General features: G+C 52.5%; 5 protein-coding genes across 12 annotated transcripts; 4 read left to right on the top strand and 1 right to left on the bottom strand.

The window, feature by feature from the left end:
- The first annotated feature begins 5,084 nt into the window (after positions 1–5,084).
- On the top strand, positions 5,085–14,555 carry AP1M2 (adaptor related protein complex 1 subunit mu 2). 2 transcript variants are annotated; one of them, XM_032627132.1, is made up of 12 exons: positions 5,085–5,201; positions 6,324–6,480; positions 6,667–6,734; positions 8,653–8,783; positions 8,891–9,038; positions 9,159–9,285; positions 9,786–9,928; positions 10,009–10,080; positions 12,194–12,352; positions 12,865–12,990; positions 13,639–13,714; positions 14,146–14,555. In XM_032627132.1, exons 1-12 carry the CDS (start codon positions 5,160–5,162, stop codon positions 14,166–14,168), a joined length of 1,272 nt encoding a protein of 423 aa, XP_032483023.1. In that variant the 5' UTR covers positions 5,085–5,159; the 3' UTR covers positions 14,169–14,555. The 2 variants fall into 2 exon arrangements, with proteins under 2 accessions (XP_032483023.1, XP_032483022.1); XM_032627131.1 differs by having other exon boundaries at positions 9,780–9,928.
- Positions 14,556–15,933: 1,378 nt separating this feature from the next.
- CDKN2D (cyclin dependent kinase inhibitor 2D) lies at positions 15,934–18,468 on the top strand. The gene is made up of 3 exons (XM_032629058.1): positions 15,934–16,055; positions 16,313–16,468; positions 17,508–18,468. The coding sequence occupies exons 2-3, from the start codon at positions 16,328–16,330 to the stop codon at positions 17,865–17,867; spliced, it is 501 nt and encodes a 166-aa protein (XP_032484949.1). The 5' UTR covers positions 15,934–16,055; positions 16,313–16,327; the 3' UTR covers positions 17,868–18,468.
- Positions 18,469–18,902: 434 nt separating this feature from the next.
- KRI1 (KRI1 homolog) lies at positions 18,903–29,845 on the top strand. 4 transcript variants are annotated; one of them, XM_032627245.1, is made up of 19 exons: positions 18,903–19,035; positions 19,149–19,222; positions 19,991–20,096; positions 20,599–20,707; positions 20,951–21,005; positions 21,092–21,141; positions 21,439–21,535; positions 21,626–21,703; positions 21,988–22,112; positions 22,786–22,912; positions 22,998–23,093; positions 23,197–23,367; positions 24,203–24,278; positions 24,373–24,461; positions 24,547–24,673; positions 24,759–24,889; positions 25,798–25,862; positions 25,985–26,083; positions 26,859–29,845. In XM_032627245.1, exons 1-19 carry the CDS (start codon positions 18,942–18,944, stop codon positions 27,196–27,198), a joined length of 2,109 nt encoding a protein of 702 aa, XP_032483136.1. In that variant the 5' UTR covers positions 18,903–18,941; the 3' UTR covers positions 27,199–29,845. The 4 variants fall into 4 exon arrangements, with proteins under 4 accessions (XP_032483136.1, XP_032483137.1, XP_032483139.1 ...); XM_032627246.1 differs by having other exon boundaries at positions 21,095–21,141; positions 26,859–27,276; XM_032627248.1 differs by having other exon boundaries at positions 25,975–26,083; positions 26,859–27,276.
- Positions 27,425–33,649, bottom strand: ATG4D (autophagy related 4D cysteine peptidase). 3 transcript variants are annotated; one of them, XM_032627249.1, is made up of 10 exons: positions 33,046–33,647; positions 32,411–32,494; positions 32,156–32,329; positions 31,585–31,861; positions 31,447–31,511; positions 29,880–30,010; positions 28,739–28,817; positions 28,586–28,662; positions 28,389–28,508; positions 27,425–27,965 (listed from the first exon to the last, which is right to left on the bottom strand). In XM_032627249.1, the coding sequence occupies exons 1-10, from the start codon at positions 33,275–33,277 to the stop codon at positions 27,783–27,785; spliced, it is 1,422 nt and encodes a 473-aa protein (XP_032483140.1). In that variant the 5' UTR covers positions 33,278–33,647; the 3' UTR covers positions 27,425–27,782. The 3 variants fall into 3 exon arrangements, with proteins under 3 accessions (XP_032483140.1, XP_032483142.1, XP_032483141.1); XM_032627251.1 differs by lacking the exon at positions 28,389–28,508 and having other exon boundaries at positions 33,046–33,649; XM_032627250.1 differs by lacking the exon at positions 32,411–32,494.
- A 22,014-nt stretch (positions 33,650–55,663) lies between these two features.
- On the top strand, positions 55,664–60,847 carry S1PR5 (sphingosine-1-phosphate receptor 5). Of its 2 annotated transcripts, XM_032626937.1 has the most exons (3): positions 55,664–55,755; positions 56,115–56,174; positions 57,592–60,847. In XM_032626937.1, the coding sequence occupies exon 3, from the start codon at positions 57,610–57,612 to the stop codon at positions 58,810–58,812; it is 1,203 nt and encodes a 400-aa protein (XP_032482828.1). In that variant the 5' UTR covers positions 55,664–55,755; positions 56,115–56,174; positions 57,592–57,609; the 3' UTR covers positions 58,813–60,847. The 2 variants fall into 2 exon arrangements, with proteins under 2 accessions (XP_032482828.1, XP_032482827.1); XM_032626936.1 differs by lacking the exon at positions 55,664–55,755 and having other exon boundaries at positions 55,890–56,174.
- The last annotated feature ends 572 nt before the right edge of the window (positions 60,848–61,419 follow it).

Genomic DNA, 61,419 nt, shown 5'->3' with positions numbered 1-61,419 from the left:
GAAAGAGAGAGAGGTACATCAAACAGACACACAGGCACACATCTGCATATAACAACAGAAAAAGATTTCAACTTTATAGGGGATGTCAGAAGGACCAGGTTGGGGGAGGGGAGGCAAAGGGGACTTTTTCCTAATCTATCATGTTCTATCGATCTTTCTCTCTGTCTCTTTAGTGGAAGAAAGTATTCATGCGTTTCTTGGGTAATGAAAACTCTATTTCAAAAAATAGATTTCAGGGGGCTTCCCTGGTGGCGCAGTGGTTGAGAGTCTGCCTGCCGATGCAGGGGACACGGGTTCGTGCGCTGGTCCGGGAAGATCCCACGTGCCGCGGAGCGGCTGGGCCCGTGCGCCACAACTACTGAGCATGCGCTCTAGAGCTCGCGAGCCACAACTGCTGAAGCCTGGGCGCCTAGAGCCCGTGCTCCGCAACGAGAGAAGCCACCGCAATGAGAAGCCCGCTCACCGCAACTAGAGAAAGCCCGCACACAGCAACAAAGACCCAACGCAGCCAAAAATAGATAAATAAAATTAAATTAAAAAAAGCAAAAAATAGATTCCGTGGAAATTCCCTGGCGGTCCAGCGGTGAGGACTCTGCCTTTGCACTGCAGGGGGTGAAGTTTCGATCCCTGGTTGGAGAACTAAGACCCCGCATGCCGCGGGGGATGGAGGGAGGGGGATGGGGAGTTATTGCTTACTGGGGACAGAGTTTCCGTTTCAAAAGAGAAAAAGAGTTCAGGAAATGGGTGGCAGTGTTGGTTGTGCAACAATGTGAATGTACTTAATGCTACTGGACTGGACACTTAAAATGGATAAAATGGCAGATTTTATGTGGTAAATATATATTAGCACAATAAAAGTTTTTAAAATAGCTTTTTAAAAATACGGTGCAACACAGTTGTGATGGGGGCACAGGAGACTTGGGAAAGCAAAGAGGAGGGATCTGACCTAGACAGGGGGTGCGAGGTCAGAAAGGGCTTCTGAAGAGGAGGCCTGAGAGCTGAGTGAGAACCAGGTGGAGTCAGTGTGTCTGAGTCAATGGGTTCAAGCGTGCCTCCTGGGAGAGGTCATCAGGGGTCAAACTTTGTCAAGCAGGGCAGCCTGAGGGCATTGGGGAGCCCTGGGCTATGTGAGGGTGAGGGAGGGCCATAGGACTGTGAGTTTCAGGGAGATGCCTTTAGTGGTGTGGAGAAGAGATTAAGGGGGGTGTCTAGAGGCAAGGTCCCTGTAGGCATCTAGGAGGAACTGGGGCAGGGCCTCAGCCTCTAGGGACGGGGGAGGTTGCAGCTGCAGTGGGGCAGCTGGGCACACAGAGCTGCTCTGTTCTCTGATCCCACTGAAGCTTTTGGGCTCATGAATTTTTCAGCCAAACAGACCTTGAGTTTCAGATTCCAGGGCGCTGGGCCCAGGCTTTTAGGTTCTGTTTACTGCCTGAAAACATGAGGGCCCCAGGAGAAGGGCCCTTGCAATGTTCAATGATGCTGAGGCTGGGGCGAGGGACTGGCAGTGTCCTCAATCCACCCAGTTTACCTTCTGAGCAAGGGGCTGGTCGAGGCACGAAGGACACCCCTCTTTTGGGCAGAGGCAACCTAAAACCTTGGGCTTTGCAGGGCTAGAATTTCCAGCTCTGCCTCCGCTGGCTGGGTGATTTTTGTACAAATCATTCACTCTTTCTGAGCCTCAGTTTTCCTATCTGTCAAATGGAGATAACAGGTTTCCTAACTCAGAACATTGTCTCCCACATTGGAGACTTTTAGGGGAGCCCCTGAGTGTAGTGAGCACCAAATAGGGGTTAGCTATTGTTAGTAATAGTAATGCTTGTATCCTGTAATGAGACAGAAGAGGGCTGGGACCTAGCTCTCAAACTCTACAACTCAGGTTCAAATTCTGGCTCAATTGCTGTGTGGTCTTGGGCAAGTGGCTTCACCTCTCTGTGCTTCTGTTTCTTTCTCTGTAAGAGGACATGAAGGTAAGTGCTCAGTAAATGATATTAGAAGCAGTGGGTGGTTCTGATAGATGCTGTACTCTCTCCTTCCTTCCTCAGGTCCCCTGTGGGGATGCCCATCCCCCCTTCAGAGGCTGATAAAGATCTGGGGCTGGGTTTGGTGAAGGAGGGACTAAGCATGGGAGAGCTGAGTGTCTCCCCCTAGAGGCCCTGCAGGACCCTCCCTCCCTCTGTGGAGCACGATCATTCTCAGGCAGGCTGAGATTTATTTTCCCTTTCCTTTCCCCTCCCCACCACAAACTTCCCTGCCAACAATCTTGGGGTGTAACCCAGGGTCCACGGTAGCTGATGAGCTGGGAGGCTCCATCCCAGGCACAGTTCCAAGCATCGTGTTGCATGTCATAACTCAGTTGAGCTGCGCTGTAACCTAATTAGGAAAGAGCAGTGGATTTTTTTACTGTGTTTGTTTTTATTTTGTTCTGGGTTTTTTTCCTTTTTTTCTCTCTTTTTTTTTCATTTTGCAAGGTTTTTAAAAAAATTTTGTTGGAGTATAGTTGATTTACAATCTTGTGTTAGTTTCAGGTGTACAGCAAAGTGATTCAGTTATACATAAGCATACATTCATTCTTTTTCAGATTCATTTCTCATATAGGTTATCACAGAATATTGAGTAGAGTTCCCTGTGCTATACAGTAGGTCCTTGTTGGTTATCTACCTTATTATATATAGTAGTGTGAGTATGTAATCCCAAGTTCCTGATTGATCCCTCCCTATTTTTTTTTTTTTTTTTTTTTTTGCGGTACGCGAGCCTCTCCCATTGCGGAGCACACCCGGACGCGCAGGCTCAGCGGCCAGGGCTCACGGGCCCAGCCGCTCCGCGGCATGTGGGATCCTCCCAGACCGGGACATGAACTCGTGTCCCCTGCATCGGCAGGCAGACTCTCAACCACTGCGCCACCAGGGAAGCCCCCCTATTTTTTTTTTATTTTATTTGTGTGTGTGTTTTAATTGAAGTATAGTTGATTTACAATATCATATTAGTTTAAGATGTACAGCACAGTGATTCAGTTATTTTATATATATATATATATATATATATATATATACACACACACACACATTATTCTTCAGATTCTTTTCCCTTATAGGTTACTACATAATATTGAATATATTCTCTGTGTTATACAGTAGGTCCTTGTTGGTTATAGTAAAGTGCAGTTTTAACTGTATCTCATAGATGTGCAAACCGAGATCCAGGGAGGGGAAGCCAGGTGCCCAAGGCCATCCAGCTGGCTGCTTGCATACCCAGGACTTGAGCCCAAGCCGTAGGGTCCAGAGCCCATGCACTCAACCAGCACACACACGAACAACAACAGAAACAATACTATTACCAGCTTTGTGCCAGGCTCTGCAGTGGGACTTTCCCTTGGGTTGCCCCTGCTCTGAAGATCATGGTGGAAATTCAGGGATGGGAAGCCCATGAACCTCAGCACAGTTAAGGGATCGGCAAATAGTCCCTGGCAGTAATGGGATCTCATCACATCACCATTTACACTCAGGACTTTCTCAAATGTCAGCTCCTTCTCTGATCTCCCTGCCTCACAGCCCCCCATTTATTCTCCAACACACACACACACACACACACACACACACACACACACACACACGCCTCACAGCTTGTGGGATCCTAGTTCCCTGACCAAGGATGGAACCTGGGCCCTCAGCAGTGAAAACGTGGAGTCCTAACCACTGGACCGCCAGGGAATTCTCAAGGGTCACCTTATTTTTTTTGGTTTTCAAGTTGCATACCTCTCGCCCTCCCTAGGAGGAGAGCAGTGGAGTGGCTTTGTCTGCGTCACCATCCATAATGTCCCAGGAGCACTCAATAAATATTCACTCACTGAATGAACCATCATCACCGTAATGAAAACGGCTTCCATATATCCAGTCTAGCACACAGTAAGTGCTCAATAAGTGTTGGTTGAGTGAATAATATGATAATTATAGTCATACTAATGATGACCATTTATCTTTTCAACATTCTATCAACATCCTAATGTCACATAGTAGGACCTTATAAATACGTTGGGAATGAGTAAGAGTAACATCAGGGGAGGGAATTCCCTGGTGGTCCAGTGGTTAGGACTCCACGCTGTCACTGCTGAGGGCCCGGATTCGATCCCTGGTCAGGGAACTAAGATCCCACAAGCCGTGTGGCGCAGCCAAAAAAAACAACAAAAAAGAGTTAACATTAGGGGATAAAGATGTGGTACATATATGCAATGGAATACCACTCAGCTATAAAAAAAGAATGAAATAATGCCATTTGCAGCAACATGGATGAATCTATCACATGTGGAATCTAAAATATGACACAAATGAATTTATCTACAAAACAGAAACAGACTCACAGACACATAGAACAGACTTGTGGTTGCAAGGGGAAGGGGGGTGGGAGAGGGATGGATTGGGAGTTTGGGATTAGCAGAAGCAAACTATTATATATAGTATGGATAAACAACAAGGTCCTGGCCTTCCCTGGTGGTGCAGTGGTTAAGAATCTGCCTGCCAATGCAGGGGACATGGGTTCAGAGCCCTAGTCCAGGAAGATCCCACATGCCGCGAAGCAACTAAGCCCATGTGCCACAACTACTGAAGCCCACGCGCCTAGAGCCCATGCTCCGCAACAAGAGAAGCCACCGCAACGAGAAGCCCGTGCACCGCACTGAAGAGTAGCCCCTGCTCGCCGCAACTAGAGAAAGCTTGCGCACAGCAACGAACGAAGACTCAACACAGCCAAAACAATAAAATTAAATTAAAAATTAATTAATCAATTAATTAAAAAAAAAGATGAGTGGCTGGGTGGATGGATGAATGGTTGATTGGTTGGATGGATAGATGAATAGATGGATGAATGGATGGGTGGATGGTTGGTTGGATGCATAGTTGGTTGGTCTGGGGTCCCCACCCATCAGCCCTCCAGGGCGCAAAGGCAAAGTGAGGCGGGGCAGCTGTCCCATCCGAAGCTCCGCCCCTCCCCGCCCCCGCAGCGTCTTCTCGTCGGCAGACTGCGCCGCTCACCTGGTGGCCTCCCCTTTAAGACGCGCTCACCTGGGTGCTCACCTGCGCGCGGGCGCTTCCGCAGGAAGAAGGAAGCGGCGCCACCGTCGCCTCCCGGCCCTCCCTCCCCACCAGCCAGGTCTGCCGGCCGCCACCATGTCCGCCTCAGCTGTCTTCATCCTCGATGTCAAGGGCAAGGTGAGTCTGGGCGCAGGGAGTGGGGAACGGACAGGTGAGGCTGCACCCTCCCGGACCCCGAGGCGGCCCCTCCTTGCAGGCAGCGAGGCCCCGGAAAGCTCTGGGGGCGTGGAGACACCCCTCCCCCAATCCCTGGGAGTCCCGCGTCGAATCCCACCTCCACTGTTCACTAGCCGCGTGTCTGAGGCAAGGGGCTTCTCCTCTCTGAGCCTCAGTCTCCCTGTCCGTACAAATGGGAATAACAGAAGTCCCCACCCAAGAAGAACGAATACAACCTTGTGCGTGTATACCACCTAGCGCAGTCGCCCTGCTGCAAACATTAGGCGTTCAGCCAATTGAAATTATTATTTCTGTCGCCATCATCATCCACAGTACTAATATTTGGGAAAGACAGCAGGGGCCGGAGAGCCTAATCCCCCTTTGGGGCTGTCTTGTCCCTTTCTGGTGCCCCCTCCCATTCGTCTTGTCATTCGGTAGCAATAATAACAGTGGCGGTGAAAATAATATTTCTGATAATAATCGTAGTGGGAGCTAAGGTGTGTGAGGACCTGCGGGTGCCCTCTCTGTTCTAAACGCTGGACTAAACAACCTCACCAAGTAGGTATTATTATTGCTGCTTGCCAGGCAGAGCTATATGAACTATGAGAGATGTATGAGAGATATATGGATATAATTGTTTCTTTTCCTTTTTTCTCTCTTTCTTTCCTTTCATCGTCCCTACCTCACCGATTTGGTGCCTATGGAGCCTGGCTTGAGAGCAGGAATTCTGGAGCTGGGGCATCTTCGTTCAATTCCCAGCTTCCTCACTGACTACGGGCGTGGTTCATACCTCAGTTTCCCCATCTGTAAAATGGAGATACCACCTACCTCATAGGGTTGTGGTGACAACAGAATAAATTAGCGAACAACCAGGCTTTAGTAGACGCCAGTGAGGGCTCTAGACGCTCTAGCTGTCATTATCACGTGCCCATTTTGCAGAGGAGGAAACTGAGATGCAGAGAGGCAGAGCCTTGCCCGTGCCCCCTCAGCCAGCAAGTAGGGTCAGAGCTCGGCACTCTGATGCCCCCGGGCGGACAGTCCCTGGATCCCAGCAGTGACCAGACCTTCTCTTCCCACCCTTAGCCCTTGATCAGCCGCAACTACAAGGGCGATGTGGCCATGAGTGAGATTGAGCACTTCATGCCTCTGCTCATGCAGAGGGAGGAGGAGGGCGCCCTGGCCCCACTGATGAGCCACGGCCGGGTCCACTTCCTGTGGATCAAATACAGCAACCTCTACTGTATCCGGGGCCACGGGAGGATCCCTGGGGGCCCGGAGTGGTGGGCAGCTCAGGCCCAGAGGTGGTGGGCTGGGACAAGAGGTGCACAATACAGCAGTGGCTCAGGCTGGAGGGTGAGGGTTCAGGGTCTGTGCTCCATTGGAACCCTTCAAAACGGCACATTTTCCTTAACCTCGCTGCCCGCAGTGGTGGCCACCACACTGAAGAACGCCAACGCCTCCCTCGTGTACTCGTTCCTCTACAAGACAGTGGAGGTAGGTCCTGGCCTTCCATTGGCCGGCTAGTCTGTCTGTCTACCTGTCTTGCCCAGCTCCTTCGGAATCCATCTCTCCTAGGAAGATTTCCCTGGGGGTGTCACCATCAAAGCCCCATCGCTCTGTGTTCTCATTAGCTGCTGTGGGATCATCTCTCCCTATAGGGTAGGAACCAAGGAGGTCTCCGGTGCTCAAAACTGAACCAGAGGGAACTGGGTTCCAGACCCAGCTCCCCCACTTCCTGGCTGTGTGACCTTGAACAAGTCACTTCTTTCTCTCTGTGCCTCTCAACTGGGTTTAGTCCTGCCGCAGGGTTGTTGTACAAATTAATCAAATTTGTACCTCTAAAGTGCCTAAAACAGTGCTCAGTATACAGTAAGTGCTCAGTAAAGGGTTGGTATTATTGTTAGCTTTACCACTAATGTTGTATCATACTATCATATGGTAATTTATTGAGCCCTTACTATATGCCATTCTCAATGACTGAGAAAGTGCTCAGTAAATACTTTTTTTTTTCCTTTGGCCGCCGTGTGGCTTATGGGATCTTAGTTCCCGACCAGGGATCGAACCCACACCCTCGGCAGTGAAAGCACAGAGTCCTGGACTTCCCTGGCCATCCAGCGGTTAAGACTCCATGCTTCCACTGCAGGGCACACGGGTTCGATCCCTGGTCAGGGACCTAAGATCCTGCATACCGCACGGTGCAGCCAAAAAAAATTCCTAGTAAATATACTATACTTCGACAAACAAGAGATCTGTATTGATTTGTCTCCTCTGCCAGGCAGAGGTGGGGACACAGCTGTGCATAAGACAGGCACTGTCCCTGCCTATGCTGAGGAGTTAAAGGGCAAGAAGGAGGGACTTCACTGGTGGCGCAGTGGTTAAGAATCTGCCTGCCAATGCAGGGGACACAGGTTCGAGCCCTGGTCCGGGAATATCCCACATGCCACAGAGCAACTAAGGCTGTGCGCCACAACTGCTGAAGCCCTCACGTTCTAGGGCCCATGCTCCGCAACAAGAGAAGCCACTACAAAGAGAAGCCCATGCACCACAACAAAGAATAGCCCCCGCTTCTACTCGCCGCAACTGGAGAAAGCCCATGTGCAGCAACAAAGACCCCCAAAAATAAATAAATAAATATGTATATAAAAAAATAAAGGGCAAGAAGGAGATTCAAAGGGACATTGTGATAACCAGTCACTGGGGTGCGAGTCTCACCCTGATACTCACAGGGGTCAAGGGATAGGGGTGGCTTCACTGAGGAGCTGAGGCCTGTCACAAGGAGGCTGCTGTGAGGAGAGTGTCCTAAGCAGTGGGCATAGCATGTGCAAAGGCCCTGAGATGGGAACAGAAAAAAGGCCAGAGAGGCTGGAGCAGGATGAAGGATGAGGTTTCCAATGCTGGGTGACTGACAGGTTCTCTGCTGTGGTGATACCTATTAATCCCAGGGACTCCCATCTTGGGGCCCCCCAAGTCCCAAGGGCCCCTGGATAGAATTCAGGGAGTCCATAAACTGAGACGTATTTCTGTGTAACAGTTTTCCTTTGCCATCTTGTGTTTCGTTTTGTTTTTTTTGTTTCTTGCTGCGCGTTGCATCTTGGCTTGTGAGATCTTAGTTCCCTAACCAGGGATGAAACCTGGGCCCTTGGCAGTGAAAGTGCAGAGTCCTAACCACTGGACCACCAGGGAATTCCCATCTTGTGTATTTTATTTCATGCATTTACAAACCTTGTTCTGAGGTGGGTCCATTCCAGGAGGGCAGAGACCCTGTTGGCTTTGTTCACCATTAATATACTGACAGTGGTATATAGTAGGCACTCAATAGTTGCTTGTTGGGTGGCTGGCTGGGTGAGTGGGGACTCAGCCCACAGCTACACCAGCCACACCTCTGTGGATGTCGGTCTCCCTGCACCCGCAGGTATTCTCTGAATACTTCAAGGAGCTGGAGGAGGAAAGCATTCGAGACAACTTTGTCATCGTCTACGAGCTGCTGGATGAGCTCATGGACTTCGGCTTCCCACAGACCACGGACAGCAAAATCCTGCAGGAGTGAGTGGGCCCTGGGTCAACCACAGGGTGGGCCATGGGTAGAAGAAAGTTGGGGAGGGCTGGGGAAGTGTCCCTGGGCCTACCTGCTCATCTCCCTGCCCTGCCAGATACATCACGCAGCAGGGCAACAAGCTGGAGACGGGCAAGTCACGAGTGCCACCCACTGTCACCAATGCTGTGTCCTGGCGCTCGGAGGGCATCAAATACAAGAAGAACGAAGTCTTCATCGATGTCATAGAGTCCGTCAACCTGCTGGTGAGCCCCCATACCTCTGTCCCACCCCTGCCATGGCCTTAGGGCAGGAGAGTGGGCCCTATGCCTGTTGACCCGCCCCCCCCGCCCGCCCCCCCCTCCCCCCCGTGTGTCCATCCTCAGGTCAACGCCAACGGCAGTGTCCTGCTGAGTGAGATCGTGGGCACCATCAAGCTCAAGGTGTTTCTCTCAGGAATGCCGGAGCTGAGGCTGGGCCTCAATGACCGCGTGCTCTTCGAGCTCACTGGCCGTAAGTTTCTGGAAGGGGGCGCAAGTGGGGAGTCTGAGACTTCGTCCCATCAGGGGTGGATGGTACCGAGAGACTTGCAGTCAGTTCTGAAATAGCACTCGCTCGCCCTCTTCTGGTTGCGTCCAGTACTGCATCTGCTGGTTCCTTGAGCAAACAATTGCTTCATTACTGAGTGCCAGGCTCAAGGAGACCGCAGTGAAGAAAAAAATCCCTGCCCTCATGGGTCTGACATTCTAGCGGGAGTAGGGGACAGAACAGCATCATATTTAACAACCTGGCAGCAAGAGCCTGATTCCCGGAGTTCAGATCCTAGCTCCGCTCCTGGCCAGCTGGGTGACCCTGGGCAAGTTACTCATCCACTCCGGGCCTCAGTTTCCTCATCTGTTAAATGGGGGTGATCGTAGCGGTAGAAAGGGAAGACAAGGATAGGGACCATGCCCCGGGCTCCAGGGTCGCCCCAGGCTTCAGGATCACGCTGCTAACTCGGCTCCGAGTTTCAGGGAGTAAGAACAAGTCCGTGGAACTGGAGGATGTGAAATTCCACCAGTGTGTGCGGCTGTCTCGCTTCGACAACGATCGTACCATCTCCTTCATTCCGCCCGACGGTGACTTCGAGCTCATGTCCTACCGCCTCAGCACCCAGGTAAGGCAGGGTCAAGCCCCTGGCAAGGGGTAAGAGTTGACCCCAGAGCCTCGGAGAACTCCCTCTTCCTCTGTCTGTAGGTCAAGCCGCTGATCTGGATTGAATCTGTCATTGAGAAATTCTCCCACAGCCGCGTGGAGATCATGGTCAAGGTGGGCCCTGGGGAATAATTGCTCACAATGCTGGATCCGCCCCTTCATACCCACCCCCCCCATCAGTGTAACCTCATCTCCTACCTCCCTCCCTGCCCCTCACTTCCTTCCAGCCACATGAGTCTTCTGGCTGGTTCTCAAACACGCCAGGCATGGTCCCCGCTGTCCCCTGGATCATTCTGCCCCCAGCCACCCATATATACACATAGCTTGCTCCTTCACCTCCTTCAGTTCTTTGCTTAAATGTCACCTCCTCAGAGAAGCCCTCCCTGATTTTCCCACCTCCCTTCTTTGCTGTAGTTTTTCCCTTATTACTTACCACCATCTGACACATGATCTGTTTTACTTATTTACTTTCATACACGTATATAAACCATATAGTGTATTTATATGGTTTAAAGATTAATAATAAGCCACACAGCTTATCTGAACGTGTCTGGCTCCACCAGCTCTTCTGAACCCCCACCTGCCCCTTCCCCAATTACTGCTCCTCTTTTGCCTGCAGGTAGCCACAATTTTGAATTTCCTGTAAATAATTTCTTTGCTTTCCTTTATAGTTTTGCCACCTGCATTTATAACCACAAACATTTCATTCTTCTGGTTTCTGACCTTTATATCCATGGACTGGAGCTGTATGACTTTCTGTATAATTTGCTTTGTTCAGGTAACGTGGATTTTTCAGAGGAATCCCAGCAGCCAGAGCTTAGTGCATCCATTTCTGTGGCTGTAGAATATTCCACCGTGAGAATCTTCTGTCCCATCTCTTGCATGGGTTGTTTTCAGTTCCTGGCTACTCTGGTTCACCTTACCATGAATACCCCTGTGCTTGTCTCCCGGTGCCCCAAGCAAGAACTTCTCCAGAGCGTATAGTTAGCCCCATTTACAGGTGGGAAAACTGAGGCCCAGAAGAATTAAGATGTCATTCATCTAGGAAGGGAGGGGCACGTTGAACTTGGGTCTGCCTGGCTCAAGAGTCTGTGTTCTCAGATTTAACTTTGTTCCCCAGTCTTAGAGTCTTCGGGGAGCTGGGTTGTGGAGTGGACGGTCACGGGGCGGGGGTGTTGACATCCCCAGTGTCCCCGTCTCTACAGGCAGGGAAAGTGGAAAGGGCCTTAAAGCTGGTGCCTTCCAGAAAGAACACCCCCTGCCTTGTTTTACCTCCAGGTCCTCTGCCCCCAATCCCACCTCTCATATATTCCCCCCCACCACCAAATTCATAAATAAGAGCAGTCATCATAATGCTAGCTACTGCACATGGACACTTAGAGTCCTTGTGTTAAAAGCCAGATCTTAAAAAAAGATCTGGCTATAATGTTGTAACTTATCTGTAAGGAGAACACGTGAGGATTGAGAACACAGGCTTGGGTCAAATCCCTGCTGTGCCGGTTATCAACTACGTGACTCGGGCAAAATGCTCTTTCTCTCTGGGCCTCGGTATCCTCATGGACCTTAGGAATGGCTCCTACTTTAGAGAATTAGTGAGAGGGCTAACTGCTTGGCACAGGGCCCAGCACATGGTAGGGGGTCAGTAAATTTCAGCTTTCAAATGAAAACTCTGTGACGGGCTAAGGACCCTTCAGGCTTTGCAGTCAGAATCTTCGGCTGTGAGTCTTGGCCAGGAGCCTTTACTTTCTTGTCTGTAAGGTGGGCTGAGAGCAGAGCCTGCCTTAGGGGCTGCTCAAATGAGGGATCTTTTGAACCAGACAAAGGTGTATGACACTTTCCAAACGGAAGGCACCAAAAGCAGGGCCTCTGGGGGACCTCCCTGGCAGTCCAGTGGTTAAGACTTTGCGCTTCCACTGCAGGGGGCGTGGGTTCCATCCCTGGTCGGGGAACTAAGATCTTGCATGCTCTGCATACAGCCAAAAAACAAAACAAAAAACAAAATCAGGACCTCTGGAGTCTCTCCTGGGTGTGGACCCCGGCTCTGCCAATTGTTGGCTGTGTGTCTCCAGGCAAATGCTTTAACTTCTCTGTGCCTGTTTCCTCATCTGGAAAATAGGCTGGATTATGGTCCCCATTTCAGGGCTTTTGATGAGCTGGCACATGAAAAGGCCTTGGTGAATATTTGCCTGAGTGAATTCCTCATGCCCCATGTTCTCTCCACTGACAGGCTAAGGGGCAGTTTAAGAAGCAGTCGGTGGCCAACAGCGTGGAGATATCTGTGCCGGTACCCAGTGATGCCGACTCCCCACGCTTCAAGACCAGCGTGGGCAGTGCCAAGTACATGCCAGAGAAGAACATCGTTATCTGGAGTATCAAGTCTTTCCCGGTGAGCACCGGGGATGGGCGGGGGATCTGGGGGACCTACCCCTGCTTCTTGAGGGCAAGGCAGAGAATAAATCAGAGAGCCACCTACGTGTGCACACGGCTATCCTTCAGGGATGCTAAAGCTGGAAACCAGACCAGCATAATAGTTAAATTCTCCCAATCCCAGACAGCCTTGGGAATCCCACTTCCTCTCATGGAGCCTCAGTTTGCCCATCTGTAAAATAGGCAATATCATGTTACCCACATCCTTGGGCTGCTGGAGGGAGGATTGGTCTGTCCCTGGGATATTGGTGGGGCTGTTCATCAGGGCCTGGAAAATGGGAGGTGATCATTAGAAGGTCCCTGACCAGGCTTTGCAGTCAGAAGCTTTGGCTGTGAGTCTTGGCCAGGAGCCTTTACTTTCTGGTCTGTAAAACAGGCTGAGAGCAGAGCCTACACCTAGGGGCTGCCATGAGGATTGTCTGGGGTATAGAGGGGCCCCTCAATGTGTCTGATACCTCCATGTGCCCTCAGGGGGGCAAGGAGTACCTGATGCGCGCCCACTTTGGCCTCCCCAGCGTGGAGAAGGAGGAGGTAGAGGGCCGGCCCCCCATCGGAGTCAAGTTTGAGATCCCCTATTTCACCGTCTCCGGGATCCAGGTGAGAGAAGTGGGCAGAGTGGCTCCTCTCCTTGACCTCAGTGGGTTCCCTGCTCTCCTATCTCTTAGCTTGGATCACCTCCGTTCCCTGGCCTGGCATATCTCTCCTTTGCAATCATCCTTGTCTTTTCCTGGAACAGTGTTGCCTTTTCTGCTCTCAGCCTGGGTCCCCTCCCCCTCCCCCTCTTACTTTGCCCTGTGCCTAAACTGTGTTGTGTCTATTCCCTTATACTGAGCCATCTTTCCCACTGTCCTGGACGACCTCTCCCCTAACCAACCCCCGACACTGTCCTTGCCATATCTTTGCCCTGAGCCATGTTACTTCATTTCTCCCAGCCTGTGCTTTTTTTTTTTTAAAAAAATATTTATTTATTTATTTGGTTGCACTGGGTCTTAGTTGCAGCAGGCGGGCTCCTTAGTTGTGGCATGCGAACTCTTAGTTGCAGCATGCATGTGGGATCAAGTTCCCTGACCAGGGATCGAACCCTGGGTCCCCTGCATTGGGAGCTCAGAGTCTTAACCACTGTGCCACCAGGGAAGTCCCCAAGCCTGTGATTTCTTATTCCCCGAAGTTGTGTTATATATTTTCCCCTGGCCCCAGCCAGCTCTCTCCCCCTAGCCTGGGCCACCTCCTATCATCCCTTTTCAGGTCCGATACATGAAGATCATCGAGAAGAGTGGTTACCAGGCCCTGCCCTGGGTCCGCTATATCACCCAGAGTGGCGGTAAGGCAGCCCAGCTCCCTGGGATGACGGAGACAAGGAGATGAAAGGGGATGGTCTTAGGGCTTTAATACATCCTGTCTCAGAGGGCTCCAAAACTCAACAGGCCTGGCCCCAAGTCTACCCTGTCTTTGTCAGTGTGCCACCCTGGGCCTCAGTTTGCTTATCTTTAAAGTGGCGACAGTTGCCAGTTCCAGGTTAGTGGTGGTGGGGTTTGGATGAGGGGCTGAACACATAGCACCCTCATCTACTGCCTGGAAGCAGGCTTGTTGCTGTGGTTACAGCCCCCATGTTTGAGCCAGTCCTTAGCCTTGTTTCATACCTGTAGGGTTGATCATGAGCGCTGGGGAAGGGGCTGGACTTGGGTGGGGGGCCTGTCTCTTTGACTCCTTTCCCCAGTTCTGAGATGGTCCCTGCTCATTGTTTCCCTGCAGATTATCAACTTCGTACCAGCTAGAAGGGAGAAGAAGTGGGGGCTTGAACATAGGCCGTCCTCTCCCCAGGCCCCGACTGCGAACTCTAGAGAGAGAGAGGGAAGATGGGATGCGTGTGTGTGTGGGACGGCAGTCCCTGAATTAGCAGTTTCTTAAGGGCTGGCTGGCTCCCAGCCTTTTCCTTTACCCATAGGCTGGGAGGGATGGTCTCCCTGTCTCCAGGCTCCCGCCCCTCCCCCCTCCCATTTTATATGAAGAAATAGAAAAGGGGCTTGAAGTCCCCCTCATGAGTGCCTTCTTGCAGTGACCTGCCTTAGGAGGTGTGGGGAGGCCCTCCTCCACAGCTGCTGAGCCCAGAGACCCCGCTGGCCCATTCTGAGTTTTAGGATGGCATTAAAAATGAATCTAGCTGCTGTTATGTGTTTCTTGGCTGGCGGCTGGGGGGTGCCAGGGCTGTCCCCTGAAGTGCTGGGATAACCGTGAGCAACACATATCCATTTCTCATCCCGATTGCCACTCATCTGGGCCCTCGTAGTTGCCCCCACTTTGGTTCCCAGGGCTCTGGGCTTCCCTCCCCCACGACAGCCAGTTACCATCATAGCCGCCAGAGGGCGCCCGTTAACTCCTAAATCAGATCATAGCTCCATTCTTTTTAAAAAGTAAAAGTCAAGCGCTCACAGCAGCCCACAGGCCTGATCAACATTACCCCTCCCCGTCCCCTACCTGCCCTCACCTCCTGCCCCCTCTCTCCCTCTCTCCCTCACTCTTCCTGGACTTACTAGGCGTGCTCCTACCTTAGGGCCTTTACATCTGCAGCGTCTTCACCTGGTATGCTTTCCCCCAGAGATCCCACATGGCTCCTTCCCTCACCTTCAGGTCTCAAATCAAATGTCACCTCCTCAGGGTGGCCCTCTCTGACCTCTCTCTTTCAACGGCCTTCTTTTCCCAAGAGACTATTACTTATCCCGATTTGTCAGCTCCACAGTGTATACCATTCTGAAAATATGTAATTATTGTCTTCTCCAGCCCTAAACGGTAGGCGTCCTGCAGCAGGAGGCACCCAGCTTGCTCTCCACTTGGCCGCCTAGTACACAGTAGGTGCTCCGTAAATGTTTGAAGGTCTCTGTTAAGAGCCTCCGACCGCGACTCTCGCCTCCCAGGCTTACCCACGTGGCACCTGCAGCGTGAACTTTCCTCCACGCCCTTGCACTTGCTGTGCCCCGGCTGGCCCCAACTGAGCCGAATGTGATTCCTTCCTCATCCACCCCGTTTCCACGTTTTATTTTCTTCACCGTGCTTAAGACTATCTAAAATTATTAAGTTGCTTGAATGTGCGCTCCCCAGCGCCGGGTTCCTGCACACAGAGAACGGTTCCTGCACACAGAGAGTGAATGAATCAAAGCGCTCAGCACAGTAAGAGCTAATAAATACTTATCGCACGGTAGAACTCCGAACAGGGCGGCCCCAGCCCTGCCTCCCTTTCCCTCGGAGGTGCCGAGGTCCCGGAGCGGCCCGTGCTACTCTGCTCCTGACCTTTCTCCCCTGGGTCAGTTAAACCGGCCCTCTTTCCCGCCCGCCCGGCGCATTTGAAAAACCGAAAACCCCGCCATTGCCGGCGGTCTACCGGTCGCCGCAGTTCGCCCAATCAGAAGCGGACCCGCCCACGCCCGTGTGCACAGCCTCCCTGGCGACGCGTGGCCATTGGCTGCGCTGGCCGAGTGGGCGGGGCACTATAGGGTCCAGAGCCGGGCAATGCAGCTGGGCTACAACCTAGCTAGTTCTTAAGAAAACGAATCCGCGGCGTTCGGGGGCGGGACCCTGAGCGCGTTGGCTCCGCCCCCTGGCGGCCGGCTCGGCTGCGGCGTCGGCGTCTGCTCAGAACAGACCCCGCCCGTCGAGGAGGAGGGAGGGTGAGTTGGGGGAGACCCGGCCCCCAAGGGGCGGGCGCCGGGCCGGGCGCTGCGGGCCTCGGAGGGTTGGGCCCGGGCCCACCGGCCGATAGGGGGAGGAGCCGGCCGGGAGGGCGGGGGTCGCGCAGGAGCCCCGGACTGGCGAGTCGGACCAGGAGCCTCGCGCAGGCCGGGGACGCTGTGGGAGGGTTGTTCGGGCCAGCGTCGGTGGGCTCCCCCGCACTGACCGCGTCGGGGTGGGGCGGGGGGCTTCGCAGGCCGCAAATATCGACATGCTGCTGGAGGAGGTCCGCGCCGGCGACCGGCTGAGCGGGGCGGCGGCCCGGGGAGACGTGCAGGAGGTGCGCCGCCTTCTGCACCGCGAGCTGGTGCACCCCGACGCCCTGAACCGCTTTGGCAAGACGGCGCTGCAGGTGAGGCCCGGCCCTCCCGCAGCGAGGGCGAGGCGGGGAGCGGGGCGAGGATCGGGACCCCAGATACCTTCCCTCTTCTCTCCTTGTTCCCGTTGGTAGCCGACTGGGGTCTGTTCCTCCATCGCTGGGCAGACTTGGCTCCCTGATGTCCCCTTTCTTAGGTGGGTGGTGGATGGGGTTAGGTTGGGGGAGGGGAGAACTTTCCATCTTTGGAGTATTCCTCGTTCTATGATTGCGGAGGATTCAGTTTCCCTGGAGAAGTTCGTATTCCTTGGGTGAGGGTTCAGCTTCTTTGGATCCCGGTTTCATGAGGACGGCTCCGGTTTCTTGGAGCTTGCATGGAGGATCCGACCGCAGGAAAAAAGGATTCATGTTTCCAGGGTGTCCCCATTTTCTGGGGGGGTTCTCTGAGAGGTATCCAGTTTCTGGGGGGTCGGGGAATCTCCATTCCCGCGGGATTTTCATATTGGCATATTATTGGGGAGATCCCAATAAGGGAATAGTTACAGATTGCATGGGAGTCCCTCTTCCCTTGGGGACATTTACAAAAGGGGAACCCCATTTCTTGAGAGGGTCAGGTACCTTTGGGAGCATCCTCACTATATGAGAGGGGGAAATTCCTTGGAGATGGAGTTTCAAATTCACTGGCCATCTCCTTTCCCTTGAGGGGGCTGTTCTCTGAGGTCTGTTTCCTGGCGGGGGTTTCATATTTCCTGATGATTTCCCATCTGTGGAGAGAAGTGTCTCTGGTTCCTTGGGGGAGGGTCTCAGGTTCCTTGAAAGTTTCCATGGGGCTATACCCTAGGGGGAGTGTATTATCCTTGGGGCGGGGGTGGCCAGTTTTTTGAGGGTCCTTATTCCCAGATCATCTTCTATGGGGTCTCAACAGCTGCCTGGGAGTTTATGTTCCCTGAAGTTTCTCGTTCGCTAGAGGACCTCGTCTCTGGCATTCTCTACTCCTGAATGCCCCTCTCTGCAATCACCCATTTTCCTGGACCTCCTCCTTCGGAGACCCCCTCACCCTCTACCCCCCGAACAGGTCATGATGTTTGGCAGCCCCACCATCGCCGTGGAGCTCCTGAAGCAAGGTGCCAGCCCCAATGTCCAGGATGCTTCCGGCACCACTCCAGCCCATGATGCAGCACGCACTGGATTCCTTGACACCCTGAAAGTGTTGGTGGAGCATGGCGCTGATGTCAATGCACCTGATGGCACCGGGGCCCTCCCCATCCATCTGGCAGTGAGAGAGGGCCACACGGCTGTGGTCGGCTTCCTGGCTGCCGAGTCCGATCTTCATCACAGGGACGCCAGGGGGCTCACACCTCTGGAGCTGGCAAGGGGGAGAGGCGCTAAGGATCTCATGGACATACTGCAGTGGCATACGGTGGCACCACTGTGACCTGGGGCCACCCACTCCGGCAGCAGGACCCGGCTGGGTTCTGTGTCAGAAGAGGAGGGAAGAAACACTTTCTCCCTTTCTTCCTCCTGCCCACTGCCGAGGGGCACCAGTTTGTGGCTTGTTGGTGTTGATTTCTGGGGTGTGTGTGTTTGAGGTACATTTCTCATTTTTTTTTCTCACCCCTTTTGGTGTGTTGGGCAGAGAAGGGCTCCTGCAGGCAACAGCCACCTAAACGGTTCGGTTTCCTCCACGCCCCGACTGCTGGGGCTACAGACGAGTCCCAAGGGCAGAGCGTTTAAAGCCCCAGCCCTAGAGTGAGGTCATCGCTTCCAAGGCTCCTGGAACCTGTCGACCTTGGCTGGCTGTACCCAGAGAGAGACCTCAAGTGTGCACACTGCTTTCCGGCATGGGGGAGGGGGGAGTGTTCCAAATCAATAAAAGGGTAGTATGAGTTCATTCATATTTTGTTGAAAGCTTGGTTTCCAGTCCCTTGTACAGCGTTAAAGAAAAAAAAAAGTCTATTTATTATGATTTATGGAAGAAATTGTTGTGTGTGTAATTTAATGTTTTTACCCATTAAATTAAGACTTGTGCATGATCACAGCGCCGGTGGCTTCTGATTTTTGAGGCTGCGATGGAAACTCGCGTGTTCAGGATGTTTGTGGGAGTGGGCACCGGGGTCGCGGATCCTGGATGCTTTGGGGGAGGGGAGAGAGTGGTAATTCCCAGGGCGCCACGGTGAGTGAGCTGGGTGGGGCAGCGGTTTGCGCTGTCGGAACGGAAGGGAGGCAGGAAACCGCGAGTGGAGAAAGGGCCCCCAGATGTCAGCTGGGTGTCGGGAGCCCCGGCGGGTGGGGGAGTCGGGTGGGCGGTGGCTGCAGCCTTCCCCGCAGAGGCGTGGCCCATGGGCGGGGACTGCGGTCACAGGGCAAGGGATCCCGGAAGGACCGGGGGCGGATTAGGTGCGGCCCATGAGGTTCCGCCCCATTTAAAGCTCGCTAGTGAGTAGCCCCGCCTCCGGGGGGGGTGGGTGGAGCCTCTTCGCACGCGTGCGCAGTGGATCGTAGAGCCGCCATGCCGGAGCCGCGCGGGTCGTCACCCCTGCGGGTGAACGCGGCGTTCGCCGCGCGGTACGGCCGCTACCGGGAGCGCGAGGAGCTGCAGCGGCGTGAGTGCGGGGCGCATGCGCGCTGGGCGCCGGCGCGTGCAGGGCGGTCGGGAAGTGGGGGTTGATCTGCTCCCCCAGCCTGAGCTGGGGGGGATCCCATCTGTGCCCCACAGTGAAAGATCGCTATGGGGATAGGGACAGCTGCGGCGACTCCAGCTCCGAGTCTGACTCCGACGACGAGCGCGTGGTGAGCTTCCCCGCCTCTCTCCCGGACTTGCAGGAGGTGTCCAAGCCCCACACCGCATCCCGGCCCGGACTTATAGGGGGCGGCTAACCTCCAACCCCATCGCGCCGTACGGGAGCGTCCATCTCCCACCCCCCATTTCCATGAGGGACAGACAGCGCCCTTCCCATACCCAGGGAGTGGGCAGATCTCCCCTACTTCCTCTCCCCTACCTCGGATCTACCTGCCCATCTTGATCTGTGAGGTGTGAACCCTCTGTCCACATTTTCGTCCCTAACAGTTTAACCGTTTCTCCGTGTCTGCCTCTGTCCCCAGAATGGGGCATCCCTCTGCCACATGCGGCACCCAGCTTTTCCCCATATCAGCCCTGATCTTCCCAGCCTCACTGAGCAGTCCAGCCCTTCCTCGCTGTTCTGATGTGCCCTCTGCCCACTTGCCCCTAGGTTGTCCATCCCTTGTTGATACCAGAAAGTACCACCCACCCCCTTGCCTGCTACCTTCCTCTGTCTCATATCCCGTACCTATGTGTGGCCCACCCCCAAGAGGGCCCCTCTCCTTCCTCCACCTAATTGACCACTCCCCACAATTCAGATCCAGCCCTCCACCCCCACCTGCCTCTACCCAGCCGGATTCCCCCGCTTCCTTCCTCCTAACATATACCCCTCTATGCACACTAATTCCCACACACTCTCAGCCCACCTGCCCCTGTTGCTTACTGCCCCCATCACAGCCCCTTTCTGAAGTCTGTCCCCACCCCTTTTCCTGCCCTAGGAATTTGACACTCAGCAGGAGCGTGACTTTTACAGGACCCTCTCCTTACTGAAGAAGAAGGATCCGCGCATCTATCAGAAAGATGCCACCTTCTATCAGAGAACAGGTCTGGGGCTACTTCTACTGAGGCCCAGATTCCTCATTGCTTTGTAGGCGGTTGTGACTGTTTAATGGATCTCCACACACATCAAAACTGATTAGCAAAGGGACTTCCCTGGCAGTCCAGTGGTTAAGACTCCATTCTTCTACTGCAGGGGGCATGGGTTCAGTCCCTGCTTGGGGGAACTAAGATCCGGCATGCCACGCGGCAAGGCAAAAAAAACAAAACAAAAACACCGCTTAGCAGAGTGTCTTAGGTTAAGACCTGTTGTCACTAATAACGGCTGTGTGCTTGGCCCTGTTCTGAGTGTGAATTATTCACTGAATGATCACTGCCAGGTACTTCCAGGTCATAGCAAGTGTGATGCCTCTTTGATAGCTGGGAACTAGTGGCTCGGGGATTTGAAACCTAGGTCTGACTCTGGCCCAGCATAGTCTTGCTCTCTGCCTGGGGGAGGAAGGGGTTTGTGGATGTGGATGATGGCAGGTGTCTTCTGGTGTCCCCGCAGCATCGTCCTCAGACAGTAAGGAGGAGCCAGCAGCTGAAGAGAAACAAAAGAAGGTGCAGCCCATGTACCTGAAGGACTACGAGAGGAAGGTTATCTTGGAGAAGGGAGGGTAAGGAGAAAGCCTGACTCCTCTGCTCCCACCTTCCCAGGGCAGGTGGACACATCAGGCACTTAGGGGCAGGGGTGGGAAGAAGCCAGTGACTCACCAGAGTTGAGGGAACCCTGGAGAGCAGGAGCCTGCCTGCACCCCACTGCCCCCTCCACCAGCTGTTGCTCTTAACAGCCCCCTACCCCATGGGGACAGACAGGCCATGGGGAGTCTATTCTGAAGCCTTCTTCCTTCTTCACACAGCAAATATATTGATGAGGAGAATTCAGATGGGGAGGCCTCCAATCAGAGACTTCAGGTGAGTGGGGTGGAGGCTGGGTGGGGGGCTTGGGGGCGCTTGAAGCCTCAGGGCTGGGCCTGAGGCCCATGTCACTCTCTCTGCAGCAGACCTCATTGAAAAGTTATGTGGAAGAACAGAAACAGCTGAAGGAAAGGTGAACCCTGGGGCTGGCTGAGTGGCCAGGTGGAAAGGAGTTGAGGCGCTGAGGTTGGGCGGGCCTGGGTTCAAATCCAGCTCTGTCACTTAATGGCTGTGTGCCCTTGGGCACATCGCTTGCTAGCTCCGGGCCTCGGTTTCTGCATCTGTGACATGGGGTTGGTCATGGGCTCTATGTCACAGCACAGCTCTGGGCTTGTCAGGACGAGCTCAGGGATTAGTAGACGGGGCTTGTCTTGGGGCAGCGGGCAGGGCCAGCCCACCCGTCCTGAGGCTTGTTCTCTCGCACGGGCAGCTTCCGGGCATTTGTGGAGGACAGTGAGGACGAGGACAGTGCCGGCGAAGGTAGCTCCGGGTTGCTGCAGAAACGTGCTAAAAGCAGAGAGGAGAAGGTGGGTGCTGGGGCCCAGCTAGATGGGGGCTGGTGGCAGAGAGGGGGCCCCAGGGCTCCCACAGACCCTCAGCGCTGGCCTTCCCCCCAGGCCCAGGAGGATGCTGATTACATTGAGTGGCTGAAGGGGCAGAAGGAGATTCAGAACCCCGACACCCTGAAAGAACTGGTGAGTTCGCATTCATGGTCACTGACCCACTAAACTACCTGGTCTGCTTCCATCCAACCTTTCCCTGGAAACCGGCCCTTGAGACGGTAGCCAGGAGCACATTCTCTAAAGATGGGGTGTGTCCCTCTCTGGGCCTCAGCTTCTACATCTATAAGATGAGGATTAGCCCACCTACTTCCTAGGCTGGCTGTGAAGCTGCAGTCACCAAATCCACTGGGTGCCCACATCTGTGCTCCTTCCCTGTCCCTGATCCGGGTCCTGTTACCCACCCCCTTCACCCCTAGACTCACCTCAAGGAATATTGGAACAACCCAGAGCTAGATGAGGGGGAGCGCTTCCTGCGGGATTACATCCTCAACAAACGCTACGAGGAGGAAGGAGATGAGGAAGAGGAAGAAGGAGAAGAAGGGTGAGTAGCCATGTCCCCCAGGGGCCTGGAGCCAGCACTGGCCAGAAAGGAAAAGGCACCAGGCGTTTACACTTTTTCACATAGATGGTAGTAGAGTTAGCCTTTTTCTTTTCTTTTCTTTTTCTTTTTTTTTTTTGCGGTACGCGGGCCTCTCACTGTTGTGGCCTCTCCTGTTGCGGAGCACAGGCTCCGGACGCGCAGGCTCAGAGGCCATGGCTTACGGGCCCAGCCGCTCCGCGGCATGTGGGATCTTCCCGGACCGGGGCACGAACCCGTGTCCCCCGCATCGGCAGGCGGACTCTCAACCACTGCGCCACCAGGGAAGCCCTTTTCTTTTTCTTTTTGGCTGTGCTGTGTGGCATGCAGGATCTTAGTTCCCCAACCAGGGATTGAACCTATGGCCCCTGCAGTGGAAGTGTGAGTCTTAACTACTGGACCACCAGGGAATTCCCCAGAGTTAGCCTTTCTTGAGGAAAAGCTGCAGAGTGTGGGCTCTGGAGCCAGGGGGCCCTGCCACTGGATTTCCATGCCTCGGTTTTCCCATCTGTAAATGGGGGTAACGGTGGCACCCTAGCAGAGGGTTCTTGTGAGGATTAAATGAGTTAATATGCTGGTACACAGGAGTGCAGGAGCTCGGCTGACGCTCCCAGTCCCATCCCATCTCATCCCTCAGGGTCCCTGGCCCCCCGGTCCAGCTGGCCGTGGACGACTCCTCAGACGAGGGTGAGCTGTTTCTGAAGAAACAGGAGGACTTTGAGCACAAGTATAACTTCCGCTTCGAGGAGCCAGACTCTGCCTCGGTGGGTGGCCAGTGCCAGCTCCAGGGAGGACCTGGCCCGCAGGGTCTAGGCCGGGAGAGCCTGGAATCATCTCTGCTGCCCACAGGTCAAGACCTATCCTCGGAACATCACATCCTCCGTGCGCCAAAAGGACGAGCGCAGGAAGGAGAGGAGGGAAGAGACGCGGGAGCGGAAGAGGAGGGTGAGTGTCTGTTGGGGCGGTGTGCTGTGAGGAGGCGGGGCCCAGCCTGCAGGGGGCAGGGGGGAGCCCATACCCTCCCTCTCCCGTGAACTGCCGCCTGCAGGAGAAAGCGAGGAAGCAGGAGGAACTCAAGCAGCTGAAAAACCTGAAGAGGAAGGAGATTCTGGCCAAGCTGGAGAGGCTGCGGCAGGTCACAGGCAACGAGACACTGGGCTTTGAGGAGCAGGACCTCGAGGACGACTTTGACCCCGCCCAGCACGACCAGCTCATGCAGGTGTGGCCCCAGAGCCCCAGCCCGGCTGTGCAGCCAACTGCTCAGAGCGTGGCTCTGGAATCAGCAGTCCCTTCCTGGCTGTGTGGCCTCAGAAAAGTGACTTGACCTCTCTGACCCTGTGTCTCTGTCTATAAAGTGGGTCTAACTGCAGCATTTATGTCAGGGCTGTTGTAAAGATAGCCTGAGAGGAATACTAAATGTTAATTAACTTGGTAAATGCTCAAGGAACTGTGGGTCCTGGTATTTCCTTTAAACTCATTTATTGAGCCGTTAGTGTTTATTGTTGTATTTGGGGAAACACAGCTTCAGGCCACTGGAACAGGCGATGAGGGCTGGATGGGAGAACAGTGGGGACCACGGGCACCGCAAAGCTGCCCCTGACTAAGCCTGGGAGGTCAAGAAAGGAGACTAAGGATGCATAGGTGGGCCAGGTGAAAACTGGAGTGGGTGGGTGCTGTGTGGTCAGTGTTCAGCCTTCACTTTCTAGAAGCTTCTCACTCCTGAGCTTCAGCTTCTCAATATTTGGCAGTAGTTTCTGTCTCTTGGGGAGCTTGTGAGAACACAGTGAGATGCAGCCCAGCGTCCAGCATGTAGTAGGTGCTTATAAATGGCACGGTTAGCAATATCTGCCTTTGCCAGCCAGTGGAACAGGGGGCAGAGAGCAGGGGGGTCAAGGGGGCAAGATGAGCCAAAAGTGGGTGTGGAGGAGCCCAGACACACAGGGTTCCCCCGACATCAGGAGCTGAGGGGGGTGCTGCAAGGCCATTTAAGGTGCAGGAGTGCTGCCATCTGGGGGGAGTGGGCCCTGCTCACCCTCCTGGCCCCGACCCTGCAGAAGTGCTTCGGGGACCAGTACTACGGAACCATGGAGGAGGAGAAGCCACAGTTTGAGGAAGAGGAAGGGCTTGAAGGTGAGGTCACTTGGGGCAGTGGGCTGGGGGTGGGGGCTGCTTGGCCTGACATGACCCCCCGGCCCATCCCTGCCTGCCTGTCCTCTGGAATCAGACGACTGGAACTGGGACACGTGGGCTGGGCCGGAGCAGGGTGGAGCTTGGAGCCAGCAGGAGCCGCACTGCGAGGACCCCGACTTCAATGTAGGTGCCCTGGGCGCGGGGATCTGGGGGTCCTCAGAGGGTCCCGAGGACCGCAAGGGCAGGCCTGACCTGCGCATCCCGGCAGATGGATGCCGACTATGACCCCAGCCAGCCTCAGAAGAAGCAGCGCAAGGCTCCTTCGTTGGGCAAGAAGAAGCGAAAGTCGCCCTTCGCCACAGCCGTGGAGCAGGAGAAGCCTGTGTTTGACCCTGGTGAGGCCCGGGTGGGCGGCCGTGGGCAGGCAGGGGCTCCACAGGGCCCGGCACACCCCGGCAGCCTGGCTCTGTCCCCGCTCAGGGGACAAGACATTCGAGGAGTACCTGGACGAGTATTACCAGCTGGACTACGAGGACATCATCGATGACCTGCCCTGTCGCTTCAAGTACCGCATGGTGGTGCCCTGCGACTTCGGGCTCAGCACCGAGGAGGTGGGACCCTGGGGGCACCTGCTAGGCAAGGGGGAGCCTGGAGCCATCTGTGCTGTGACGTGGCCTGTTTCCTCATCTCGAAAACAACAGGAATAATAGTGCTAATGACAGTACTAATAACATTACCTGCCTCAAAGGGTTTCTGTGAGGCCGGGGCTCAAACAGTGCTTTGCCCACGGCAGGCCCCAGTAAATATTAGTTTTAATTCTGTTACCGTATGTCAGCAGCAGGGCGACCCTTAAGACTTGACACAGGTTCAAATCCTGGCTCAGCCGTTCACCAGCTGTATAACCTTGGACATGTGACTAGAGCCTCTGTTTCCCCGTCTGTAAAATGGGCCTCATAGCAGCCCCACCTCATGGACGTGGATGTGAAAAAAATATGCTTTGAATGTCACTTGCGCCTTAGCCACAATGGCTATGGATGCTTGACAGCAAAAATAGACGATGTTTATTGAGCTTATAACATCTGCATTCACTTCATCTTCCTGATGACCTTCCAGTAGGTTCTAAGGGGGTGCCCAACTCATAAGTGAGGAACCTGGGCCTCATCTGTAATTAGCAAACCCAGTCAGTGGCATGGAGACCCCTGCCCTGGTCTGAGGCTGCTGGGACCACAGTGCATGGGGTCAGGGCTCAAGGGCCCAAATTGTAATCTGAGAGTAGCCACTTCCTGGCCATGTGACTTGGGGCAAGGATCCCCTCTCTGAGCCTCAGTTTCCCCATCTGATGCCCCCAACAACAAAAAAATCAATTAGCCTCTGCAGAAATCAGTTCTTTCTCACCATCATGACATTTCTGCTGGGTGGAACTGGCATTACCCTGCTTTGACCCATGAGGTGACTAAGGCTTAAGAGTCAGGGCCCCCTGGGGCTCACGAGCAGGACCCCACTCTCCCTGCCCTTGCAGATCCTCACTGCCGATGACAAGGAGCTGAACCGATGGTGCTCCCTGAAGAAGACCTGCATGTACAGGTGACGGGGTGGGGCTGGGCCAGGTGCCCGGGGGGGGGGGGGGGGGGGGGGGGGGGGGGGGGGAGGGGCGGGCAGGCTGAAGGCAAGCATGAGCAACTCCCAGAGCACCCAGCGGCCTGCAGGTCGGAGCAGGAGGAGCTGCAGGACAGGAGGGCGTACAGCCAGAAGGCCCAGAACGTATGGAAAAAGAGGCAGATCTTCAAGTCACTCTGCCCAGAGGAGTAAGTATTGTTGGTTGTAGGGGGTGGGTGGGCTTGGGAGCCTGCCAGGCCCAGGTTTGAGTCATGCTCTGTCAGCCATCTGTCACATGACCTTGGGAATGGGGTTTCCCTTCTGATACCTGGGTGTCAAGTCCTGGCTGGGCTGTAGCTGTGTGACATTGGGCAAGTCACTTTCCCTCTCTGGGCCTGCTTCCTTATTTATAAAATGGGGATAAAGATGGCTCACTTCTTGTTGGGTTTTTCTTTTTTTTTTTGAGGATTAAGTGAATTAATTCACACACAGTGCTTAAAACAATAAGTTCTGGATAGGTATTAGCTCTTGTTATTATGCCTGTTATTTCCTGATCTATAAATGAGTAGTGATAAAAGCTCACGGAGCTGATGGAAAGCTAAAATGAGTTAATTTGTGTGAAGAGCTTAGTGCAGGCCCAGGCTCAACATTCAAAATTATCAGTGACGCAATCCAGCCTCAGAGTTCTGTAGAAAAATCCCAGCTTGGTATTGCATTAGACCCACATTTGAGTCCCAGGCAGGCCCCTGAATTGTTTTATTTTTTTTTATTTTTGGCCGCGCCACGCGGCACATGGGATCTCAGTTCCCCGACGAGGGACTGAACCCCTGCCCCCTGCAGTGGAGGCACGGAGTCTTAACCACTGGACCGCCAAGGAAGTCCAGGCCCCCGAATTCTGAGCCTCTCCTTTTCACATCTGTAAAAATGGGGGATGGAAAGCCTAACTGTGACTGGCCTGGGCTGAGCCACGCCTTCCTCCTCCAGGACAGAGATGCCCACGGAAGCCACAGGGAAGCCACAGAGAGACAAAGCTGGCCCACAGGGGCAGCTGCTGGCACCCGATGGGGCCTGTGGGAAGTGGCCCCAGCCTGAGAGCCCCCCAGTACAGGAAGAGGCAGCCCCTGCGACACCCACCGAGAAACTGGCCCCCCAGAGGCAGAGGAGGGGCAAGAAGGCACGTCTCCTGGGCCCCACAGTAACACTTGGTGGATGTGAGTTCAGCCGCCAGAGACTGCAGGCCTTTGGCCTCAACCCCAAACGGCTGCACTTCCGCCAGCTGGGCCGGCAACGGAGGAAGCGGCAGGGGCCTAAGAGCCACCCCTGAGCTCAAGGGAGCCTGCAGGGGCCTTGGGACTCCTCCCCGTCAATCAAGCCCCCTCTTATCGACTGTATAGACCCTCACATCTACCTGTGGGCAAGGGAGTCTTCCCATCTTAAGATATGTGAAAGCTGAGGCCTACTCAGTAAGCTTCCCCGGATGACTTGGAACCTCACCTCGAGACATACCCTGAGCCCCGTCCCTCAAATGCTGGGCCCAGCCATAGCCAAGGTCAAGTCAAACGGCTTTATTAGCCCCCATTGGTCACAGCCCCGCCTCCCTCCCACCAGCCCTTGGCAGGATGGGGGCGTTGGGACCGGTGAGGGGCATGGACGGTCCAGTGCAAACTACAGTACTGAGTCAGGCCCTGAGTGGGTGCCCGGGGGCCCTCCCTCCCTGCCTGGTGAGGAGGGCCCAGCTGGTGGGAGGCAGGTGTGCGGGCTCTGTTCCTGGCTGAATGGCCCCAGCCCGGAGGCTTCCTGGACTGCTCTCAGCTGCACTTGTCAGGGAGGGGAGTTCAAGCTCCCACACCCAAAGTGACATAAATAAAAAAATAAATAGGGTCGTGTCTTCTCCCTCATCCCCTCCCTTTATAAAAACACAAAGTCCTCAGAGCTTGGGCGTTTAGCCTTGAGGAGCCGGCCTGTGCGAGGAAGCCGCAGTGTGGGTTGGGAGGGCTGGGAGCAGAGGTCGTCCAGGCTGTGGTCCTGAGCATGGCCCTCAACCAGGGTGAACATGGGGTATCGCTCTGTGGCTGAGGAGGAGCTGAGGACCTGGTGGGAGGAGAGAGAAGAGCTCAGCCCCCAAGCCATGTTAATTATCCTAGTAGGTGTAATTATCTTAACAGGTATATTTATCAGGTGCTTCCTGAACTCAACTCCCATCCCTCCAGGGCAGTGATGCAGGCCAGCCAATCAGCACCTTCTGTGCCCTGGCTATAGTGATTGGCTCAGTGATGAGCACATGGCAGGGTCCTACCACTTGACCCCCTGGAAGCAGCTGTCCCCTTAAATTTTTCATTTCATGCCTCTTTTTGCTCTAATTAGAGCTGGGCTTTTGCAGCTTGTGGTCGGGATAATAATCTTAACAACATAGCCTGGATGTGGCCTTGCCAGGTCTGCTGGCCTCAAAGCCTCTGTTCCTCTTCTACCCTCGCCCTGCCCTTTGCCTCCCACCCTCCAGCATGCCTTGCTCACCCTGGTCAGCTCTGAGCAGAGCGTCTCAAACTCCTTCCTGTCTCCAGCATAGAACCCCACAGTACAGCTCGGGTCCATCTTGGCAAAGGCCATCTTGCGGGGTGAGGTGCAATGGAAGGACTGGGGCAGACAAACAAGGGAGGCTCGGGGGGAACCCTCCACAGGCCTCCAACCCCACCCTGGGGATCCCAGCTCACCTCTAGGGGGAAGTCGGCCTGGCTGACATCCACAGTGGGCTGGCAGTAGTGAGGGTCCAGGTAGAGGAGGAAGTCATCTGCAGGGGAGGAAGCGTGAGCAGGGGTGGAAGAGGGTAAGGTGGGATGGGATGAAGCAGGATGGGGTGGGCCTACCCTGATAGCCAATGAAGTACAGCGAGTGGCGTGGCTTGCCCCCCATGATGCCAAGGCACAGCTCTGAACGCAGGAGCTCCTGCAGGGAAGAAAGTGGGTGAAGGTAAAGGACCCACAGCAGGTGCTGTCAGTGAGCATTGTAAGCACTGTCAACAAATGCATAGCAAAGGCCCAATGTGTGCAAACCCAAGCCTGTGCTGGGCCCTGGGGGGTAGCAGTGACCAAGATAGACAAAACCCTGCCCTTATGCAGCTGATGTTCTAGTGCGGGAGAACAAGGGACAAGATGAGCAAGTTACGTCACGTGTCACAAGGCGGTAACACTGGAGAAAGAATAAAGGCGGGAAGAAGGCTTTGCAATTTTAAACAGGGGGATCAGGAAAAGGCCTCACTGAGAGATGATGTTTTAGCAAAGAGTTAAGAGTTAAGAGAGCATCTTGGGATATGTATAGCTGATTCACTTTGTTATAGACCAGAAACTAACACCATTGTAAAGAAATTATACTCCAATAAAGATGTTAAAAAAAAAAAAAAAGAGTGCATCTTGGGAAAGAGTGCTCCAAGTGATGGGAACAGCAAGTGCAAAGGCTCTGAGGCAGGTGTCTTCTGAGAACAGTGAAGAGGCCTGTGTGGCTGGAGCAGAATGAAGTGAGTTGGAGAGTGTGGGCAGATGGTACAGGGCCCTGTGGGCTGTGGAGGGATCTTTGGCCTTTATTCCGGGTATAAACACATCAGGGTCTTTCCAGCCTTGCTGTTCCTTTTGCCCAGAACACTCCTCTGGCTTCTCTCTTGCTTCTGACTAGAGAGGGGCTTTCCTAGGCTGTGCAGCCACCCGCATCTGCCCCTCATCGTGTTAATTTTGGTTCCTTTAGAGTCCGAGTTGTAACACCACAGCTGTCAATTTGGTTCCACATACACTGCCTGTTATTCCCCCATTAGAACGTCTGTTCCCAGAGGGCATCAGTTGTTGCCTGTTCACCTCTGAATCCCCAGCAGCTGGGACAGTTCTTGGCACATAATTGGCGCTCCGTAACTACTGGATAAACCGATGAAGAGATGAAGGAAGCATAAACACCTAACCCAAGCTGAAAAAGTCTGCAGGGCTCCTGGGGGGAGGCATGGTAGAATCTGGTAGAACCTACCTTCATGCAGGGCACGTACACGGGGTTGAGAGTCTCACCACCCAGCCGCACTGGCACCAGGATGACCACGGATTTCCACTCAGCTGTGGGGTCTGGCCTGGCCACCAGGCGTGCCACATCCGCCTTGTACACTGGAAGGACAGGGCAGCAGGTCACATTCTCTCCGGCCCTTCGAGCCTCAGAGTATGGTCCTCCATCCTCAGGGGACCAACCCTGCCTGAGCAACCTCTTGGGATGACACTCCTGTCATCGGCAGAAAAACACCTTTCCCGTGTCCCCCCACCCCAAGCTCCCTCAGACAATCCCTGGGCCTCCAGGCATGTGTGGAATCCCCATTTTACAGAGAGGGCAACAGAGAGGGCAACTGACGTCCTGAGACTGAGACAAACAGTGTAAAGCTAGGAGGAGTTGGAGAGCCTTCCCCGCAGCCCAGAGTGCCTCTAGTCCTCCCCGACTCGGCGCCTGGGTTTCTAAGATGGAAATGGGAGCGCTGAGCAATCCGCCAGTCAGCTGAAAGTTCCTGTGTGTCCCTCCTCAAGTCCCGTCTGCTGGTTTCTCCTCTCCCGCCTCCTCCCTTGTGGCTATGTGAGCCCCCTCCTGGCTCCCAGAAAAGTGCATTCAACCCTTTCCGGAGGCAGCTGCTACGGTCTGAATCCTTGTGCCCCCCTCTAAATTCTTATGTTGAAATCTTACTCCGCAAGGTGATGGAATTAGGAAGTGGGGCCTTTGGGAGGGGATTAGGTCAGGAGTGAAATCACTGCCCTTACAAAAGGGACCCCAGAGAGCTCGCTTGCCCCTTTTGCTACCTGAAGACACAGCAAAATGAACCAGGAAGTGGGCTCCCAACAGACACGAAAACTGCCAGTGCCTTGTTCTTGGACTTCCCAGCCTCCAGAATTATGAAAAATAAATTCCTGTTGTTCACAAGCCACCCAGTCTATGGTTTTTGGTGTGCTGTTTTGGTTTTTTGGCCATGCCGCGCAGCTTGTGGGATATTAGTCCCTGACCGGGGATCGACCAGGGCCCCGGCAGTGAAAGCGCCGAGTCCTAACCACTGGACCGCCAGGTAAGTCCCTGGTCTATGGTATTTTTGTTACAGCAGCCCTAACAGGCTAAGAAAAAAGCTCTCCTGAACTGTTTTCGAGGGAATAATAACAAGAATAGTTAAGATTTAGTGAATACTTACTAAGTGAGAAGCGCTATCCTAAGGGTTTTACTTTTATCACTGACTCACTTAATCCTCATGACAACCCTGTGAGGCAGAGACCCAACTTTCGTACATGTTGGACCTGTTTACACAGTAAGAGCGAGTTGGACCTGTGAGAGGAATTCCTTGTGTCTTTTATTCTATCACTCAGGGAGAAGCCCCTGAAGTCTCCTCTCCTGGTTCCAGAGGGAGGGAAGGAATCCTGAGCACCCCCACCCAGTGTGGGCCTCAAATCCTTTCCAAGGGTCCCTCTGCCGCAGAACTTGTTTCAGCATCTGAGGAATGTGGGTCCTAAGAGGCAGCTGAGGTAGTGACTGGCTCAGGGTGAGAACCCTGTGACCTTGGCTCCCAGCCCCTTACCTGTGCAGTCCTGAGAAACGTACACCACCAGGCGGGTGACCTCTGAGCAGCTCTCCACAGCTTTCCTGGGGATGGGAGGAAAGGCCTGAGCTCCTGGGGGTACCCAGTAGCTCCCGTGTCCCCTGCAGCGGTCCTCACCTGAGTATGTGCGCCACCAGGGACGGCCCATACCAGTCACCCGCCTTCTTGCCCGAGCTCTGCCCAAGCTCCACCAGCCGGTGTAGGCCGAAGGGGGCCCGGGGATGGTCAGCGAACCAGGATACAATCTGCCGGTGCCGGCGCTCCTGCTCCGGCTCAGGGGCAGCCTGGGCCCAGCGCGGAGGCATCCAGTGGGCAGGCCCACGGTACCGGTTGGGAGAGGCCAACCTCGATGGCTCAGGGGGACCCAGGCCTGCGCCCAGGGACCACGTCCAATCTGGTAGGGATGGAGTTAAGAGTCAAATGGCAATGGTGTAGGGGGGTGGGGCACAGTTCCCACTATCCATGATTTACACACAACTCTACTGCTCCAGAGATGCCGTGTTTAACTACAATTTTCACATTCCTTCAACTTATTTTCTAAACGACTCTCACTCCCCGCCCCCCCACAAGCTTACTTTACACACAATTCTAACACGACTTTAAACTCTTTGTTTACAAACAGTTCTAACACTGCTGACCTGTGGTGGGCGCTAGGCTCCTACTGTGCCCTTCCCCCTCCACCGCTCACCTCTGGGCAGGAAGTGCAGCAGCAGCCCCTGAGCTAGCATCATCTGCCCACTCCGTAACATGCATCCCCAGCCACAGTCGGAGGTCAGGCAGCCCCCGGCGAGAGGTGGGAAGTCCCGGCGGTATGTAAACCATAGGCGAGATACAAAGTCCCGCTGGAAACGCTGGATGTCACCTACAAGAGCAGGCTTGTCAGTTGCCACCAGAAACACCCCTGGGGGACTCCTCCAACCCTAGCCAGGGGCCACCAGCTCACCCTCGCCCTCGAAGCGGTAGCGGCGGCCACAGAGATGGACGCTAGAGATCTTGCTAAAGCTGGTCCGGCTTTTGACTGCCCAACCTGGGGAGACATGGGGCAGTGTCCAGCAAGATGAAGCACTTGCTTGGCAGACACGCAACCTAACAGGGCAGCAACAGCGCTTAAATTCTCCCATCTGTGTGATGGGGATATCCTAGTTCCTATCTCAGGGAAGGCTCTGGGGAATCCGTGCTACACTTCTCCTGGATGGAGGCGGAGCCCCTAGTAACAGCCACATTCATGTCTGCCGTTAATTCGGGATGAATCAAAGCACGTCTGATTACCCATTTTACAGAGAAGGAAAATGGAGGCACAGGGAAACAGAAAACCTTGCCCAAGGTCACACGGGGAATCGACTGAGGCTTGTAAACACATTCCCCTTTGGACCTGCCAGCCAGCGGCCCGCTCTGGGCAGGGCAGGGCGGGGGACCTACCCACAGGTGACTCACGGGAGGGGAACAAAGGGTGGAATACTTGACAGGCGCAGGGTCTGGTTCTCCTTGACTCCCACCGACCTCCAAGTCCCCAGCCCGCCTGAACCCTCAGCTCGCTCCCATCTCAGAACCCAACCCCGGGGCCCGCCCCCTCCTCACCGTACTTGACGTTGTTCCAGGCTGTCAGGAACTTCGCTTTAAACTTGTCCACTTCGTCCGGCTCCCCCGGGCCGGTCCCGGACGACGCAAGAGCGGGGCCGCTGGCTCCGGAGGGCCCCAGGCCGTTGGGGTCCGGGGTTCGGGGGCGCCGTGGCCTGCGGCCCTCGGGGCTGCGCGCGTCCTCCTGGCTGCCGCTCCGGTACTGAGCTGCGGCCGGCGACACGGAGTTCATGGGCGCGCCGGGAGGGCTGACCGAGGGCCACAGGGGCCGCGCTCGAGCGCCCCAGGGGCCAGGACGCGGCCAGGACGCGGGCGCCCAGGAAGGCGCTAGTGGGCCCCCAACACGGCGACTAGGCCCCCGGGCCCTGTGCGGGACGGTGTCACCGCCGCCGCCGCCGCCATTTTAGCGGCCCTGGCCCCGGGAGGGAGGCGGGCGTGACACAGCCGGACGCCCCGCCCAAGCCCGGCCCCCAGCCTGGGTCCCCAGCCCCAGTCCCGTGTGGCTGCGCTGTGACTTCCTGACGCCGCGCCTCCCTGCTGCGCCCCGCGACCCCCTCCACCGCCCGCCTTATCGCAGAGCCAGGCGCGGCCGAGCCCCTAGAGGTCCTTATCGGAGGCCCCAGAGCCGGGAAGCCCCGCGCCAGGCCCCGCCCCTCGCCGGTTCCGGCCCCGCCCCTCCCGGCCCCGCCCCCTCCGTGCGCTGGGGGACTGACCCCCAGGCGGGACCCCTACGCGGTTTGCACTTGCCCACGTCCGCCACAGGATCAGAGCGCTGCTCTGCGGGCTGCGCACCCAAGACCTGCCTCGGTCGGGGGCCCAACCTGTGCGTGACACCCACTCCCCCAAACTCCCCCTTCAAGCCACACCCCTACGTGCTTTAGTTTCCCCAGGAGCAGAAGGGCTCAAGTACACGCAACAACATACACGAATCTTCCTAATTTTGCTGAGGGAAAGAAGCCAGACAAAAAAGAAGAGTATATACTCGCTGGTTCCATTTATTTAAACTCCAGAAAATGCAACCTCATCTATAGTCATAGAAAGCAGATCAGTGGTTGCCTGGGGGTGGGGGGGGGAGAGGTGGGAGCGAGGGATAAAAAAGGGCTTGGGATGTGTTTAGTGTCTTGATTGTGGTGATGGTTTCCAGCATGTGAAAGCTCAACGGATTGTACACATTAAAAGTGTGTGGTTTGTTGTATGTCAGTTATACGTCAAAAAAGCTGTAAAAATTTTTCAGTGCATCTAACTCAGAGGCATGTTAGGAGGACGAGCTGAGTTCATTCTGGTAAAGCGCTTAGCAAGGCATTTGAGACCCAGTTAGGGCTCAGAGAAAGCCAATCATGACCTCAAAGGCAGGATGAGTGCCCTGGGAACCACACAGAGGGTGCCCTCTAGTGGCCAGCCCACGGGCTCTATCCTCAGCAGGCAGAAGGAAGTTGGATGAAGGCTTTAGACGAGGGCATGCAATGTGAAGAAGACACAAAAGTACAGTCACCTCCCTGACTTTCTCACCTTGGGTTCTCCCCTCATTCACTTCCCTTCAACCACACACCTGCCTCCTTCCTCAAATTCAACAGGTACCAATCCACCTCACCTTTGCACTTGCTGTTGCCTCTGCCTAGACCTCTCTTCCCTGAGATATCTGCATGGCTGTCCCTCAACCTCTTTCAGGACTATTCAAATGTCACCCCTGCAGTGTGACCACCTTCAAAATTCCACCCCACCCCTACCCTTGGGATCCTTCCCCCTTCCCTGCTTTTTTTTTTTTTTTCCAGAGCAGTTATCATAACCTGATTGTCTGAGTCAGCTTGGACTGCTATAACATTAGTACATGGTGAGGGCCCTATTCCTAGCAAAGTCCTCACATAGCCTTTCCTTGGTGCATTATACAGAGAGATATCTCGTGTCTCTTCCCTCTTTTTAATCCCATTGGGGGGGCTCCACCCTCATATCCTCATCTAAACCTAATCACCTCCCAAAGGCCCCTCCTCCTAATACCATCACACTAGCGGGTTTGATTTCAACCTGTGAATTTTTTGGGGGGGACACAAATGTTCAGACCACAGCACTGATCTTATATTTATATGTATAATTTTTATGTTTATCACCTCTGTCCCCACCACATCACTAGAGCAGGCATCTCTGTCCATCTTGGTCACTGCTGCCTCCTCAACACTCAACGTGGGGCCTGGCATATGGTAGTTGTCAAACAACTTGTGGAGTGGAAGGAGAGCTGATAGCTTCACAGGGGACAGATGGACTGGGGTGGCCCCAGGTGACCCCTTCTGTTTGATTTGCTGGCTGAACCCCGCCCCAACCATGGTCACAGCTGTTGACCGAAACCCCCCGCCTTGGTCAGGCAGGACGCTAACCACTTGCATGAGTTGTCTCACAACAGGAGCTCCCAATAAAGAATATGGTGCTGCCGCCGAAACTAACTGGGAGAATTTGGGAGGGGCCAAAAGGAGGGAGGAGATGCCAGCCCATAATATTGTCCTACAGACCTCCCAGGATCCTTCGCGCTAGGGTCCGTCTTGGCTGAGATGCACGCGCCACCAGAAAGGACCTTGAGTCAGACTATATATGGGCCAAGCAAGATGACTGGCCAGAGACAACCCGGAAACTAACTCCATTACCATAAAACCTAAGACTGCGAGCCACGTGGCAGAGCAGTTCTCCTGGGTTCCCTTACCCTGCTGCTCTCCACCCGGGCGCCCCTTTCCAATAAAGTCTTCTGCTTTGTCAGTACGTGTGTCCCTTAGGACAATTCATTTCCGTGTTAGACAAGAGCCCACTCTCAGGCACTGGAGGGGGTCCCCCTTCCTGCAACAGTTCCTTCCTGGAGGAGGGCAGTGATTCACAGTGTGACCTTCAATTTCTTCCCTTCACTCGCCTTCCATACAAGTACAGCCACAATGTCAGCTCCCCACCTGGGTCTCTGTCCCCACCCAGCATCCAGCTGCCACCTGTATCCCCCCTGGGATGTTCCCCAGTTTCCCCAGTTTCGGTTTTTCACCCCCACTGGCTTTTCCTCCTATGCCCTTGGCTTCTCCCCACCCAGCCTTCATTGCCTTCCTTCCTGGGGGTCTGTCAGTCCACTTACTAATCTGTCCCCAATTGTCCTCATGTCCCCAAAGGAGCACAATAGTTATGGGCAGATGCTGCAGCCAGGTGTCTTAGACAGGTGACCTTGCTTCTCTATACCTCAGTTTCTTCATCTGCCAAATGGGATAGTAATAGTGCCTACTTCCTAGGGTTTGGGAGAAGAATTAAAGGAATATGCAAAAGGTTTAAAACACAGCAACCACCACTTCACTTTGAATTGTTACTGCTATTTATTGTCTTTCTTATTCCCACCACTGCCCTCTGAGGTCTGGCCCCCACCACCACTGTTGCATCCTTCCTGGCCTCCTGAATGCCATCTCTGACCCCTCAAACCCACACAACAGCTGGAAGAACCTATTTATAAAATTATTTTCATGAACATTTCCACCACACACAAAAAAATCTAGAGCAGCACTGTTTAATAGAAACATAACATGAGGTACATTTTTCAATATTCTAGTAGCCATGTAAAAAAAATACAGCTAGTTCAATTAAAAAGTGGGCATGGGGGGGCTTCCCTGGTGGTGCAGTGGTTGAGAGTCCGCCTGCTGATTCGGGTTCGTGCCCCGGTCCGGGAGGATCCCACGTGCCGCAGAGCGGCTGGGCCCGTAAGCCATGGCCGCTGAGCCTGCGCGTCCGGAGCCTGTGCCCTGCAACGGGAGAGGCCACAATGGTGAGAGGCCCACATACAGCAAAAAAAAAAAAAAAAAAAAAAGTGGGCATGGGGGACTTTCCTGGTGGTCCAGTGGTTAAGAATCTGCCTTCCAGTGCAGGGGACGTGGGTTCAATCCCTGGTCGGGGAACTAAGATCCCACACGCTGTGGGGCAACAAAGCCTGTGCACAACTACTGAGCCCGCGCTCTAGAGCCTGTGTGCCACAACTAGAGAGAAGCCTGTGCGCGTAAGGAAGAGCCCACGTGCCAAAACGAAGACGCCGTGTGCCGCAACTAAGACCTGACGCAGCCAAATAAATAAATAAATTTTTTTTAAAAAGTGGGCATGTAAGCAGATAGGGTAAGGGTCCCTGGAAGAAAAGAACCAGATATACCTTTTTGACATAAGAGAAGCCATTTTTTGCCTAAGCCATTTTATGATCTAAGGCCGGCCACAGGGCTTGCCCTTGAATGAGTCTCAGTAGTTAATGATCTTAAGGGAACAAAAGAATGCAGGAATGAACCACTGTTATCAGGCAAGAGAAGTAACAGTAGCAAAGATAATAAATCCGTTGTAAAGACTTCCAGTTCTGTTTCAGTGGTAAAGAGTAGCTTGAAGCACTCCCTTGAGCTGTTTTGCACAATTCAAACTCCCCTCAAGGGCTCAGTCACCAGATCAACTAGAACCTAAGGAATGATGATGTTGACCTTTTCTGACCCTCTTGATTTCATCAACTTAAGCTTGGACTCTGTCAACCTTTGTCCAAATTCTATGCTGAATTCTCCTCTGCTCAAACCCCTTCATGGATATGCATATAATCTTAGCTTAAAACGTCCCCAATTTTACTGCCTGGGGAGACACTGCTTTGGGAGAGATCCCCGGGGTTCTCCTTACTTGCTGCAAGTAATAAATCCTTCCTTCACCCTATCTTATCTTATCTTCGGTGTGGTTGTGTCTTTTGGCTTGACACCCACAAAGAGGCGGGTTTTCTGGTAACAGGCAGAGGATCTGAATAGATATTCTTCCAAAGAAGACATACAGATGGCCAACTGGTACATGAAAAGGTGCTTGACATCACTAATCATCAGAGAAATGCAAATCAAAACCACAATGACTATGATAATAGTTCTAACAGGTGTTAGAATGACTATTATCAAAAAGACAAGAGATAACAAGTGTTGGTGAGGGTGTGGAGAAAAGGGAACCCTTCAACACTGTTGGTGGGAATGTAAGACTGGTGCAGCCACTATGGAAAACTGTATGGTGGTTCTTCAAAGAATTAAAAATAGGACTATCATATATCCAGCAATTCTACTTCTGGGTATTTATCTGAAGGAAATGATATCACTATCTCAAAAAGATATGTGCACTCCCATGTTTATTACAGGGTTACTTACAATAGCCAGGATGTGGAAGCAAGCAACCTAAATGTCTACCAGTGGATGAATGGATAAAGAAAATGTGATATAGGGGAATTCCCTGGTGGTCCAGTGGTTAGGACTCTGTGCCTCCACAGCAGGGGGCACGGGTTCGAGCCCTGGTGGGGGAACTAAGATCCTGCATGCCAAGTGGCGTGGCAAAAAAAAAAAAAAGTGTGTGTGTGTGTGTGTGTGTGTGTGTGTGTGTGTGTGTGTATATAAATGTTACTCAATCACAAAAAGAAGGAACTAAGTCAGACAGAGACAGATACTGCAGGATCTCACTTACATGTGGAATCTTAAAAAAACAAACTTGCAGATACAGAGAACAGATAGATGGTTGCCAGAGACGGTGAGTGGTGGATGAAATCAGTGAACAGAGTCAAAGGTACGAACTTCCAATTATAAGACAAATAAGTCATGGGAATGTCATGTACAGCACGGTGATTATAGTTAATAATACTGTATTTTGCATGTGAATGTTGCTAAGAGAGCAGATCTTGAAAATTCTCGTCACAAGAAAAATAAATCAAACTATGTGTGGTGATGGATGTTAAACAAACTGATTGTGGTGAACATTTCAGAGCATATACATACAGCAAATCATTCTGTTGTATACTTAAAATGAATACAATGTTATATGTCAATTCTATCTCCAAAAAAAAATTACAAGAAATAGGTGACTAATTTTAATAATACTTTGTACTTAAGCCACTATACACAAACTACGATCATGTAACAAGTATAAAAAATTATTAATGAGCTAGTTTACCTTTTTGGGGGGTACTGTTCTCAAAATCTGATATAGTTCATGTGTTTTTTTTTACAACCATAGAACGCCTCAATTTGAATTGGACACATTTCAAGAGCCACATGTGGCCAGTGGCTACTGTATTAGTGCCGGAAATGTAACCATTGCCCAGGTGAAGACAGGAGACATCCCAGATGCAGCTGGAACCCGGGGTCCTTCGCTCCATGTTCCCAGATAGTCTCTGCCTGAATTGCGGCGGACTCCTTGGAGCCTGGTGTAGGGCTGGAGCCCAGTCTGTACCTCCAAAGGTACTGACTCTGCTCTTTGAACCCCTTCTCCTCTCTTCCCTCCTCCTCCTGCAAGGTCCCACTACCTTAAACAAACCAGATGCCAGGCACCCCCACAGGGCCACCCCAGGCTTGTCTGGATTGGCCTGGGGCCACCACCTCAGATTCCAAATAACAATGACTGTCACCGGCTGTCCTGCCTTGTGGGCTGTATTGTTTCTCCACAGAAGATATGTTGAAATCCAAACCCCAGGTCCTTGAGGTTGTGACCTTATTTGGAAATAGGGTACTTTGCAGATGTAATTAGTTAATATGAGATCATACTGAATTAGGGTGGGTCCTGAATCCAATATGACTGATGTCTTTAGAGAAGAGAGATGCAGACAGACACAGAGGAAGAAAGTCATGTGACCATGGAGGCCAAGATTGGGGTGATGCAGCTTTGTGCAAAACCAAGAAGGCCAGGGCTTCCCTGGTGGCGCAGCGGTTGAGAGTGGGCCTGCCGATGCAGGGGACACGGGTTCGTGCCCCGGTCCGGGAAGATCCCACATGCCGCAGAGCGGCTAGGCCCGTGAGCCATGGCCGCTGAGCCTGCGCGTCCGGAGCCTGTGCTCCGCCACGGGAGAGGCCACAACAGTGAGAGGCCCGTGTACCGCAAAAAAAAAAAAAACCAAAACAACAAAGAAGACCAGTAACCACCAGAAGCTAGGAAAGAGACAAGGCATGATTCTCCCCTCTCCCCTAGAGCCTTCAGAGAGAGCATAGCTCTGCTGATACCTTGATGTTGGACTTTTAACTTCCAGCACTGAGAGAGAATCCATTTCTGTCTCAAGGCACCCACTCTGCAGTAATTTATTGCAGCAGCCTTAGGAAATGAGTGCAGCCTGTTTATCCCTTCTCTTCTTCAGGTCTTGGCTTGCCAATCACCTGCTCTAAGAGGCCTGCCCTGACCTCCAGCTTGGGCCAGGCTCTCTTTATTCTCAGGCTCCTTCTGACCACAAATGAATTATTACATCTTTACAATGGTGTCATCGCTTGTTAATCCCAGTGTCCCCTGTGAGAGCAAAAGCCCCACGAAGAGAAGAGCCACAACAGTCCTAACTCCATTATTCCTTCAAGAGCATCCACGGTAAAGAATGAATTACTTTTTTTTTTTTTTGGCTGCACCACGTGGCTTGTGGGATCTTAGTTCCCCAACCAGGGATCGAGCCTGTGCCCCCTGCAGCGGAAGCGCAGAGTCTTAATCACTGGACTGCCAGGGAATTCTCAAAAAGAATGAAATTCTGCTATCTGCAACACCATGGATGGGCCTCGGGGGCATTATGCTTAGTGAAATAAGTCAGACAGGGACTTCCCTGGTGGCGACTGTGGGACTTCCCTAGGTCCCACATACATGCCGCAACTAAGAGTTCGCACGCCACAACTAAGGAGCCTGCCTGTCGCAACTAAGACCCGGCACAAGCAAATAAATTAATTAATTAATATTTTTTTAAAAAAGAAATAAGTCAGACAAAGACAAATACTGTATGTTGACTTATGTGGAATCCAAAAATAATACAAATAAGTGAATATAACAAAACAGAAACAAACTCACAGATACAGAGAACAAACTAAAAGTTACCAGTGGGCTGAGGAAGGAGGGAAGGGGCAACATAGGGGGAGGAGATTAAAAGGTAGAAACTACTATGTATAAAATAAATAAGCTACAGGCTACATTGTACCACACGGGGAATATAGCCAATACTTTATAATGACTTAAAATGGAGTATAATCTACAAAAATATCAACTCACTACATTGTACAGCTGAAACTAATAGAATATTTTATTTTTATATTATTATTATTTTCTTAAATAAATTTATTTATTTTATTTATTTATTTTGGGCTGCGTTGGGTCTTCGTTGTGGCATGCGGGCTTTTCGTTGTGGTGGCTTCTCTTGTTGCGGAGCACGGGCTCTAGGTGCACGGGCTTCAGTAGTTGTGGCACGTGGGCTCAGTAGTTGTGGCTCGCGGGCTCTAGAGTGCAGGCTCAGTAGTTGTGGTGCACGGGCTTAGTTGTATTCTTTTTTTTTTTTTTTTTTTGTGGTATGCAGGCCTAACTGTTGTGGCCTCTCCCGTCGCGGAGCACAGGCTCCGGACGCGCAGGCTCAGCGGCCATGGCTCATCCTCCCAGACCGGGGCACGAACCCGTGTCCCCTGCATAGGCAGGTGGACTCTCAACCACTGCGCCACCAGGGAAGCCCCCTGGCAGGAGTATTCTTAACCACTGCACCACCAGGGAAGTCCCTAGATACGATTATTAAACCCATTTTACAGATGAGGAAATAAAGTATCAGAAATAGAGGTCATACAGTGGGCGAACAACTGTTATTCCCAGTGGTCATCTTCATAGTCGTCATACATTTAAAACTCAGAAAGCAACCCAATAAAAGCACAGGCAAAAGATCTATACAGTCTCTTCACAAAAGACAAATGGATGCCAAATAAGCACATGAAAAGATTCTTATCAAAAGCCATCAGGAAAATGCAAAATAACATGACAATCAGATACCACCACCAACCCACCAGAACAGCTAAAATGAAAAAGACTGACCCTGGGGCTTCCCTGGTGGCGCAGTGGTTGAGAGTCCGCCTGCCGATGCAGGGGACACGGGTTCGTGCCCCGGTCCGGGAACATCCCACATGCCGCGGAGCAGATGGGCCCGTGAGCCATGGCCACTGTGCCTGCGTCCGCAGCCTGTGCCCCGCAACGGGAGAGGCCACAACAGTGAGAGGCCCAGGTACCAAAAAAAAAAAAAAAAAAAAAAAAAGACTGACTCTACCAAGGTGAAGATATAGAGGAACCAAACATTTAAAGGGCATGCATTTTGTTGTATGTCAACGACACCCCAATAAACTAGGCAAAACAAATCAGTATGGTAACATTAGGACACAGACACAAAATTCCATTTGAGTGGAATCCAGTGAGGTAGGGTTGGTGACTGTATTCTGGTGATTGTATTTTGGCGTCAGTGCCTGAATTTCATCCTGGGTCTCTCAGCAATTTCAAGAATGTTTTGTGCTTCTCCATTCAGTTCCCATGCTCCTTAGTGAAATCATCCCTCCTAGGCTGAGCTGACTAAATTACACACTCTTGAAGGAAACACAAATATGTATAAAGATGCTTTCTCACATAGATCACTCTCCTAGTCAAACTTCCTTGTTTCCTTAGAGCCCCCTCGTCCTACCTCTCATGCCTTTATTGTACCCAGAGTTGTGTGAGAGAATGCTCTAGAAATGAACTCACATTATGAATGCCTTTTTGGCTGAAAGGATGCCAAACTCTTCTTTCATTCAACAAATGTATCCTGGGGGTAGGGATAGATTAGGAGTTTGGGATTAAAATATACACACTACTTTACATAAAATAGATAACCAACAAGGACCTACTGTATAGCACAGGAAACTATATTCAATGTCTTGTAATAACCTATAATGAAAAAGAATCTAATAGATAAAGTATAGATAGATATAGATATATAACTGAATCACTTTGCTGTACACCTTAAACTAGCACAACATTGTAAATCAACTATATTTCAATAATTTTTTTTTTTTTTTGGCTGCACTGCATGGCATGTGGGATCTTATTTCCCCGACCAGCGATCTAACCCTCATCCCCTGCATTGAGAGCACAGAGTCTTAACCGCTGGACCACCAGGGAAGTCCCTCAATAAAAATTTTTTAAAGTTAAAACAATACTACTAAAAGCCAACCAACAAACCAAACAAAAAAAACCCCACAAATTTATCCTGGGCATCTACTATGTGCCAAGCTCTATGCTGGGCACAGGGCTATAGAAAGAGGACAAATACCACGGTCTCCTCTTGGGGTCTTTGAGGTAGGATAAAGGAGATAAATGTTGAATTCATTACACAAATAATTACATAGTTATGATTGCAATAAGGGTCACACAGGAAAATGCAAGCTTACAATAACAGGAAGTAACCTAGTTTGGGGGCTGTGATCCAGGAGGACTTCCGAGGAAGCCACATTTAAGTTGGGCTCTGTATTAGTCTGAATAGGTCAAGTTTCGCTGCAATAGCAAACAAGACCAAAGTCCAATGGTTTAACACAACCAAAGTTTATTCCCCCCTCATGTTACTCATCCTACATGAGCTGGCAGAGGCTCAGCTCTACACAGTCATGAAGGGGTCCAAGCTGACCAGGTAGGTACCACCTTGTGGCTGTACCATCAGGAACTCACTGCCTCAGTTGCCACAAAGGAACAAGAGAGAGACTGGAGAAGCTTGTGTGGGCTTTTTTTGTTTGTTTTTTTAAAATTATTTATTTAAGGGCTTCCTTGGTGGCACAGTGGTTGAGAGTCTGCCTGCCCATGCAGGGGACACGGGTTCGTGCCCGGGTCTGGGAGGATCCCACATGCCGTGGAGTGGCTGGGCCCGTGAGCCATGGCCGCTGAGCCTGCGCATCCGGAGCCTGTGCCCCGCAATGGGAGAGGCCGCAGCGGTGAGAGGCCTGCGTACAGAAAAAAAAATAAAAATAAAAAAAATAATAAATTTAATTAATTAGTTTATTTTGGGACTGTGTTGGGTCTTCGTTGCTATGCATGGGCTTTCTCCAGTTGCGGCGAGTGGGGTCTACTCTTTGTTGCGGTGCGCATGATTCTCATTGCGGTGGCTGCTCTTGTTGCAGAGCACGGGCTCTAGGCGCTGGGGCTTCAGTAGTTGTGGCACGCGAGCTCAGTAGTTGTGGCTCTCGGGCTCTAGAGTGCAGGCTCAGTAGTTGTGGTGCACGGGATTAGTTGCTCCGTGGCATGTGGGATCTTCCTGGACCAGGGATCAAACCCGTGTCCCCTGCATTGGCAGGCAGATTCGTAACCACTCTGCCACCAGGGAAGTCCTTGTGTGGGCTTTTTGATGTTTCCTCAGAATTGATTGACATGCAGAAGTGATGTATGTCATTGCATACATCTCATATTTCAATGGCCAAAATTAGTCAAGAGAGTCACCTAATTGAAGTAGTTTTTCATTCAATAGATAGTGATCCCCAGAAATGTTTATCGTAGCATCTAAAGGATGAGTGAGGATTAGTGAGAAAAAGAGAGGAAGGAAGGAAGTGCCTTCCTGGTAGAACAGCACATTCAAAGACATGGGAAACAAAGAGACAATGGGGGCTTCCCCGGTGGTGCAATGGTTAAGAATCCGCTTGCCAGTGTAGGGGACATGGGTTCGATCCCTGGTCCAGGAAGATCTCATATGCCATGGAGCAACTAAGCCCATGCGCCATAATTACTGAGCCTGCATGCCACAACTGCTGAAACCCCTGTGCCCAGAGGCCATGCTCTGCAACAAGGGAAGCCACTGCAATGAGAAGCCCGTGCACCACAACGAAGAGTAGCCCCCGCTCGCCGCAATGTGAGAAAGCCCACATGCGGCAACGAAGACCCAACGAAGTCAAAAATAAATAAATAAATCTATTTAAAAAAGAGAGAGAGGTTCCCCGTCCCACTCCTGCTGAGAACCTGCCTTTGCTTCCTGCCCTCAGGTGTGTGAGAGGAGCATGTTTCTTTCCAATAAATACCAATACATCAAAAAAAAAAAGAGAGAGAGAGAGAGACAATGGGGATATGGATTCAAAATTCTGACAGAAAAGGATTTTCAATCCAGACCACTATTTCCAGCCAAAATATTGATCAAGTGTGAGGAGCAAGTAAACACATTTCAAAACATGGAAGGACTCAGAAATGTTATCTTTGATGCTCTTATGTTCTCAGAAATTTACTGCAGGATGCACTCCACAAAAACAGAGGGGTAAACAAAGAAAAAAAGAAGACATGAGACTGAGGAAACAGGGATTCCAGCTTAGGAAAGAGATGAAGAGAATTCCTGGATGGCGGCAGGAGGAATACCCCAGCAAAAAGAACCCAGGAGGAAAACAGAGTGCTACCTATAGATTATCTGATGAATTTTATCATTTGGAAAGTTGGATTGAGATAAATTACCAGAACTTCTAAGAGAGACAGCTAAAGAAAAGAAGAAGGTAATTAACTCCAGGTGGAGAAATTATACATCATAATAATTACATTTCTTAATTGTATCCTTCAAAAGGAAATTACATTTTCATAAAATCAATAAAAAGAATGTGAGCCACCAAGACACCAGGTGAATGCATGTCTCATATTCAGTTGATGACTCAGTGGCACCACCCGATGGCGGGGAGGCATCTCAAACTCAACGGGCCCTAAACTGAACTCCCTGAATTTAACTTCTGCCCTTTCTGTTGTTCCATGCCCTTCTCATCTCAGATGCCTGAAAAGCAACCCACCAAAGTTTGAAGACTCCTGATGGCCCACGTGAAGATGCTCAGACCAATTTTGGGTTGACTCCGCCCACATTCTCCAACCTGACCAATCAGAGCAGTCCACTCCCCAGACCAGGAGATTGGTTTGGTTATGACATGTGATCCTAGCTGGGCCAATGAAATTCAGTACTAGGACTTCTGGTGGAACCCTGGGGTGACTGGATATCTTTTTCCAAGTTGCTGCTGAGTGGGAATAATGGATCTGTAGTGCCAGGAAGAATCTCTGCCACCCAAAGGGGAGCTTGATGAGATGAAAGCCCAGCTGAGCCAAGAGACAGAGTTAGATTCCTGGTGACACTGGAGCTTCTTGATCCAGGTATGCCTGAAGTTAACCCAACTCCTAGATCCCTAGATTTTCAGCTACGGGAGTCAATTCATTCCTAACCACTGCCCCCACGCCAGTTTTAGTTGTTTTTAAGTTGGACTTAATTTCTTTTTCCTGGAACTTTCAACTAAACAAATCCTGATTAATACAGCCCCTACTCAATGCCAGGCATTGCACTAACCAGTTGACATGACCAGTCTCATTGAACCGTATGAGAGGGGAATAATTATGATTCTCATTTAACTGATGAGGAAACTGAGGCTCACAGATGTCAATCCATTTGCCCAAGATCATCAGAGCCAGAATTCCAACCCACGTCTCTCTGACCCCAAATCCTGCTTCTCTGACCATGAGGAACAGTTGCCAGATTTGGAGATTTAGAGACAAGAGGTATGGTATGGTAGGGGGTGGGGAGCAGGGGAAGAGCCAGTTGGCAAAGGCCTGGGCTGCCTGAGCTTGCTTTCTTTATTATTTGTTTTAATTGAAGTATAGTTTATTTACAATGTTGTGTTTGTTTCAGATATACAGAAAAGTGATTCAGTTATACATGCATATATATCTTTTCTTTCCAGATTCTTTTCTCTTATAGGTTATTACAAAATTTTGAGTATAGTTCCCTGTGCTATATAGTAGGTCCTTGTTGGTTACTTATTCTACATATAGTAGTGTGGATATGTTTATCCCAAACTCCTAATTTACCCCTTCTCCCCTCTGCTTGAGCTTTCTTCAAAGTGCTCCAAGGAGTTACAGGAGGGTCGTGAGTGGGGAAGGACAGGAGGAAGGATGCACTGCAGTGTGGGCATTGGGATCAATAAAAATAATAACAAAAAGTAATAACTATCAAACCACAATGAGATGCCACTTCACGCCCACCAGGATGACTGTAATAAAAAAGGATGGAAGGGAATTCACTGGTAGCACAGTGGTTAAGAATCCTCCTGCAGGGGACACGAGTTCGATCCCTGGTCCGGGAAGATCCCACATACCGCGAAGCAACTAAGCCCTTGCGCCACAACTACTGAGCCCGTGCGCCACAACTACTGAAGCCCGCGTGCCTATAGCCTGTGCTGCACAAGAAGAGAAGCCACCGCAATGAGAAGCCTGCGCAACGCAACAAAGAGGAGCCCTCTCTCCCTGCAACTAGAGAAAAGCCCGCGCACAGCAACGAAGACCCGACACAGCCAAAAATAAATAAATAAATAATAAAATTTAAAAAGGACGGGAAATAACAAGTGTTAGCAGGATGTGGGGAAATCAGAACCCCTATATATTGCTGGTGGGAATGTAAAACAGGGATCGCCTTTGGAAAAGTTTGGCAGTTCCTCAAGATGTTCAGTAGAGAATTACCACATGACACCACAATTCCACTCCTAGATATATTCCCAATAGAAATGAAAATATATGTCCACATAACAAAACCTGTATACAGGGACTTCCCTGGTGGTGCTGTGGATAAGACTCCACGCTCCCAGTGCAGGGGGCCCAGGTTCGATCCCTGATCAGGAAACTAGATCGCACATGCATGCCACAACTAAGGAGTCCGCCTGCTGCAACTAAGACCCGGTGCAACCAAAAAACAAAACAACGACAACAACAACAAACCTGTACACAAAGGTTCATAGCATTTTTCAAGGTAGCCAAAAATAAAAGAAGAAAAAGAATAGAAACAAGCCAAGTGTCTGAGAATTCCCTGATGGTCCAGTGGTTAGGACTTCGTGCTTTCACTGCAGGGGCCTGGGTTCGATCCCTGGTCAGGAACTAAGATCCTACATGCTGCACGACATGGCCAAAAAAAAAAAGTCTGACATTTATCAAGTGGTTAGCTCTGGGCCGAGCAATGTGTTAGCTCTTTACACCAATGATTGCCTTCATACTCCCAAGATCACTGTGAGAATGAAAAAGACTTTCATGACTTCATTTTACAGATGAGTAGACTGAGGTCAGAGAGGTTAAGTAAGTCACACAGCAAGATGGTGAACAGATATCACAGGCCTGATATTTGAGGTCCACCAGATCTGCCCTTGCCCCACCCCCAGCTTCACCTCCCACTCCTGCTCTTTCCTCCCACTAAGCCATAACTCTGCCCTACTGACCCGATTTGTTTCTTTTACCCACACATTCTTTTCAGCCTCCACACTTTTGTGTTTGTTTTTGCGATATGCGGTTCTCTCACTGTTGTGGCCTCTCCCGTTGCAGAGCACAGGCTCCGGATGCGCAGGCTCAGCGGCCATGGCTCACGGGCCCAGCTGCTCCACAGCATGTGGGATCCTCCCGGACCGGGGCACGAACCCGTGTCCCCTGCATCGGCAGGCGGACTCTCAACCACTGCGCCACCAGGGAAGCCCAGCCTCCACACTTTTGCATGTGCTGATTCGATCTCTCTGCCCAGTTGTTCTTTCCCCTCCCCTCCCTATCTAGTCTGTGAAATGAATGTCTAAGTGTGAGGGGGAAGAGAGAGAGAGAGAGAGAGAGAGAGAGAGAGAGAGAGGAAGAGAGAGGAGGATCTGACTCCAAGTTTCCAAACCTCACTTGGAAGTGAGGGATGCAGGGAGAGGGGCACCAAGAGGGCTGCTTGGTGGGAAAGATCAGGGCCTGCCTCCTCTGCCTTCTGAGGACTTGGTCTGCCAACCATGTCTCCAGCTTTTGGAGCCCTTGGCCTGGGTTTAACCCAAGCTGTATCTGGGGACATCTGTGTAGGAAGATGAGGTCAGATTTTCCCCTGGGCAGTTCACCAGGCCCGGAGTGAGCAGGGGAGAAAAGCATGGCTCTGCCCAATTTCTGCCCAGCACCTGGGGACGAGGTGATTCCCCGCCCCCCGCCATGAAGCCCCTCACTCTCCCAACTCAAAGCCTCTTCTCAGAGCCTTTTAGAATTTTTAATAAGTACATTAATACAATAGTATTATTCACTCATAAAAAGAAATGAAGTCCTGCTGCCTGCTACAACCTGGAAGAACCTCAAAACATTATGCTAAGTGAAAGAAGTCTGGTGCAAAAGGCCACATATTGTATGATTCCATTTATATGACGTATCCAGAATAGAGAAATCCATAGAGACAGAGTGCAGCTCAGTGGTTGCCTTGGGCTGGGGGATGGCGATGGGGAACAACTGTTTAATGGGTGTGGGGTTTCCTTTTGGGGTGATGAAAATGTTTTGAAACTAGATAGAGGTGGTGGTTGAATACCATTGTGAATGTCCTCAATGCTACTGAATTGTTCCTTTAAGAGGATTAATTTTATGTTACGTGACTATCACCTCCATTTTTTTTTTTTTTTTGGCTGCCCTGCGCAGCCTGCAGGATCTCAGTTCCCTAATCAGGGATTGAGCCCAGGCCACTGCAGTGAAAGCGCTGAGTCCGGACTTTCCTGGTGGCACGGTGGTTAACATCCGCCTACCAATGCAGGGGAAATGGGTTCAAGCCCTGATCCAGGAAGATGCCACATGCCTCGGAGCAACTAAGTCCATGCGCCACAACGACTGAGCCTGCGCTCTAGAGCCCGCGACCCACAACTACTGAGCCCACGTGCCACAACTACAGAAGCCCGCGTACCTAGAGCCTGTGCTCTGTGACAAGTGAAGCCACTGCAATGAAGAGTAGCCCCCGCTGGCCGCCACTACGGAAAGCCCACACACAGCAACGAAGACCCAACACAGCCAAAAATAAATTAATAAATAAATTTGTTAAAAAAAAAACAAAAAGAAAAGCTCTGAGTCCTAACCACTAGACCACCAGGGAACTCCCTCAATTAAAAAAAAAAAAAAGGAAGTACAGTAAGCTAGGCCTTTGCTCATGCTGACTCCTCTTCCAGGAACACCCTTCCCTCTGCCTTCATGTTATTCTGACCTCAGCTCACTTCACCTCCACAAAGAGGCCTTGCCTGCTCTTGGATCTAAAATGGTCCCCAGGACTTCCCTGGTGGCGCAGTGGTTAAGAATCTGCCTGCCAATGGAGGGGACACAGCTTCGATCCCTGGTCCGGGAAGATCCCACATGCCGTGGAGCAACTAAGCCCATGTGCCACAAAGACTGAGCCTGCGCTCTAGGGCCCGTGAGCCACAACTACTGAGCCTGCGTGCTGCAACTACTGAAGCCTGCGCGCCTAGAGCCTGTGCTCTGCAACAAGAGAAGCCACCGCAAGGAGAAGCCCGCGCACCACAACGAAGAGTATTCCCCGCTCGCCGCAACTAGAGAAAGCCCGTGCACGGCAACGAAGATCCAATGCAGCCAAAAATCAATCTATAAGTAAATAAAATTTTAAAAATAAATAAATAATAAAAAAAATAAAGTGGTCCCCATTCCGGGAATTCCCTGGCGGTCCAGTGCACACTTTCACTGCCAAGGGCACAGGTTCAATCCCTGGTTGGGGCCCACAAGCTGCGCGGCCAAAAAAAATAAAATAAAATAAATTCCCCATTCACTCCCGTAACACAACATTATATTTTATTTGTTTATAGTACATGTCACTATATGGAATTCTCTTAATAACTTGTGTATGATTTTTTTTTTGTCCCCCACAAAAATGTGAGCATCTTATGGGCAGAGGACCATGGTGTTCCCATTTTCAGATGAGGAAATGGAGGTTCAGGGAAGTTTAGAAACTGAAAGTCGCCCTGCCACCTGTCTCCTCTGAAATCCATGCTCCTGGCACTGCAGCCAGAGATTTCAAGCTCAGATACTGTGAGAGGCCAGGCTGGCAATAGAAATGTCCAAAGCCTCCTGGTGGCGTGGCCTGGGAGTATATGTCTTCTCGAGGACCTCTCAGGCTGTAAAATTGTCTTTTTTTAAAAAAAATTTAATTTAATTTTTTGGCTGTGTTGGGTCTTCGTTGCTGCCTGCGGGCTTTCCCTAGTTGCAGAGAACAGGGGGCTACTCTTCGTTGCGGTGCGCGGGCTTCTCATTACGGTGACTTCTCTTCTTGCAGAGCACGGGCTCTAGGCACACGGGCTTCAGTAGTTGTGGCGCACAGGCTTAGTTGCTCCGCGGCATGTGGGATCTTCCTGGACCAGGGAACAAACCTGTGTCCCCTGCATTGGCAGGCGGATTCTTAACCACTGCGCCACCATGGAAGTCCCTAATTTTTATTTTATATTGGAGTATAGTTGATTTACAATGTGGTGTTAGTTTCAGGTGTACAGCAAAGTGAATCAGTAATACATATACATATATCTACTCCTTTTCAGATTCTTTTCCCGTATAGGTTATTACAGAATATTGAGTAGAGTTCCCTGTGCTATACAGTAGGTCCTTGTTGATTATCTATTTTACATAGAGTAGTGTGTGTATGTTAATCCCAAACTCCTAGTTTATCCCTCCCCCCACTTTTTTTTTTGATTAATAAACTCTATTTTTTAGAGCAGTTTTAGGTTCACAGCAAATTGAGCAGAAAGTACAGAGATGTTCCATATACTCCCCGTGCCCCACTCCCAACCTCTCCCACTATGGACACCCCACACCACAGTAGTGTATTTAGTACCACTGATGAACCTACATGAGCACATCATTATCACCCAAAGTCCATAGGTCCATAGTGGCTCCCCCACCCCCACCCCTTCCCTCCCCGGCACTGCGAGACTGCGAGGCATGCCAGGATCTTATTTTCCGGACCAGGGATTGAAACTGTGCCCCCTGCAGTGGAAGCACGGTCTTAACCACTGGACCACGCGGAGTCCCGCAAGTCCATAGATTTTTTACATTGAGGTTCACTCTCTGTGTTACACATTCTATGGGTTTGGACAAATGTATAATGACATGTATCTACCATTACTGTATCATACAGAATAGTTTCACTGCCCTAAAAATCCCCTGTTCTCTGCCTATTCATCCCTCCCTCCTCCATAATCCCTGCCAACCACTGATCTTTTTACTGTCCCCATAGTTTTGCCTTTTCCAGAATGTCACAGGGTTGGAACTATACATCATGTAGCCTTTCCACATTGGCTTCTTTCACTTAGGAATATGCATTTAAGTTTCCTTCATGTCTTTTCATGGCTTGATAGCTCATCTCTTTTTGAGCTGACTAATAGTCCATTGTCTGGATGTACCAGTTTATTTATCCATTCACCTACTGAAGGACATCTTGGTGGCTTCCAAGTTTTGACAATTATGGATAAAGCTGCTAGTAATATCCATGTGCAGGTTTTTGTGTGGACAACACTCTATTCCTTAGAAGCAAGTCTCGAAGTCCAGCTCCTTCCCTCAAGGAGGGGGGAACTTAGCTCTCCCCTTTAGAGGGAGTTTCCAAGAATTTTTGGACGAAGATTAAGGCCACCTAGGTGATTAATAAATATTTGGGAGGAGAAACTTTGAGGCTATGCGAATGTCGTCTTTCTCCTTAAGGTTTTACCCATTAATTTTCTCATTAATCAGTGGATTCTACCTGCAACAATTATCACAGTGGTATTCTAACAGTGATTTTCTATTTTCATCATTCATTATACTTTTTTTTTTTTTTTGGCTGCATCATGCAGCTTGTGGGATCTTAGTTCCCTGACCAGGGATCGAACTCTTTCCCCCCGCAGTAGAAGTGCAGAGTCCTAACCACTGGACTGCCAGGGACTCCCTCATTATACTTTTATTAATTGGAATTCTTCTGTCAGGAAGATTTGTTCCTTCTCCCTCATTTTAAAATAGATTCAACCATGTATTTAAATCGGTATGGATTTGTGGACATTTATTCTATTTATTCTATTCATATAATCCAACTCTATCGCTATTTATTTTGTTCAAATTGTTCCAGCTTTGGCCAGTGGGAGTTCTTTCAGACTGGCTCTGGTGTCTTTTTGGCATTTTTTTTTTTTTAAAGCACTCTGTCTAGAAGATGCTCCAGGGCCCTTGTGCTGTTTCTCTGCCCCAGCCCTAGAAGTGGTCGTTTCTCCAAGAAGCCCTGGTTCCTCATACTGGAAAATGGTATTTAGAAACCAAGATCTGGGTGCTGAGTGTACTCATTGCTACTGGGGTGTCTTTGCTCTGAGCCCTCGGCAGACAGAGCTGGGAAATGTGTGTGTACTAACCCATGTGTACACTCACATCCATATTTACTTTCATATCTAACTGTTAAAATAAACACTTCATAATGATAACCCCATCCGGCACCACACTGCTTATTTGTAACTTCATTCTCCAACAGTATGAAAACTGGTTGTCAGTATCTACAACATATGTACTTATTTGTTCAGTGCTAGTACATAGCAGTTCCAAAATTAACCCATACCCCTGTGAGAAACAAATATACCGACCAGACTAGTGTTTCTGTACAGTTCAGACAGATGTTTGAATGGGAAACTTTTGAGCCAAGCAACCGAATCTTGAGCTTGTGAGCCGGAGTTGGCCCTTCGACCTCCAGTTTGAGACAACCCCCCACCATCCCCCCCACCCCACCCCACCCCACCGAAACCATGAACGCTCTGGTCTCTGGTTGTGGGAAAGTTGTCAGTTTGCACCTCCCTGCAGCCACATTCATGCCTTAGGACTGGTCAGAGGGAGATGGAGAGGGGGGGAATGGGAAGTCCTGCTGCAGCCCTCTGACTCTGGATGGGTGGAGGTGTGAGGGTACTGTGGGAGGCATTTTGCTCTTTCAGAGATGAGGATACAGCTCAGTGAGAGTGGGCACAGATTGGATGGGGCGGGCCCTATGGGTGAGGGCCCTGGCAGTAGAACCTGCCGGGCAGGTGTGCCGGCCCAGACATGCATCAGGCAGCGGGCTGTGGCAGGAGCTCGGAGGCCAGGGGTGCCCTTCCCCTGGGAAAGAGACCAGGCATGGCTGGGGGGCAGGGGGTGGAGGCAGGTTGGGGTGGTGGTGGTGCCTGGGGTTGATGGGGCCTGAGTTGAACCCCTTCCTAATTCCTCCTCTGGGATACAGTGGTGACCAATAGCACCTGAGCTAACATTTACTGAACTCTCACCTGTGTCTCGCAGCTCTGTTCCACTCCTTCCTCCTCAACAGCATCCCTCGGAGTGGGGACTGTCATTATCCATTTTACAAAAGAGGCCACCAAGGCTCAGAGTGGGTGTCACTTGCCCAGAGTCCTAGATTACAAAGTAGCTGAGTCTAGCTCCACACTCCAAGCTCTTAACCTTTACTCAGTGACTGGGCAGAGGGACAGACAGGGTCCCTGGCTTCCTGGAGCTGGGAGTCTACGGCAGAGACCCACAGTATGCCAGATGAATAAGTAAATATTCAAGGTAATTTCAGATGGTGCCAACTGCCGTGTGAGCTTGGGGAGGAGGGGGACCCAGCAGGGAAGGCCTCTCTGTGGAGGTGACTGGCTGGAAGGGCTGGAAGAAGGATGTTCCAGGCAGGCTGATCCCCAAGTGCCAAGGTCTTGAAGTGTGTGAGGAACTGAGGGGAAGTCAGTGGGGCTGGAAGGGAGTATGACAGAGGAATAGCAGAGATGTAAGGAGGAAAGTATGTGCAAGGCCTTGTGGGTTTTGAAGGCCTTGTAGTTAGGGTTTGGACTTTAACTCTGAGCCACATATGGAGCCATGGGAGGGTCTAGAGCAGGAGAGGGCTGTGATCTTGTGTACGAGGTGGCATGAGTTGGGGGTGCTGGGCCTGAGACCCATAGCAGGAAGAGCCCCCCTCCACCCTGTGGGGCCCGTGGGAGGTGAGATCGCTGCCTGGGAGGTGAGAAGCAGCCACTTTCCCACCCTGGGGTGTGGCTTCCCCTTTGCAGAATGGGGTCATTTATGGATCACATGACGTGTGCCAGGCATGGCCCCGCCGCGTCTGGGGAATCTTCAGGGCTCATCCCAGCGGGCTTGGTCGCGGGAGGCTGTGGAGCTCTGGCACCCAAACCTTAAGGCGCCCCCCTTTCGTGGGCCCCACTGGCTGCGCTGTCCCTGTGTGGGACCTGTTGGAGCAGGCAGGAGTGTTTGTATTTGGAGCCACAGGGATTCCCTAAGAGGCTACACGGGGATGCGACCTGGCCTGGGTGTCCCACGCGGTCCCTCCCCTGGGGGCACCCTTCCGATCCATCCCCAGCCTCTGGCTCATGGTCCCTGGGACGCCCTCACCCCACCCGTGACCCGCAAAGCCTGAGGCAGCAGGTGCAAAGGGCACAGTCCTGGTGAAGGTCGTGGCAGCCAGGCCCAGCCCCCCTTCCCGGCTGTGGCCTCTGGTAGGAGGGAGCTTCCCAGCCTGGAGGCTCCTGGGAACTGGGGGTGTGGGCTGCGGGGCCAGTTGGGACTGGTCCGTCGGAGGAGCAGAGGCCTGGGAGCGACGTGGGAGAGGCACAAACAGAGAAAGACAGAGAAGCGACTGAGAGAGACACACAGAGACGGGGAGAAACAGAGACGGAGAGACCCTGACAGAACAGAAGAGAGACACACACAGAGAAAGTGAGGGAGACAGTCATTCATTCATTCACTCAGCGGCTGCTTACTGGGCACAGGCTGTGTCCAGGCAGTGCCCACGACAGAACGCAAATTCCTACCCCTGTGGGGCTGACTGGTAGGGACACAGTCCAGAAACATGACAACCGAGTAAATCACGTTGTCGGGAGTGATAAGGGTGAGAGAGACGGGGTGGGGGAAGCGGGAGAACCAGGGGGACTTACGAGCCAGATTCTCCTTATCTGGGGAGGAAAAGGTTCCCACCAGAATCTTGACCGCGCCTGCCCCTCCCCCACTCGCCCCAGACGGGGGGTGGGAGCGGGGAAATGGGGTGGGGTCTGAGCCCGGAGGCCGACGGGACCTAGCTGCTGGGGGGAGGGGATTGAGGCTACTGCTGCCGAAGACCCCTCCTAACCCGGGTTGCCAGGGTCCCTCCGCCGGCGGGACGTCCTTGGGGTGCAGCCCAGGAGGTTCAGTTGGAAGGTAGGTGGAATACAGGGAGGGACCAGTGCCCAGAGGACAGGAGGACCCCTTTACTTCGGTGGGGGTGGGGTGGGCGGGGGGAGAGGCTGAAGAACCCTCCCCTTCTCATGTCTCCGGGTCCTCCCACCGCGGCGGAGCGTCCCTGGGAGAGAAGCCCAGGCCCGGAAGGGGGAGCTGAGGGCTCGCCTGTGCCAGTCGCCACCAGGGCGCGTTCCGGTGCCGCGGCGGGTGGCACAGGCTGGCAGACACGGGCTGGGAGCCCGGGCCCCAAGGGAGGGGGCAACTGCTTGCGACCGCCGGCACTCGGCCTTGCGGGCCCGCCCCCTCGCCTGTCAGCTCCAGTCCCGCCCCCCGAACAGAGGCAGCTCACTCAGCTCCAGGCCGCTCGACTGCTGAGCGCACAACGCCTGGGCACAGGGGTGAGTGTACAGCACTGGGTCCTTTCGCGCGCGGGGCTCGGCCTGGCCCAGAGGGTGTTGCCCTTGTCACTACCCTTGTCCCCTTGCTTGGGTTCCTCGGCCTTTCCCGAAGGCCTCGCGGGAGAGGAAAACCGGCGACTTCGGGACTGGATGCGGGACCCGGGATGGGGGTGTTTGTGGGGCGCCCGGAATCCCCTGGCCTTGCTCCCTCCCAGCCACGCCACTGCAAGTTTCACTACCTCACTCCTGCCTCCAGGCCAGACGAGGCGAGGCGGGCGGTGCACAGGGTGTGAGCCTCTGTGCTGTGTTCCCAGCAGAGCGAATGTAACCTGTATCTGCGTGTATCTGATGCCCCCTTCCCCCACAGCGTGGCTGAGTCCGTGACTCCCTGTGAGTCCGTATTTGCGCCTGGTTCCCTGTGTGCAGCTGAAGCTGTCTGGGGTGCATTTGTTTCTGCCATGTCCAACTAAGTGCGTTCCCCTCCCTAGGCCTTGGTTTTCTCATCTGTTAAGTGGGACTCCCGTGATTGTGTAACTGTTTCTGCGTGGATGTGTTTGTGTGGGAGCGTGAAAACCTTTGTGCCTGCTTCTATGCAGGGTACTTTGAGCGTCAGCTTCCTCGTCTGTAAATTGGGGACGAGGGGATTATAGCGTGCAGTCACAGGTGGGAGGTATTATTATACTTTCATGACATATATGCCCTTCTGCAAGAGTCTGTGAGATGTGGATCCTGTCTGCTGCCCTCAGGCTCTGTCGCTGCAAAATGCGTGGATAGGCTCAGCTTTCTCCCTGGGGTTTTGTGGCGGATGAAGGGGGGTTCGCAGGAAAAAGCCCTGTGTGCAGCGAGGTGTGAAGATTGTGGGGCTCTGGGTTCCAGGCTGGGTGTGGGTGGAGTTTGTGAAATTGTGGCCTGTGAGACTAGGCATAAGATCCCGTCTGCGTGTGGCGGAATTTGTATATCTTTGCCTGTGTCTCTCTGTCCATGTGTGAAGGGGCATTCGTGTTTCCCTGATGGGGTGTAACTGAGCATTTTGCCCTAGTTTGTGACTACCTGTGCACATGTCCTTGTCGGTGTGTCACTGTACTTGTGTGTCCCTTTCTGTGTGTGGCTATTTCTGTCTGTTTATGATTAATGCGCCTCTGGACATCCTTGCTTGTGTGTGAATTATTAGTGTACCTTTCCTGTGGGACTTGTGTTACCCTGTCCCCTTGTGATGTTATTTGTGTGTCTTTGTGTCGGCCTGTCTCCATGGACACCCCCCTGCCATCCCAAACTCCCTCTGGGCCCCGTAGTGCGTGTGGGGTAGGGAGTAGGGGTTTAGGGCCTCCTTCGCAGGTGAGGCCCCGCCCGTGCCCGCCTCCGCAGGCCGCGGGGATGGTGCGCGCCAGGCCTGACATTGCACCCAACCTCTCTGTAGTCTTGGGGCAGGCAGCCCATGGAGCCGGGGCTGCTGCGGCCAGCGCCAGTGAGCGAGGTCATCGTCCTGCATTACAACTACACCGGGAAGCTCCGCGGTGCGCGCTACCAGCCCGGCGCGGGGCTGCGCGCCGACGCCGTCGTGTGCCTGGCCGTGTGCGCGTTCATCGTACTCGAGAACTTGGCCGTGCTGATCGTGCTCGGACGCCACCCGCGCTTCCATGCGCCCATGTTCCTGCTCCTGGGTAGCCTCACGCTGTCCGACCTGCTGGCGGGCGCCGCCTATGCAGCCAACATCCTGTTGTCGGGGCCTCTCACGCTGCGCCTGTCGCCCGCGCTCTGGTTCGCTCGTGAGGGTGGCGTCTTCGTGGCGCTCGCCGCGTCCGTGCTGAGCCTCTTGGCCATCGCGCTCGAGCGCCTCCTCACCATGGAGCGCCGGGGACCCGGACCCGCTCCCTCAGCTCGTCGGGGGCGCACGCTGGCGCTGGCGGCCGCGGCCTGGGGCGTGTCGCTGCTCCTCGGGCTACTGCCCGCGCTCGGCTGGAATTGTCTCGGCCGTCTGGACGCCTGCTCCACGGTCCTGCCGCTCTACGCTAAGGCCTACGTGCTCTTCTGCGTGCTCGCCTTTGTTGGCATCCTGGCTGCCATCTGCGCACTCTACGCGCGGATCTACTGCCAAGTGCGCTCCAAAGCGCGGCGCCTGGGGGCCCACCCCGGGGCTGGCGAGGGCGCCTCGACCCGCGCACGCCGCACGCCGCGCTCGCTGGCTTTGTTGCGCACACTCAGCGTGGTGCTCCTGGCCTTCGTGGCTTGTTGGGGACCGCTCTTCCTGCTGCTCTTGCTGGACGTGGCGTGCCCGGCGCGCGCCTGCCCTGTGCTCCTGCAGGCGGACCCCTTCCTGGGCCTGGCCATGGCCAACTCGCTTCTGAACCCCATCATCTACACGTTCACCAACCGCGACATGCGCCAAGCGCTCCTGCGCCTTCTCTGCTGCGGCCGCCGCTGTTGCAGCCTAGGCCCGGGTGCCTCCCAGCCGTCGGGGAGCCCCCCTGGGGCTTCGGGCGGCCTGCAGCGCTGGCTGCCTCCTGGCCTGGATGGCAGCTCCAGCCACTCCGAGCGCTCGTCACCCCAGCGGGACGGGCTGGACACCAGCGGCTCGACAGGCAGCCCTGGCGCGCTCACAGCCGCCTGGACCCTGGTACCCCCTCCGGCCGCAGACTGACGCCCTTTGGTCCGCCACTGGCCTCCCTAAGAGCTCTTTCGCAGACTTTCTTGCTAAATTAAGGAATTTATAGGAAAAGCAGCTGAAGATGGTGGAGGCAGAAAAGACGCAGGAGAATGTATTTTATTGACGCTAAACCCCACGGCAATGAACAAAACAGACAAAAATCCCTTCCCTTGTGGGATTGATGTTCTGGTGGCGGACATAGACAATAACGGAATGAAGAGGTATGGAGATAATTCCAGTGACAATACACTGGTGCGATGGTGGTCAGGGGACGCCCCTCTGCAGAGGTGGTAACATGTAACGTGAGATGGACTGTCCCGGGAACTTCTGAAGGAAGATCATTTCAGGGTGGGGCTGCAAAGGCCCTGAGCCTAGAATATGCCTGTGTGTTCTCTGAAAAGCACATATGTCAATGTGGCTGGAGCAGAGGACGGAGAGGGAGAGTGGGAGGAAACAAAGGCAGGGGGATAATGGGACAGATGGGGCAGGGACTTACGAGCCCAGGGGAGGACTTTCTTTTGCTCTGAGTGAAGTGGGTTCATGGAGCGTTCTAGGCAGAGGAGGGACTTAATCTGGCTCACGTGTTTACAGATGCCTCTGGTCTCTGTGGAGGGTGAAGCTAGGAGAACAAGGTGATGGTGACTGCACTGGCCTAGGGGAGTGGTGATAAGGAATCAGACCGTGTGGATTCTCCATGGATTTGGGAGGTATTGGACAGAATTCCAGAGGAAATTGGGGGTGGGGGAGAAAGGAGTCAAGGACAACTCTTCACTCGAGATGAGAGACCAAAGACAGGGCACCCTAAAATTTGACTCTAGGAGACTCAGCCAATTCCTATCTGAAACAAGATTTCTTTGAATGTGGTGTCAGATCCTTCATAAAGAATAAACATACAATCGAATAATAAAAGTGATCACAGTTTATTGTGCCTGGATAGTCGCCCCATAGTGCTAGGCCCAGGACAGGCCTTTTTCTCACCCTTACTGCAACCTTTCAAGGTAGGTTTCCTCACCCCCATTTGACAGATGAGGAAACTCCAAGGACAAAGTACCTTGTCCCAGTGTCTGAGCCAGGATACAAGACCAGGTGGTCAGGCTCCAAGGTCCGAGGAGGCGCAGGCTTGATGTCTGGTCCCTCTGGAGGGGTCTGTTAAGGCCAAGAAGACACTCCCTCCTTCAAGGGTCTGCATTTTCGGCCAGGGGCGATCCTAGGGCCCCGTTTGTTCCCATAAAAGGCTCCAGGAGCAGAGGCCGCGTCTGCCAGCTGTCCCTGGCCCCCAGGTGTCCCCAGGCGTATTCCTAACCTCTGTGCGGAGGGGCTGGAGGGAGAGGGGCGGGGTGGGTGTGGGGAAAGGATTGGGGGCTTCGGGCTCAGATTGCGGCACGCCACCTGCCGGGAAACATCGGAACTGCAGGCAGCCGTAAGTAAAGATCGCGGTGTGTTTTGGGGCGTGGAGCGGGGGCTGACCCCTGCAGACCGTACGCACGGGGAAACAACCTACTTGCTGGAACACAAACACACTCAAACCTGGGGTCGCCTCCCAGGGCACTTCGAGAACTGGACCCAATCTCCCACCTGGCCTGGTTCCCCTATCCCCAGGCTCCTGTTATCTTCCGGGGCAACCTGAGACACCCCACCCCATTGTTCAGTTGTGTGATAGTGTGACAGTAGACGAGTTATTCACTTGTTCACATCTTACAAAATTCAAAAAGCACCAGTTCCCCCTCCTGGATGCATACACTATTGGGAAACTTCCAGAGCTATTCTGTGGATAAATGAGCTGAAATGTAAATACACCTCTCTCGTTTTACACTTTAGCACTGCTCTCCACCTTGCTTTGATCACTTAATAGTATATCTTGGAAATTGTCGCACATCTAGATTTTGTACTGTGTTAATTGGCTCTGGCTGCCATAACAAATACCATAGTCTAGGTGGCTTAAACAGCCAAAATTTATTTCTCACAGTTCTGGAGGCTGGAAGTCCAAGATCAAGGTGTCAGCATGGTTGGGTTCTGGTGAGTGCTCTCTTCCTGGCTTGTAGACAGCTGCCTTCTGCTGTGTCCTCACACTGTGGAGAAAGAGAGCAAGCTCTCTGGTGTCTCCTCTGATAAGGGCACTCATGCCATCACGAGGGCCCCACCCTCAAGTCCTCATCTAAACCTGATTACCTTTCTAAATCCCCATCTCCAAATACCATCACCTTGGGGGTTAGGGCTTCAAAATATGATGATGAGGGGGCACAATTCAGTCCATAGTACTTTTTTCTTTTTTTCCACATTAAAAAAAATCGAAGTAAACATGTCTTGCTTCTTTTCACTGGCTGCATGGTATTTCACAGCATAGACATACCACCACTTATTATACCAGGGCCCTAGGGAGGGACGCGTGTTGAGTCCAACACCTTGCCTTTATACACAGTGTGGCAATAAACATCTGTGTACACACATCCTCCTGCACCTGTGCCAGTGTACCTTGGATAAATTTCTACACGTGGCACTGCTGGGTCACAGGTCTTGTAGATGTTATTTTGAGATACCGGAGGTTTCTTTCGGCCTGTGGAGAAGGGTGCGGGTTTCCTCACAGTCTCAGTCACTCCCTGT

This window comes from Phocoena sinus, chromosome 3, assembly GCF_008692025.1.
Source record: "Phocoena sinus isolate mPhoSin1 chromosome 3, mPhoSin1.pri, whole genome shotgun sequence".
In the NCBI taxonomy this organism is placed as follows: domain Eukaryota; kingdom Metazoa; phylum Chordata; class Mammalia; order Artiodactyla; family Phocoenidae; genus Phocoena; species Phocoena sinus.
The sequence above is the reverse complement of the archived record's forward strand: the minus strand, read 5'-3'. Positions and strand labels throughout refer to the sequence as shown.

What these genes read in the sequence shown, in the direction of transcription:
- AP1M2 (XM_032627131.1), top strand. Translation starts at nt 5,160, where the DNA reads ATGTCCGCCTCAGCTGTCTTCATCCTCGATGTCAAGGGCAAG. An exon ending in TCCTCGATGTCAAGGGCAAG is followed by an intron (nt 5,202 to 6,323) that starts GTGAGTCTGGGC and finishes TCCCACCCTTAG; the next exon opens with CCCTTGATCAGCCGCAACTA. An exon ending in CTATATCACCCAGAGTGGCG is followed by an intron (nt 13,715 to 14,145) that starts GTAAGGCAGCCC and finishes GTTTCCCTGCAG; the next exon opens with ATTATCAACTTCGTACCAGC.
- ATG4D (XM_032627249.1), bottom strand. Translation starts at nt 33,277, where the DNA reads ATGAACTCCGTGTCGCCGGCCGCAGCTCAGTACCGGAGCGGCAGCCAG. An exon ending in CTACCGCTTCGAGGGCGAGG is followed by an intron (nt 32,330 to 32,410) that starts GTGAGCTGGTGG and finishes CTGCTCTTGTAG; the next exon opens with GTGACATCCAGCGTTTCCAG. An exon ending in CTGGTGGCGCACATACTCAG is followed by an intron (nt 31,512 to 31,584) that starts GTGAGGACCGCT and finishes TCCCATCCCCAG; the next exon opens with GAAAGCTGTGGAGAGCTGCT.
- S1PR5 (XM_032626937.1), top strand. Translation starts at nt 57,610, where the DNA reads ATGGAGCCGGGGCTGCTGCGGCCAGCGCCAGTGAGCGAGGTCATCGTC.
- KRI1 (XM_032627245.1), top strand. Translation starts at nt 18,942, where the DNA reads ATGCCGGAGCCGCGCGGGTCGTCACCCCTGCGGGTGAACGCGGCGTTC. An exon ending in CCTCCAATCAGAGACTTCAG is followed by an intron (nt 21,006 to 21,091) that starts GTGAGTGGGGTG and finishes CTCTCTCTGCAG; the next exon opens with CAGACCTCATTGAAAAGTTA. An exon ending in CTAAAAGCAGAGAGGAGAAG is followed by an intron (nt 21,536 to 21,625) that starts GTGGGTGCTGGG and finishes CCTTCCCCCCAG; the next exon opens with GCCCAGGAGGATGCTGATTA.
- CDKN2D (XM_032629058.1), top strand. Translation starts at nt 16,328, where the DNA reads ATGCTGCTGGAGGAGGTCCGCGCCGGCGACCGGCTGAGCGGGGCGGCG. An exon ending in TTGGCAAGACGGCGCTGCAG is followed by an intron (nt 16,469 to 17,507) that starts GTGAGGCCCGGC and finishes CCCCCCGAACAG; the next exon opens with GTCATGATGTTTGGCAGCCC.